Source organism: Euprymna scolopes, chromosome 3 (genome assembly GCF_053919585.1).
Source record: "Euprymna scolopes isolate OS-2025 chromosome 3, ASM5391958v1, whole genome shotgun sequence".
NCBI lineage: Eukaryota > Metazoa > Mollusca > Cephalopoda > Sepiida > Sepiolidae > Euprymna > Euprymna scolopes.
In genome coordinates, this window is record NC_136484.1 from 149862435 (window position 1) to 149934523 (window position 72089).

The 72089-nt window shown below is 33.2% G+C and overlaps 2 protein-coding genes across 2 annotated transcripts; one reads left to right on the forward strand and one right to left on the reverse strand.

Annotated features, from left to right (window-relative positions):
- Positions 1 to 4377: 4377 nt before the first annotated feature.
- Positions 4378 to 55719, reverse strand: LOC145259756 (uncharacterized). The gene is made up of 8 exons (XM_080117476.1): positions 55437 to 55719; positions 43097 to 43137; positions 32222 to 32328; positions 31377 to 31502; positions 29274 to 29376; positions 23460 to 23654; positions 17927 to 18026; positions 4378 to 7188 (listed from the first exon to the last, which is right to left on the reverse strand). The coding sequence occupies exons 1-8, from the start codon at positions 55516 to 55518 to the stop codon at positions 4631 to 4633; spliced, it is 3312 nt and encodes a 1103-aa protein (XP_079973602.1). The 5' UTR covers positions 55519 to 55719; the 3' UTR covers positions 4378 to 4630.
- Positions 55720 to 55748: 29 nt separating this feature from the next.
- On the forward strand, positions 55749 to 59147 carry LOC145259757 (uncharacterized). Its single transcript, XM_080117492.1, has one exon. It carries the CDS (start codon positions 55909 to 55911, stop codon positions 59011 to 59013), a length of 3105 nt encoding a protein of 1034 aa, XP_079973618.1. The 5' UTR covers positions 55749 to 55908; the 3' UTR covers positions 59014 to 59147.
- Positions 59148 to 72089: the final 12942 nt, after the last annotated feature.

The following is a 72089-nucleotide window of genomic DNA, read 5'->3' on the forward strand; positions in this document are numbered from 1 at the left end:
GTACAGGGTGACCCAAAAAAAACAGGCCCCAACTCTAATTAGGCCCAATTTCTTAGTATTTTGTCCGAACAAAATTTAACACAGTGTATTCTTTGTCCCAGCTCCCACTGGGGTCTTGGTGTACTCACAGTCGTTGATTCTGCCATGTCCTGTAAAATAATGGCAATCAGTGAATAAATAATGAAGATATCACGTTTTTTGGGATCACCTTGTATTTATTAACAAAAACTGATGCTTGATGTTAATGGTCCTACCATTACACCTAATAATAGAGAAATCAACTTAATTAGAACCCTATCTATTTGTCTTTTCAGTTTATCTTTCACCACTAAAAATAACAAAAGGTGAAATACATTAGTTCCTATTTGCTTGCCTCCTCACATGGGCACAATTAAAACACAAGGTCGGTTATTAATGTGGGAAAAATCCAACTCCCCAAAAAAGTTGCACTCTAGATTGGAACAAAAATAGTCTTAATTTAGAAGGATTTATCCTTCACTGATCAAGAATAGAAAAGATTAAATATAGTGTCAGAACAGATACCACACTTTGTTCCTAGCCAAAGGTGAAATATAAAATATTTACAATTAAATCACTTTGCTACATCATCGCCACCATTTACCACATTGTTATTGAGTACATAAATCTTTAAATCAATTGGAGAAATTTTCAAGCACTTTTCAAACTATGAAAAAAAAAGGTAACTAAACAAACATGAAGACAGGACACATGCTTCCAAATTTTTTAGATAAGGATTGATTATTACTATCATTCAGACTACTGTTCTCATCTTCAGTGTTATTCTCATAATGTTTCAGTCAATGTAACCTTCAACCTTCTTCAGGTGTATTAGAATTTTGTGTAGAAGGTCAGAGGTTACATTGACTGAAACGTTGTGCAAATAACACAAAAGATTAGAATAGTAGTCTGAAGAATCCAAATAATACAGGAGACATGTTCATCGAAGGAAGAGCAATCCATTCCAATGTTTTTAGGCTGGTAACCATTATGACCGGCTGGCAATGGAAGACGGCGCTGTTGGTACTGGCGGATCTACCAAGATGAAACTGATCTGAAAAAGAACTTTACTAATACAATAAAGAATCATTTAAAACCATATTGAAATACACAAGAAATTCATGGAGAAACAAGATATATTTTTTTCTGCAAGTTGTAACAAATAAATGATTAAATGACTAAGATGATTAAAAGGTAAGCGTGGTTAATACTAAAATGGGTGACTATTTAGGAATACAAGTTGCTGTATGCAGGAGAGCTCTTTGCTTATCCCAGCATTTTTTTTTTTTTACGGTTATCCTAAATCTTTCCTTGATACTGGAATCAGCAGTGCCAATTCAGGAGAAGTCTATTTGGTTATTGTGCAACCCTTGCTGCACAACTGATTCCCCATATATCCTTTCAGAGAAGATCCATTATCTCTCGAGACTGAACAGAGACCTGTTGCTAGAACTCACATATATAGAAATGCTTCATAATATTTAGTATTTAAGTCAGTATGTTCTAGCTGTGCTCTCTGCAATGAAGTGATATTAAGCCTGATATTCTAAAATGGATGAAAATTTGAGAATACCAGGTGCTATATGTGGGAGAGATTTCTGAATGCCCAACAGCATTGTTTTGAATTGTCGTGGATATTGCCTAGTCACTGGAATAAAGCAATGACAATATAGGAGAGGTTTGGTTGTAGATTGTGCAAACCTTGCTTCACAATTGACTTTCCTGCAGAGGCATCCTTACAGGGGATATCCATTGTATCCAGGACAATGACTGAACCCCATTTTTAAATGATCCATTCCAGAATAAGAAAATGCTCTTTAAAAGTACAATATTAGATGAATAAAATATTTTAGACATTTTGGCATTCATTATATGAACTGCACAACATAATTTCGTTTTTTTGTGTGTGAGAAGAATGTGGATCAATGTCTGGCTATTGTTAACTTTGTTTTGCCTTGAGTTATCTATTAATTGACAATGAAACAAATTTGTATTACTTGAATTATTCAGACTATTGTTTTCATCTTGAGTATTATTCTCACGTTTCGGCTGATGTAACCTCTGACCTTCTTCAATGGTATCCTGGTGAACTCGGAAATCTGTACTAATTTCAAACAGAACTTTTTCTTTAAGTATGCTTTCGTTGCGGCAGTCATGACCAGATAGAAGTAATTTACAATTGCATTCTTAATATCGCTTGCACTCAGGATTAAGCCTTCAACCTCCAGGAGAGTATCACCCAAAACTTAATACTTTATCCATTATGGCACAGATCCTAGCAGACAATTCTAGTATGAATTTTGGGAACCATAAACCTATTGTTTTATTTTTTTTAGATGTGTAGTCTAACTACTTAACGCTGGAGATCACTACTTCTAATTAATTACACTTCTAATTAACGGTTCCTATATTGTAATAAATTCATTACTAGGTCTGCTGAAAAGGTGAGAATAACACTCAAAACGAGAACAGTAGTCTGAATAATCCAAATATCAATGCTTATCTCAAAAATTCAGAAACATGAAACAAATGATGCTTTATCTAATTGTTGATTGTGTATGTGCCATACCAAACCTACATATAAGTATATGATATTCCACTAACTTGAGCAGCTAGAAAATTACTCACACCTGAGAGTATCCGGTATTTCTACAAAGCCACCATTTACCCATGCACGGAGTATTATTCCCACATGTGGGTTGGTGTATCTACCACTAGTTTTTCACTCTTCGATAAAGTCCAAAAAAGAGCCTCCAAACCTAATAGGTTCAGCACTATCAAGCAAGCTCAAACCCCTGTCCCATCACCTCAATGTTACATCCCTGTGCCTGTTTTACAAGTACTTTAAGGAAATATGTTCCAATAGCCAATTGCATTTTTACCCCCGCCCACCGCTGGATGTACATACACCTGACAAATCTGTCTAGCAGCAAAATTCCATCCCTTTATGGTAAAGTCTCCTAGATGATGAAAAGCCTTCTATTCTAACAGCTTCTTCCTTCGGACTGCTACATTTTGGAATTCACTCCATGCTTTCCTGACTTTACTACCATGCAGAAGTTTAAATATAATGTGGGCAAACATCTCGCTCATCTCCTTACAGAGTATTCCTATAAACATGTTCCCAAATAGTAACCTCTTATGTACATGTGGCATTATGCCTTGTTTGGGGTAAACATAAGTTTTTTTGTTTTTTTAAATTTTTTCAAGTTATGTCTTTCCATTGTAAAATATATTTAATCATGCTGTTCTCAATATCACCACTTGGATGCAAGGGGTTACTATTTGGTATCATGCCTAGGAAAGATCACAAGATATTGGTTTATATTACATTTAAACTTCTGCATATCAGCACAGTCAGGAAAGCACGTTGCAGAAGGGAATTTCAAAGTCTAACTGTTCGAGGGAAGAAACTATTAGAGTAGAAAGCTTTCTCATATTTAGGGACCTCAACAGTGAAAGAGTGTGATTTTGTTGCTAAGTGGGTTTGCTGAGGATATGTATTATATGACATGAGGATATTCATTATATGTCAGAGATATGATATTATTAGTTTGTTGATGAATGCAATCAGAATTACTGCTATCTGTGGAATGGCAGGATTCTTGGTCAAGGTTTACTCCTCCAGATCCACTGTTTTCCGTTTATGCCCAAGGGGGTAACTTCAAAACAGATGTGGCTTCTCACTACACATGGATGGTCATTCACTATGGAGAGGCTATATTTTGCACACTGCATAGTGTCAAGATGCACAGAGACCAGTTGAGGACCACTCTGAAAGCCAACTTAGAAAAGTACTACCTCTCTACCAACCATATCTTTTACAATCTAATTGACATCATAAGGAATAAATGATTTAAGAATTCTGAGACAAAAACAAAAATTATACAATATATCATATTTATATAACAAGTTTATACAATATATCATATTTATATAACAAGTCTATACAATATATTATATTTATATAACAAGTCTATACAATATATCATATTTATATAACAAGTCTATACAATATATTATATTTATATAACAAGTCTATACAATATATTTATATAACAAGTTTATACAATATATCATATTTATATAACAAGTCTATACAATATATTATATTTATATAACAAGTCTATACAATATATTTATATAACAAGTCTATACAATATATTTATATAACAAGTCTATACAATATATTTATATAACAAGTCTATACAATATATCATATTTATATAACAAGTCTATACAATATATCATATTTATATAACAAGTCTTGAAGGTTTCTTTTGCAAAGAAAAAAATACACTACTTGTTTCTTATAGTGTGTAAAGAAAAAAAATAATTGAAGAATCTTGAAAAGCTAAATTAGAAAAAGACTACTTGTTGCCTTTATTGCAGAAACAAAGAATGGTAAATGGATTTTAAAATGAAATGATTCTCTCATTCAAGTCACACAATTGAATATTCCATTCAGCATTTTTAGAGGATGATTTTTAAAAAAATACAAATGAGTTAAAAGAACTTTTATACAATGCAATCATTCATTCAAATAAATATTTACATGTTAAAAAATTAACATTTTCTTAAAATATTCTGTGGTTTTAAAATTCTTTCCGATTTAGTCACTTTCTTCTTCTTCTACTTCCATCTCTTCTTCTTCATTGTCATCATCCTCTTCATCTTCTTCATCCTCTTCATCTTCTTCCTCCTCTTCCTCATCATCATCATCTCCCTCTTCCTCATCTTCCTCATCATCATCTGCCTCTTCTTCTTCTTCATCTCCCTCCTCCTCCTCCTCTTCCTCCTCTTCATTTTCCCCTTCCTCTTCTTCATTTTCCTCCTCCTCCTCTTCATCATCAATAGTAACTATCTCTTTCTCTTCATCTTCCTCCTCCTCTTCATCTTCCTCCTCTACTTCTTTCTCTTCATCTTCCTCTTCTTCATCCTCCTCTTCTTCATCTGCCTCTTCCTCCTCCTCTTCCTCATCTTCATCATCCTTGTTCTCTTCTAAATCTTGATGCATGGGTGAGGAGGCAGCTTCTTCATCATCATCTTCCTCCTCTTCCTCTTCCTCCTCCTCATCTTCATCCTCTGCTTCTTCCTCATCTTCATCCTCCTCCTCTTCCTCTTCCACTTCTTCCCCCTCTTCATCTTCCTCTTCATCCTCCACTTCTTCCCCCTCTTCATCCTCCTCCTCCTCCTCTTCTTCCCCCTCCTCCTCCTCTTCTTCTTCAATTTCTGCTGCAGCTGCTGCTTCAATAACTAATTGTTGTTGCTGCTCTTGCATTTGTCTTTCCAGTTCTTCTTGTTCTTCCAACTGTTGTTGCTTTAATTGCAATTGTTGCTGTTGCAGTAGCTTTTGTTGCTCCATTTCTTGCTGTTGTACCAACATCTCTTCTTCCCGACGTCGTTCTTCTAATTGTCTTTGTAACTCAAGTTCTTGCCTTTCTAATTCTAATCTCCTCTGCCTCTCAAGTTCCTCCTGCTTTTGCCGTTCAAGCTCGGCTTGTTTCTGTAGCTCAAGCTCCTCCTGCCTTTGCCGCTCAAGTTCAGCCTGTCTTTTAAGCTCCTCTTGTTTTTGTCGTTCTAGCTCCTCCTCTTCTTGTCGCTTTCTTTCAAGTTCCTCCTTCCTCTTCTTTTCAAGTTCCTCCTTTTTTCTCTTTTTTTCAAGCTCCTCTTCCTCCTTCTTTCTCTTCCTTTCAAGCTCTTTCTCCTTCCTCTTTCTTTCAAGTTCCTCCTCCTTCCTCTTCCTTTCCTCCTCCCTCTTCCTTTCTTCCTCCTCCTTCCTCTTCCTTTCCTCCTCCTCCTTCCTCTTCCTTTCCTCCTCCCGCTTTCTTTCAAGTTCCTCCTCCTTCCTCTTCCTTTCCTCCTCCTCCTTCCGCTTTCTTTCAAGTTCCTCCTCCTTCCGCTTTCTTTCAAGTTCTTCCTCCTTCCGCTTTCTTTCAAGTTCCTCCTCCTTCCTCTTTCTTTCAAGTTCCTCCTCCTTCCTCTTTCTTTCAAGTTCCTCCTCCTTCCTCTTTCTTTCAAGTTCCTCCTCCTTCCTCTTCCTTTCAAGTTCCTCCTCCTCCTTCCGCTTTCTTTCAAGTTCCTCCTCCTCCTTCCGCTTTCTTTCAAGTTCCTCCTCCTCCTTCCGCTTTCTTTCAAGTTCTTCCTCCTTCCTCTTTCTTTCAAGTTCCTCCTCCTTCCTCTTTCTTTCAAGTTCCTCTTCCTTCCTCTTTCTTTCAAGTTCTTCTTCCTTCCTCTTCCTTTCAAGTTCCTCCTCCTTCCTCTTCCTTTCAAGTTCCTCCTCCTTCCGCTTTCTTTCAAGTTCCTCTTCCTTCCGCTTTCTTTCAAGTTCTTCTTCCTTCCTCTTTCTTTCAAGTTCTTCCTCCTTCCTCTTTCTTTCAAGTTCTTCCTCTTTTCTTTTCTTTTCGCGCTCTTCTTCCTCTTTCTTCTTCTTTTTGCGCTCTTCTTCCTCTTTCCTCTTCTTTTCAAGCTCTTCCTCTTTTTTCCTTTTCTTTTCAAGCTCCTCTTTCTCCTTCCTCTTTCTTTCTTCATCCTCCTTCCTCTTTCTTTCAAGCTCTTCCTTTTTTCTTTTCTTTTCAAGCTCCTCTTTCTCCTTCCTCTTTCTTTCTTCCTCCTCCTTCCTCTTTCTTTCTTCATCCTCCTTCCTCTTTCTTTCAAGTTCTTCCTCCTCCTTCCTCTTTCTTTCAAGTTCTTCCTCCTCCTTTCTCTTTCTTTCAAGTTCTTCCTCCTCTTTCCTTTTTCTTTCAAGTTCCTCCTCCTCCTTCCTCTTTCTTTCAAGTTCCTCCTCCTTTTTCCTCTTCCTTTCAAGTTCCTTCTCTTTTCTCTTCTTTTCCAGCTCTTCCTCCTCCTTCCTCTTTCTTTCAAGTTCTCCCTCAGCTTTCCTTTTTCTTTCCAGCTCTTGTTTTTCCAATTTCTTTTGTTTTTCTGCTTCTTGCTGTCTTTCAAATTCCTTCTTTTTTTCTTTTTCTTTTCTATCTTGCTCTTGCTGCTTTTCTACTATTAACTTTCGCTGTCTTTCCTTATCCTTTTCAAATTCAGTTTGTTTCCGTTTCATTTGTTCTTGCTCTTTCAGATCTTCAGACTCTTCTGCATTGCCTTCTTCCATTTCATGCTCGACTGATTCTTCAATATCCATATCTTCATCTTCTTCGACTTCTTCATTGTGAAACACTGTAAAAGACAAGTTTAATAATATATTAAATCATAAGAAATCATCATAACAGCAATACATACATTTTTTATATACAAACATTGAAAAAGTACAAACCTTTTCAAATGAAAGAGAATGTAAAAATGTATTAATACTAGTGTGCATCCAGTTAAAATGATAGAAAAAAAATACTTTTCAGTGTTCACGCTAATATTAATAATTATAAAACTCTGTGGACCGTCAAGGCATCTTTGCTTGCTTGCTTCAGTCTTGTCACTGTGCATGCACATGCATATATGTATGTGAGGGTGTGTGTGTGTGTGTGTGTGTGTGTGTGGGCAGGCGGAGATATATATATATATATATATATATATATATATATATATATATATGTGTGTGTGTGTTATAATGGAATAATTCCAGAGGAAATCCGGGTATGAGAGCTCAATGTGGTAAACAGAGCAATAAGATAAAAATTATAACACGGAAATTACATAATTGTCGATGCAATAATTTATTTCAACCTTATGGTATTTTCAAGCATCTAAACCAGACAATTACATTTTTGATACTCAAAAAGTCCATCAAAAATGTAATTGTCTGGTTTAGATGCTTGAAAATACCATAAGGTTGAAATAAATTATTGCATCGACAATTATGTAATTTCTGTGTTATATTTTTTATTTTTATATATATATATATATATATATATATATATATATATATATATATATATGACTACTTCATTTAATCACATGAAATAATATACAAAAGTATAATTTTATGTGTAAACTAAGCATTTACTTTAACAGTGCTCAATACATAGGTAGAACTAGGTAGTAAATTAGAAAAATATATATGGCAATTAAGCTACACAGAATATTCCGCATTCCATTGCCATATATATTTTTCTTACTATATATATATATATATATATATATATATATATTAGTGGTGGGACGATTCCAATATTTTTCCCGATTTCGATACAATTACCAATTCTGTACTAAACTCCTGATTCCAATTCTTTATAAATCTATAAATATTTAACTATAAAAGTGTTATTTTGTCCTGATTATTGTAAAAACACATCTTAAATGTGCATGTATTTTCTCAAATGCAAAAACACATTGGTGAGGTGGTGGTCTGGAGATTTTAGTCTTACTGGAAGTTTAAATCAGTAAGTATTTATTATTTTATTATTGCTACAAGCAGTGGAAGATTTTTCTTAAATCAAAATCAAGTAAAAAGGATAATTTAAGGAATCGGTTTTGGCATCAGAAAATAGGCGCAAATTTTTCTGATTCCGATATCAATTTTTCAGATTCCAATTCTGATTAATTGTCTCAACACTAATATATATATATAATCTTAATAATTATAAAACTCTGAACTGTCCTTCCTTGCTTGCTTGAATTGTGTAATAAATAATTTTACCAAGAATACTTCATAAGTTTTGGTTTCGATTCTAGCTAATGACACCACTCAAGTAATTTTTTTCTTATGAAATCACTACTATATATTGGGTACAATATAATATAATAATCGATAGAAAATTGACACTATAATAATATATATGAACTCTGTATAAATTAAAATATTATATTGAAGCATATTTTATGATCAGGCAAGGACGGACACCTCTTCTAGTATTAATATAAAACTAGCAAGCACTCATGAAAATTCAATGCTTTCTACATCAATCTGTATAATTTATTGTTAATAATAATATTCCCTTCGAAATAATGTCTGTCAGGGTATTTCCTACAAAGAAAACTTTCTTCTGTAAAAATAAATTATGTCAGCAAAATAATCTTGAAATAAAACAAATATGTTTCTTCTTTGTCTAAATTTGTAACAATTTAATTCTTAAAACAACTTGCCATCTTCTTACTGTAAAAAAATAATTCCCGGCTAAATATTCTACAAATTAATAAAACGAATGTCACTTTTTGAAATGTAATTACTTTAAATTGTACTGTTTTAGTTGAAATGGTGACATTTTGATTTTGGAACAATTAATTTTAAGATGGGTAAAGCTAGAATTTTTCATCTAAGTCACATCAAATTAATCACCAATCACTACCTTTGCTAATTGGACGATCTAATTTATATTTAAATGTGTGTGGGAAGGTGATAAAATATGTACGAAGTGCCTTAGCAGGTGATTATATAGATAACGTCACAACTGGTGAAGTTAAAAGAAAAACGTTTAAAACTAGAAAATTTAAAAAAATATATATTTTATATGAATATTAGCACAAACACTGGCAAAGTAAAATTATTTTTTACTTAATTTTTAATGGAGGATGTACATTCGTATAATATATTAAATTTTTCTGTGTAATTTATTTGTCAATCAACTTGCAAACCGTGTTGGACATTGAGCCTTCATTGAGCACTTAAAAATTGGCTGATGAGCTTGGGAGTTGGCAAATCGACAATTCACTGACACTTAAAACAAGTTGAATGAAAAATATTGTAGCAATGAATTCAATATGGTTACACTACGTGCCAGTTCTTAACATGGCCAGTTTTACCAAACAATTGTCACACAACAAGGGTTAAGCAAACAAAAAAAGTATTTTATATCCTGAATCTGCTTTGGCCTAACACCATTCTCCGCTAACTCATATTGTTATTATTACTATTTTGGGGATCATTGTTGTTGGTGTTCATTTTAATATTTTTTTTTTTTTTTTTTTTTACAAGGTGGTCACCACATATCAGGGATAAGGTTATTGCATGTACAGTACGTTAGTGTGGAGATTTAATAAAGTGTCTACTTAAGGGGGCGGTTCATTAGGAATTTGTTTACATTGGACTTGAAGACATCCAGGTTGTAATCAGGTGGGAAGCAGGCAGACAGAACAGAGTTCCACAGGCATGCAGTTCTAAGAAAGAAGCTTTGTACATGGAATCTACATTTTGATTAAGGCACAGATAAAGAGTGGGGAAAATTTTTGACAGTGGTTTCAGCTAGACGGGTGTTTTTCGTAAAAGATTGGCGAGGGAGGGACCAGAGATTGGAGCTCAGACGAGCACCTGCCATGGAAATAATGATAAAACAAAGATAGGCTCGCAACGTCTAGTGCAATTAACTAATAGTGCAATTTATATTATCTACCATTCTTCATATGTTTTTTATATTATTATTTTGATTTAGTATAAGTAGTATTAGCATGCTTATTCATTTATAATTATTATAATTATATTATAATTTTTACTATCGTCAGTATTACTGTAACAATTATTCTTCTTATTTTTTTTCTTAATATTATTACTATCAGTAGTATCATTAGTTGTATATTTTTTTTGGTATTCGTAGTAATACACACGGACGAAAAAATGCTTTGGATAATCACAGATTTCAAGGTAGTTCTACTAAAATAGCCATATTTTTTAAACCAAAGCATTTCAAGTCTTCAACTTACTACTGTTTTGTTCGGAAATGAATATACTTTCAAATGAATTAATAAATATGAATGTACATTATATATTTTAAGAGTTTTAAGCAAATAAAATGATAAAAATGTGAACGTCATAAAATGGTGTTTTCAGTAAAGTTTTGTAATGACCCCCATCTGATTTCTAAAGGCCCGTACCATGATTGTATGAAGAATTTCGTCATGAAAGTTGGGAACCAATCAGAAGGTGTTAATCTTAATACTGTCAAGTATCTGAAATATTTTTGACCATTTCTTTTTTTGTTATGTTAAAAATAAGAATTTAATATGACAAGTATCGAACATTTTGAAAAAAATTTCATCGGACACCCACTAGTAAGTAAATCATTCTTTTTACTATCTTTATCAATTAAAAGTATTATTCTATGTTGAGTAGAATCGCGGTAATTGATAATAATTTAAAAGGATCTACCCGAAAAAAAAATGTTTCTATTTCTTGAGTTTGGTCAAATTAAGTTAGTATTAGTAGAAGCAGCTGTAGTATTAGTCATAGCACAGTATAAACAACATGCATTCTTTAATTTTTATTCACGAACGAATTAAGAAAAACATGAAAATATGAATATAAATGTTCTGATATATCTAATTAGAGCTATTTTGTTATCAGAATAACATTAGTTTAGAACTATTTGGTTTTCAGAATGTATAATAACAATCCCAACCAATTCGGCATTATGAATCCATTATAATTTCTCACATTTCTGGTCAAATTTAAAAACATGGTTAAAAAATAAAATAAACTTTTGTAGATATATAGCTTGCATGCATTTTTATTCATTGCATTAGTTGTGAACAGTGAATTAAAACAATGTTTTACTGCGAACAGCCACAAATGTTTTTTCAAAATCAAAAGACGTATGAAAATCTCGTTTGTATTACTATACACATAGATTTGAAAAAGTTGTCAAAAAACAAATATATAACAAATGAATGTTATCAAAGGCAAAATAAGTTACTTTTCTACCAAACTCGATATGTTTTTAGTGTTTATATTTAATGTAACATGTTTATTCAGCTCGAAAAACAGTGTTTACTATTCGAAAATTTAAAAATGGCGGCCAACTCTCTCTTTGAGGCAGTAAGTGTTTGGGAAAATGAGTTATAAATAAAAAATCAGACAAAATACTGTTAGAAACTCGCTCAATATGTGTTACCGTGACATAGGCGAATATATATTCGGTGGGTTTTTAACAGTATTTTGTCTAATTTTTTATTTTTAGCTCATTTTCCCAAACTTATCGTGTGAAAGAGATAGTCGGCCGTCATTTTTAACTTTCCAATACATCGGTAGCACTGTATGCTTTTCGAGCTGAATACACATGTTACATTAAATAAAAATACTAAAAACATATCCAGTTAGGTAGAAAAGTAACTTATCTTGCCTTTGATAACATTTGTTATGTATTTGCTTTTTGATAACTTTTTCGAATCTATGTGTACAGTAATACAAAGCCCGTTATTTATTTTCTACTTATTAAGCGAAAGGTATTTTTACCACCTGCTCCAGCATAGTATAAACGGCTTATGGAATAAACACCTTCAACCTCGAAAATAAAAATCAACTAATTTATGGAATTTTCTTCGAAATTTCGTAACGCTGTTTCTTATTAAATTAAAACTATATATAACATTTGCTGACTTATTTACCTGCCGAATCACATATATATAAATTTCTAAAACACTCTTTAACCCTAACAATAACACTAAGTTCGAGTGGCAAGCCCCCCCCTCCAACAAAATACCTCTGTAAGCCACATACCAGCGTCTAAAACAAACAAAAAATAGATCCTTCTTTAAAGAAAAATGCACATAAAAAATAAATTGGTCAACTGTCCCAAAATGCTAGAATGGCCTGGAAATGATGAATTATTTTACATTGAATTTTTGTGAAACTAACCGTCCCCCTCTAATATTGTTTTTGTTTCTGTCAAGTCTTCAGTATGTTCACACAATTTTCATTAGCCCTACAATTAATTCAAAGTTCGAATGGCAACACTCCCCATATTCTCATTGCATAGAAACCCTCTTAAAACCACACATAATCGTCTTAAAAAAAAAAAAAGCATACAGGATTTATCTCCCATAAAAAAAACCCAGTTAACTGCCCTAAAATGCTAGAATGAACTGTAATGGGGAATTATTTTACATTAAATTCTAAAATAATTTGTTTATCTTTCATTAAAGTTTTTCATGGCATTTCATACATAATTGCCTAAAAAGGTAGAATCACATTTTGGAGGGGTGGTCAGAAGGGGTTGGGTGGGGTTAAACAAAAGGTGTTAATCTACAATAATACCAATGAAATATTGCAATATATTCATTTTTAAATGGTCCTATGTTTAGATTTAAGTTTTTTGTACATAAAGCACATTACAAAGCACATTACAATTCAACTATGAGTTCTCCAAGTTCTTTTCTGTTTATGGATACATGGCATTTTTAAGGAATTGCAGGATATTTATGCACATTTACTGCAGATTATTTGGAAACCATGAACTTTGGGAGATTTTCAGTCGCATATTCTGATTCCTGGTACAAAAATACACTTATATGATAAATTTCATTGCTTAGTCTTGTGTTTTAACAAAGTTATGACATTTTTACTGAAAAAGTAGTGTAAAAAATGTGATGAAACGCATATGGTCTTAAAGAGGGGAAAATATACAAACGTGTGAGGCACAAAAATAGTTATAACTTCCTTAATTTTAATCCGTGCTGAAATCAAAAAGGTGCAATCTATGTTTATTGGAAGCCTTTTACATAGTGAATTCTAAAGAAGAAATTTTAATAAAAGGCTAGATGCCATACAGGGACGTCTTCACAGGAATAGGTTTCTGCTATCACGCCTCAAATGTAACTGAGGTATAACTTTTTATAACAAAGATCCTCAGATACAAGGATTAAATTTTAATGTAGAGTTAAATAGCTGGGAGTGATGTAGTCTAAATGAAGGATCCAAATCTAATAAGCAAATATAGTTTTTATCATTCTACACTCGATAAGAAATATAGATAAAGTATAAAGCTCAACAAAGACTGGAAACTTTGTTTCATAACCATGAGCATTTTTAGCATTTAGTTGTAGCAGCATTGATGATGAAATAAGCGGTATCCTTTCCAGATCAATAAAACAACTTAATAAACTAGCAATTATTATTAAAAATTAAATTAGCAATTAGTGGACTGGAAATTAATTGATTTTGTTATCTGACATCTGAAGCTTGTAGAATCCCTGCTGGTTTATTCACTCTTGTTCTAAATGTTTTTATCCAAAAATTCAAGGGTTGACACCTTCTCATCAGAGTGAAACACACTTGTAGCTATTGGGTAGGTTTGTTGTCAAAATAATTATTAGAGGATATATATTATTTTATTTAGATATCCAAGAACATAATACATGAATTGTAATTTTGGGTTTTGAAGCCATGAGTAACCTAAGTAGATTATGGATAAATAACAGATGTAGGTTAAACCCATGGGTAAACAATCAGTTTTAAGATTAAAAATATACTTTAGATTCTTACTTTGCTAAATAAGCTATCGTAGCCTTTTCTGTATCTGTTTAATTAAATAAATTATTAAATCATATACGCTTTCTAGTATTCACTAGACCTGAAACATCAAACGGCCTTAGTTGTCTCCCTTTAACTGTTATAAGTACTAATATGACCTTCATTCCCACATAATTCATTTACCAGTAGTTAACATAATTGGATTATCTATCTTCATAATTAGTTTTTCCATAACTATATAGAACCATATTTGATTAGAATGATAACGAATTTTAAAATATTAAATAATGAAAAATAGAATAGGATCCTTTACTCGGAATGTTGTATAAGGTTTAATAAATATAATGTATTGTTTTTTTTTTTATTTATTTTCCTATTTAATAAAATATTGACCCTAAACTGAACTTAAATCTAAGTAATAAGTTAACCGATAATTTGTAAACATTGTTTGCCACAAATGAGCGAATACAAAACTAAAAATTAACCGTAACGTTTTTTTGCAAGGTTGTTATGGCCATAATATAGAAACGAAATTTTAAAAAATTCTTTTTAAAAATTAATTATACGAAATAAAGAAATATAGAATTAATTTAAGATTTCAATGAATGGTATTATTATAAGAATTTAAATGGCTACGGATTTTTGTGGAAACTTCTCATGACTTGGTTTTTAAATAAGGATATGAAAATTAGGTGATATATTAATATTTGAATAGGCTTTTCACGGAGGAAGCCTCCAGGGTAAATGTTTTTTCACATGCTTCATTTTCCATTAAGAGAATTTTCTTTAAACAATGTTCTATTGTCAAGAGTGTTTTTTTTATTCAAGAAGTCTGAAGAAATGCTGGTTATGTGAAATTTTTCAAACGCCATAATACCTGAAATTGTCAAACTGGTATGGAAACAATTGTAACTTACAATGAAATACACTTTCTGTTGCTATCAATTCCTTTTTTGAAGTCTTGGTTTTGTTAATACAGTATATATATATATATATATATATATATATATATATACACACACACACGCACGCCATAATCACATTTGACACAGCAGTTCCAGTCAGATCACCAAAGTTTCACATTCTTGCGAGCAAGGAAATTATTAAAATCTTGCATATAAAAATTATGCGAAACCCAGTAATTTAAAAGAAAAAAAAGTAGAAATATTTTTTGCAATTATAATTTTTTTGTGTGAAAATATTAAATAAGCAATGCTTAATTCAATGGTAATATCAGTAGTTTGAGAAATTCACTTTTCTTCGAGTTATATTGAATTCATTAATACAGACTTTAGGGGCTTTTTTTGTAATGTAGCTATAAAAATTACTTTATTTTTATTGTTACAAATTACGATGCTTTATTCATATAAAAAAAGCAAAAATAAAGTCTTGCGTTTTTTATTTACTACTGAAAATTATAACTTTAGTAAATGTATTTTTTGTTTAAACAAAATGATACATTTCCACTAAGATTTAAATAAAAATAATTAGTTCATTATATTCCTCAATCATTATTTGATAAATACTGAAAATTTCATTAAAATTGGTTTATTTCATGATTTTTGATGATTTTTTTAAGTAAAGGGAGGGGTCAAAATGTTTATACATTTTGAGCATCGGCATTCATTTTGCCCGTACCTAATAAATAAAAAAGTAAAATATTTATAACAATGAAATCGATTTATAATTAAATAAATTATTTAAATCAAATTCAATTTTTACAGGGTAAAGATCTTGACAGACTAGCTGCTCGCCTGGGGGTAAAAACCTGTGGAACTGTTCCACTGGCCTGCTTTCCAGCTGATTACAATAGTCATCTTCAAGTCCAATGTAAACAAGTTCTTGTTGAGCCATCCTCTTAAATAATCAAATTATACCCAATTTTCACCATTAACAATCACTAAGCTGTTGTCCCGGTGACCACCGTACATTCATTAACCCTTATCCTCAAGTGGCCTTCAGGTCTTAATAAGTGGTAATTCCCTTGTAAAAAAAAATAAAATTGCAGTTTATCTATTCCATTTTGCACAAAAAAAACCCAACTTTTTTTTGTATATTTGGGGACGAGGTCTCAGTTTGAGAACGAAAAAAGAAAATAGGTCATCTATCTCCTTCCCAATAGGCAACTGTCTTAATAGATACGTGGGAAGAGAAAAAAAAACTTTATTTGATGTAATGACTGTTAATATACAGATTCATAAGTAGGTAAAATAGTCTTACATAATATAAACAACTTTTCAAAGTTGTTTATATTATTTAAAAATGTTTTTCTAATCATTTCTTGTTTTTATAATCACATTGCATTTTTCTCCCCAGAGAAGGTTGGTTTTTAATGTGGTGAAAATCTAGCTCTAAAAATTGCCTCAAGAAGTTCTGCTTCACCAATCAAGGAAAGAAAAGACAATGCGTAGTATAAGAACAGCTACTGTACTTTGAATTATTTATTTAAAGAAAACATTTTTTTTACATTACATTTAAAACAACTTAGACACAAAGCCATCAAAAGTGTGGGGAAAATGGTCATCATGATAAAAAATGCCTATCTTACTCATGACTAGAATCATCTCTGTCACAACATTTACACAGGGTGGCCATTACACTTAAAATGGCCCAAATTGGTAGCTGCACATCTCTGGCATGTCTCGGAAGTTTTTGCTATCATATTTTGCCTTTTGCCACGTTTTCTTTATTTTCTTCTATGCCATTATTTTTTGAATGATTTTGAAACTTAAATGTAATTGTTACATATCAATTACTCATTAAATTATTAATTGAACCAAATTGTTATAAAACTAACTAAATTTGTGATGGTTACAATGTTATTTTTTATCATTCATTTTTAATTTATTAAACTATTCATGTTTTATATATATATATATATAGTTTTCTCACAACTGAAGATGTGAGACAATTAGTCTCTACATGACACACAAGACATTAAACTGTTGAATGATATGGGGAAACTCCAAGTTGCTTAGCGTTCAATTTTGATTATATTGAACAGTTCATTCGATTTAAATGTGATTCAGATAATGGAGCTTAAGCGTGTGTGTGTGGGTGGGGGGGGGGGAGACGTAAAAAAAAAACAAAAAAAAAACAAATGAGAATAAGGCTCTGAAACTGTGTGTATTCTCTCCTGATGACCCAACATTATCTAGAGACTGGAATGAAATATCCCATAAATGAAAACAACTGATAAACACAAATACAAATCTACAAGGCAAGATGTTTCTTCCAAACAATACATTTTGTTTGTCACTCGCTTCATATGGAGCTTCTGTTACTGCTCCAGAAGCAAATATTCTTTTTTCTTCTGTTGTGGCAATGTTGTTTTTTTTTTTTAATCTATATTTATAAAATTATTGGATGTACATGCCTCCCAAAATTTTTAATCTAAATAAATGAGGATTTACTAAGAATTTTAAAGCATCAAATCACTTTCTATTTGACAGATTCCAAATTCCTTTTAAATTTCAAAGAATCAAAGTTATTCACTTTTATTTTTCAACTATTAACAAAAGATGATTGACTTGTTTATGCATAAAGCAAAATGCATTATGATAGAGATTTAGTTTTGTAATTAAATAAATTTTTTTAAGTTTATTTTAGTATTTTATATTACAGCAGTTGATAAACAGTCTTAATTTTATTAATATTGAAACTGTAATTGTACTTTAGAAAAGGGCATACTTTTTTTTTTTTTTTTTACAATATTTTTGTAAGAGTGTGTTTGGAGAGGAGGGCACAAAACATGTCACCTGATAGAGCAATGTTACTTACTTTTTGCTTTTTTAGCATCAAATCCTGGAATGTGTCCTGAACGTAACATTTGGTTCAACCGTTCAACCTCTTGTAATGTCTTTGCCTTGGCAATTGCTTTCTGAAAAATAAAAAAAAATACATACAGTAATACTGAAATTTATTTACCTATTCTAAGCTTTGAATTAATACTTTTTAAGGTAAAATTTTAACTTTATAATAAAGAATAGTCGTCAACTTCTCTGAAAGAGGTAGTTTCTAGAGAATATCAAATTCACAAGTAGTCTCTAGTCACATGTTCATAGTGCTCAAGCAAGACTTTTTTAACAACATTAGCTTTTATGGTACTTGTACAGTTTAATCAAGACATTAAAAAATGAAAATATCGAAAAAAAAAAAAAAAAAGGTTATATTGTATGTATCTGTTATGGAACAAAGTCCTTCAAAACAAAAATTTCATTTAATTTCAGTAGTTTCAAAAAAATTTCATTTAAGTAGTTTTTTTTTACAGCGAAAAAAACAATTTATTATGATACCAAGCAAAAGGTTCAATTTTTAGGAAGAAAAGCTAGTATTAAAGATGGGGAGGGAGTGTCAGCACTTTACATTGAGTTATCTTCCCGTGGCATGTTAAAAAAATTCCATAATGGCTGACTTCACCGCACACTCATAAAAACATGTTTTACCGCTGTAAAAAAAAAAAAAAAACTACTCGATTAAATTAAATGAAGTTTTTTTTCTGAGATCTCCAGTCCAAAACGGATTCATACAATGTAATCTTTTTTTTTCTCGATATTTTCATTTTTGTCTTGATTAAACTGTATAAGTACCACTTTTCTTTCTGTTCGTTTTTTTATAAAGGTGTCACTATCGTACAATATAGAGTCTGATGTTCTAAAATGGTCATCCATCTGATATTGACCAGGCTCAACTTTGGAGATCTAACAAGAACCAGTGTGTCAACCTGATTACGCTAAACAGCTTTGAACAGCTTAAGCAAATCAGAAATTTTTTTTCTATACACTGTTCATCTTGATTATGATAGTTCTAATACTTTTTCACGCTAATAAGATTTGAGGAGTTTCATTTTTTTAATCATTTCATCATATTTGTTTCAATGTCAGTTTTACATGTTAGCATTTAGAAATTAATTTCCAAACTACCCTATCTCTGGCAAGGCCTTTATTTATCCCTCTTTCTCTCAAGTTCATTCTTATCACTTCCAATAGTTTTTCTTTTCACCTGCCAACTGAACCTGTTACCTTAACTGGTTTACATCTAAGTCTTATTTATTTTTTGAGCATAACCATACCATCCAAGTGTCTTGTTCTGCATCACATATTCATTGTATTTTCTCATTATTTCCCTTCATGCAACACATGTCCTCAACCCTCACTGACCAAGATTCATTTCCATTCAATATCACATTGTGTATACACACCCGATAGACACTTTCCTTGTTATTCAGTCTATGAATACTATTGTTGCATATTATTCTGGGCAACGCCGGAATTATTGCTGGTAGTACACACATGCATATTGAGCTGGGTGCACACACGCAAGATTTGTTGACAAGTCGTCAAAACAAGAAAACATGTCATCAGAAATCATAACACTGGAAGGAATGTACAAAAGCTTTGGAATTCAACATTCTTCAACTGATCAAGTTTTCGAAAATGTAAACAACCACTTGGAATGTGGCTTTGATTCGACGAGTTTGAGATGTGTCAATATAAAGAAATGAATTCAGGTTAAACAGAGAGCGAAAAAGACAGCGGAGGAAGCCAACTGGTTGTCATCAGTAGTCAACAAGCCATCCGCCACTTCATGTCTCTCTCTCCCTCCGTAGCATACTGTGAAAGTATTGTTTAGAGAATTGTCACTCTTTATATACCTAAAACTGATAGTGTCAGTTATATATATTCGGCACACATTTTGGCACACGATTTATGAAGTAAATAGACGACATGGTAAAAACAATAGAAATACTGCATAACGTAACACTATTTTCATTTTACTGCAGATGGTTAGGCATTTCATTTTTTTTTTTTTTTTTTTTACATTTTCATAGCAATCACTTGTCTTTTTTCAAGCACCCTTCCATTGTTTGGTTTGGTTGTTTTCAAGTTATTCTATGCTGAATCCAGTAATTTTGTAAAAAAAGTTCTATGCTTCAAGTTTTTTATACTTTCAAATATTTATTCCTAATGTTTAGTTTGGTTGTTTTGTAGAGGAAATTGTTTTGTTTTATTTTCTTGCAAAGGGAAAGGAAAAAAAACAATAACATCAATGTTTGGTGTATTTAAGTCAGGAAGCCAATATCTTCACACATCAGTCCTCTCATTTGTAAACTATCGAAAACCGAAAATCACATTTTTGAGATGAGGATAGCTTATTTGTATAGCAACATACAAGTGTTGCATTTCCAATTGATCACTAATGAACACATAGAATTTAACTTAGTAAACATAACAGATTTCATAAACTGTAAAAAATTTAGGAAAATCATGCACCACCCTGTCTTTTAATACAACAGGCAAAACATAAAATACCAGTTCAGTTGTGTGTGGGAGGTCAAATTATGTACACACACATGCACTATGTATATATTTTAATTAAGTTCAAGTATATTGCTAACATTAACTAAAAACCAATAGTTTTTCAAAAGTGCTCAATACAAGTGTAGAGCTTTTTTATATTAGTGGCCTGGCAAGGCCACAGAGGACATAACCAAGCAAAGAAAAACCCTAAGCAAAATTTATCCCAAAGCAGCCAAACTGAAGCTAGCCTGCCAGGACATTATATATACAAATGTATGCAAATTTGGCCATATTTTATTGGTTTGAAAATATAGGTTCTTTTTTACCATTTACCAATTGTCATAAAAATATAACAATAGAATAGTATTATAATCTTTAAAAAATCTGCAATTCTTCATGTAATTTCCTCCCATAGAACCAAAGATATTTGAGCCATGATCAAACTTAAAGTCAAAAAATGCATGACTTTATTGGCTACAATATGAGCCAAATAGCAAGTCTCTGTGATGAACAGAACCGAAGATGTCACCAAAAGTGTGATTTTCATCTTTTCTGTGACCATGATCTTTGACCTAGATACCCCAAAATTAAATCCAAGTTAAATCATGATTGATATTTTGACCAAGTTTGGCGACTATTGATCAAACGATGTGAATGCTCGACTGTACATAAACAAATTCAACCAAACATAGAACCCTCACCACACCGAAGGGAATGAAATAAATTTTTAAAAAAATTAAGTGAAAGCAACATTACTTCTAATAAAAATGATGAACATAGGGCTATTTTTAGTACAGAATAATTTGTTTTCAATAGAAAACAAAATTAATTGACCTATTCAATGGTATTCTTCTTAATTGAAAATAAGGTACTTGTACAGTTTAATCAAGACATTAAAAAATGAAAATATCGTAAAAAAAAAAAAAAAAAAGGGTTATATTGTACGTATCTGTTATGGAATGAAGTCCTCCGAAAAAAAATTTCATTTAATTTCATCAAGTAGTTTCTTTTTTACAGCGAAAAAACAATTTGTTAGGATTCGATTTTTAGGAAGAAAAGCTAGTATTAAAGATGGGGAGGGAGTGTTGGCGCTTTAACTGGAGCTATCTCCCCATAGCGTGTTAAAAAAATTCCAAGATGGCTGACTTCAACGCGCTCTCATAAAAACATGTTTTTCCGCTGTAAAAAAAAACAAAAAAAAAACTACTCAATCAAATTAAGTGAAATTTTTTGCGAAGATCTTCAGTCCAAAACAGATATGTACAATATGACCTTTTTTTTTTTTTTTTTCCTCAATATTTTCATTTTTTAATGTACAAGTATAAAAAAAAAAAGAAAAGAAAAATAGTTGTACTTAAGTTGCTTTAAAAATGTATTCTGTACAGTAGACAAAAAAGTAAAAAAATATTTCAAAAACTGTTTTTAAAATTATAACCTTATTTGAACCAGGAAAAAATATTTGGTATGAATACCACTGAAACAGATATTTATCTATTGTACCAACATTTTTCATAAATTTCCAACACTTTTGTGTTAAAGTAATGGGCATCAATATAAAAAAAACATCTATCATTTGAAAAAAAAAAAAAAAACATCTATCATTTGAAAAAAAAAAAAAAAAAAAATAGAATAATGTTACTAAGATTTGTTCATATAAAAAAAAATGTATGTGATGTCATTTTTTTTTTATTTTATTTTTTTTAATAATCAGAGAATCAGTTAATTTTTTTTTTTTTTTTTTTGCTATATAAAAAATTAGATTGCTTTTCTTAAAACCATTTCATTTCCTTTGGTAAATAAAGAAACAAATGTATTTTATATGCAGCTATCTTGCCGAGATTGCTTGAAATATTCCCGAAGTTATGCCATGGAAACGTTGATAACTTAAAAACTACTAATCTGATCAGACTTTAAAAAATAAAAAACCCTACTCAGATATGCATTTGTTCATAGATTGTTTTTTCTAAACATCACTTTGAATTACAAATTGGTGCTTATCCTGAATTATATATTAAAAATCAAAATTAAAAGAAAAATTTGTATGATAGATGCACCTATGACAGAAAGAACATACCATATCAAAAAAACTCACATAAATTGATTAAGTAGTTTTATTTTTATCAAGAAAATTATTTTTAAGCAAATCTGAGGTTGTCTGATGTCCTCATATTCAAAATGTCTTTTGAAAATCTTGCAAGTTTGAATTATTTGAACTTATTTTTTTTTTGTTCTGTCAGCCTGTTTTCATCTCTCTGCCTTTTCTACAAGTATTTTAGTGGTGAATGCTCTGACGAACTGCAATCACTTGTGCCCCCACGACGTGAGCACCCTCGACAAACCAGACAGGCTGCTAAATCCCACCCCCACACTGTAGAGATCCCTAGATGTAAAAGATCTTTTTACTCCAATAGTTTCTTCCCCAGAACCGCAAGACTCTGGAATTCCATTCCAGGTCCCTGCTTCCCCAACAGTACTGACGTGCAGAAGTTCAAGTGTAACGTGAACCGACACCTTGCTGCCCAAATCCCTACATAGTACCCCAGTAGTTGCTGCCCCTCATAGTAGCCCCCTACACCAAAGTGGCAATTTGCCTTGTTTGGGGTGAAAATGTAATAAAAAAAAAAAAAAAAAAAAAAAAAGGATGGCATCACAATATCATCGCTGTTGATTTAGCCACAAAATTTGATGTTCTAATTTAAAAATAATAGTTTATTAATTTATATGATTTTTGGTGTATATTTTTTTCCATCACAGGTATGCACATCATACAGAGTTTTCTTTATTTTGCTTTAATATATGAGAAATTCTGAACAAGTACTTATGATTTCGGTGTAGACTTATGAAACGATCTTCTTTAAAGAACCTTAAATCAAAAATGAAATTTCAAAGAAATATTTCATTAAATTGAATAATTGAATATTTTTTGTTAAATCTTATAAAATGTTGAAGACCCCAGCTTAAATATAAACATTGTATATTTGTAAAAAAAAAAAAAAACAGAAATCTATTCTTACCTTAATGGCTTCAATTTCTTCCTTGGCAGAAACAACAGATGATGCAGCTGCAGCAGGCGCACTACGCTTCTCAGCAGTCGATAATTTTTCACCAGCAACAAAGGTTTTCTTTATTTTGCCCGGAACTGAATGTCCATTTGAAAGTTGTGTGGCTGATTTTTTAGTTTTATAAAGTTTGTTTGTTTCAATACGTTCCTAAAATTAAATAACATTTTAAAATGGTCAGAATAGATGATTATTTAAAAAACATGTTAAACTTTTAAATAACTTTAAAGGAAAAAACAAAATTTTAATCAATCACTGGACTAAAATGCCCACTTGGATTCTTATTTGTTATATAATTTCACAAAGTCAAAGGATTTTAAAATACATTGTGATGTAGTAATAGATCATTATTTTTTTCTTCCCATCTCACATCTTCTCTATTCCATCTCTTGCAATTATTGAGATCATTCAATTTCTTAACACTTCTCTTATTATTCGCCTTTAGTAAAGTTACTCATTTTTGTTCTCATTACTTAAAATAGGGGTCAGAACCCGTAGCTTATTGTCCACATTTGGCCCTTGAATGGTTTTTGTCTAGCCCGCAAAATTAACAGCTAGACTGACTATCCAATTTTTGAAGTTGTAAGTCATTTTAGTTTTAGAAGAGAAATGTTCTTTCAAACAAAAAGGCAGTATCAATCCAGAGAAGCTTCGAATTGTTAAAGCTTGCTTATGAAGAAAAGCGTTTCCTGTTGGATAGGCAATCCGAAGAAGTCTTGAATTGTAAAAGTTTGCAGACGAAGAGCAAATTTTATTTTCATGCGGTCACAAAAAATTATGTGCAGAATTCTAAAATATCGAATATGTTTTATAGAGTGATTCTAGTTTCTGATTGGTTAGTAGCAGAGCGTCTTTCCATTTGATTGGTCAGTTTCATCTCTGTCTATAAACAGAACCTTCTGATTTTTTGTAGTCATAACCGTTTAACTAATAATACCAAAAATATTGCAACACAATTAGTATCAATACGAGTTAATCTATTAAAAGACTTTTGCCACTTTTGAAATGAACAAAACATGTCTCATATGTCCGTATTATTTGGATCATTCAAACTACTGTTCTCATCTTGAGTTTTGTTCTAATAATGTATTGGTCAATGTAACCTCCAACTTTTCTTCAAGTGTATCTTTTCAACTTTGCCACAACTATTAAGTGAATTTTATACTTGAACATCATAGCTCCAAGAGAAGAGGCAGCCTTGAATAAACCCAAGGCACAAAGAGATGAGCTAAGGTGGAAAGTGAGATAAGTAACCAAGAATTTAAAGCCTCCAAAACCTAGCCTTTCAAAAGGAGAAGTATTGGTTATCAAGTCACACTGCAGATGAAGGCAATGCTATAATGTTAATGGATAGAGCAGAATATTCCAAGAAATTGGCAGATCTAATAGGATCTGGTGGCTACTGTAAGGTAAAAAAGAATCTGATTTTGAAAACAGAAGCCATCATAGATCCTCAGTAAGAACAAGAACATAATATCACCTGCAAAATACAGATAGCTAGTTCAGCATTATACCAAGTCATCACACCTATACAGCCTTCCTAGTCAAGAATCCAGCTCACTTTTAAGAAACATAAACCAACAATGCTCCCGTTCACTCCAACCAGATGATGAGTTTAGGTGTAGTGCGTCTATTTATGGAAGTACTCACGGACGAGATTGACTGTTGTACAAGACTTCAGATATTTCACTGAAGGAACACATTTTCATTCCATTTGATAATGTAATAGAGATGCTGACCTTCTGTGTAATAACTACATACTTCATGATGGGATCTGATATATAGCGATAGGAAGAAGGTCTAGTAATGGGATCACCATTATCCCTAATCCTGGCCAATGTATACATAGAATATTGAGGAAATTAGGATCAACACCACTGAAGTCAACAATGTGGTTGCGATATGTGGATGACACATTCATATTCTGGCCGCATCAGGAAGATGTTCAAACATTACTGGATCATGTGAATTTGATCTGTCCATCTATTCAGTTCACAATGGAAAAGGAGAATAAATTATTGTTCCTAGATGTGTTGATAATCAACGCTGACCAGGGGTTTAGGTCCTCTGTATATCGAAAGCCAACTTTCATGAGACAATATCTAAACTTCAACTCTCACCATCCATATTGCGTAAGGAAAGAAATCATCCGCTGCCTACAACAATGAGCAAAAGCGATATATAGTAACAGCAGTGGAGATGAACACAACTATCCAGAAAACCAATATCTGCTCCAAGAAACCTGGACCAAACACCATATATGTATATTATATATGAAGGGCTTGTTTGAAAAAATTCAGAGAATATGTAATCCATATAACACCAGGACAGTATTTAGGAATGACTCAACTCTCAGAATGCATCATGTGTGAGTCAAGCCATACAGAGAAAATCATGACTAAGGACTGTGTGTAAGGTTCGGAGAACATCAAAAAGCCGTAATACATAGAAATTGAAAAGTTAGGTATGGCTGACCATATATGGAGAAAAAAGGGAAACCATCTACCCTTATGGGATGAAGTAAAAATCAGACAGAAGGATGGTGGTGAGTAAGAAAACTTAAAAGAAGCAGCACATATGCTAGGTGATGATCATCTATAAAACAGACTTAGTATAGAATTTAACACAACATGGAAACCAATAATTATAAATAGATCAGGTCACTATTATATATATATATATATATATATATATATATATATATATATATAGTGCAAAATTTTGTTGAAAATTCAAAGACTCATGTTTTCTTTTTTATAACCTTCATTTATTTCTTGGATGTTTTCCATTACAACTGTTTCATTGATATATATATCAGTGGCGACTCTAGCCTATTATTGCTACTCATGCCCCCCCCCCCTGTCAACTTCAGTTCCAAACCCATGGTCCCTGGACCCAAAGTAAGTCATCATAGTTGCTATTGCATGATTCTCCATTGTGTAGCACAGATTGACTAATATACCTTGCATGGTGTTTTTTTTTTTTTGTAAACAATCAAGATACTATATAATTTGTAGTCTTGTTTATACAGTAGATAAGATACGTTTTTTCCTTTCAAAAGTATAGAAGAAAAGAGATGTTCATTACTATGACGAGAAAAATGTTTATTAGAATAAAGAAATTGATGGCAATGACAACTAACCAGGTTAGCAATTAAGTTCACAACTCTCCAGGTCATTTGTTTCATGAAATTATAAAATAATTAAACGATTGATTTCTTTATTAGCACTTTACAATCGTTTTTTTTTTTATTAAGGATTGGTTTATTCGTGAATTTTGAATCATAGAAATCTATGAAAAATACGGGTTCTATGTCATTTTATATTAATAGTAAGAAAAACCCTCAAACCTCGGAACCTTCGTAGAATTCCGTAGTAGTACGTAAATACTTTTGTAATATTTTTCATAAAGATTCTGTATGTAACTTTTTTTTTGCTGCATCATTTCACAGCTAGTGTTCGTCTATAAATGCCTTTGAATGGGCGTGTTTGCAGGTCAAGCGCGTTTTTTGGAAGGTCATCTCATTTGAGCATAAACTCCAGGCGTCTTGGTTTGGCCACAAATTTTTCTATTACCTTATTGTGCAATTCATTTCTTTGCTCTTTAAGTATTTGCTTAAAATTTGCTCTTTAAGTATTTGCTTCTCAATTGAAATTCGGGCTAAAGACGAAAGTCGATCCTCAGCCATAGTGCATCTCAAAAATGATCGTATTCTGTCCAAGGTTGGGAAACTTCTTTCATTTGAAACTGAAGTAGTGGGAATGGTAAAGGAAAGTTGTATCAGTCTCACAGTTTCAAACATTGCAAACAAAAAACCGAGTTGATGAAGTATCTCCAAAATAGCTTTACTTGATGTACATTTTTTGAAATCATTGTCAGCATACAAATACCTGAGCTCACTTGTCAAGGAGTTTAGGTAAAAAATACCAGGGTATTTTTTCTACAATGCATCTATATGTTGCTTAGGGAATGTACAGGAAAAAAATTCAAACTTCTTCACATCGAGCAATTCAAAATATGGAAAGTCTCCTATGTTGGCGAATCGTTCCTTTAGTGACGAAATGATGTTTTGAATTATTTAAACATATACACTTTTGTAGTTGATTCGATTTCCCCTAGTTTTTTTTGTGGGTGGAGCATGTGATTCGTCAGATATCTCCATGTCTGTCATCGTTTGTTGGATCATATTTTCATAATGTTTTATTGTCACAATTGTTTGATATCGATTGAATGAAATCATGTATTTTATCTTGAGCATATTTCACGTCGAGTTTTCCGCACTGTAAAATGTCTAATAGTTTCTCTGCTTGAGAAAGAATGACATAAAACAATTAATAAACAACATGAAAGTGAAATCATCCAATTTTGACAATAGATTGTCGGTTTCACTTAGTGTTGCTTCATCCCATATTTCGCCATGATCAAGAATATGTTTGAGTGCATTCATTATTTTTTGTCGATCGTCTTTTATAGTGGATACAGTTCTTGATTTATAAAACCATCTGGTAGCACACAAAGATGGGATGCTGATTTCAAATTAGATGTGAATTTACTGAAGCTGTGTAAATGTGAAAAAATATTTTAACGCCGTCAACTTTTTCCGTACTTTTACTCAAAACTAAATTAATTTAATGGGCATAACAATGGATGGAATCGGTGTATTTAAATCCCCTCTCTCTCAATTTAATTTGCACTCCGTTCCGTTCATCTTCCATCACGGCTGCTCCATCATAAGTTTGGCAAACCAATTTTGATTTTGCATCATCGAAGGAATTTAAAGAATTCTCCATTACATCAGCTAATCTTGTGGCACTTTTGTCATTGCTCACGTCATGAAATCCAAGGAATCATTCAATAATTTTGCATCCATTCACATACCTAACAATGATCGAAAGATGTGCATGCATTGCACAGTCAGTTGTTTCATCAGCCTGCACTGAAATAAATGGGGCACTTTGAATTTCAGCACAAATAACATCAGCAATCACATTATCAATTGCAGATATAATTTCATTCTGTGTTGTTCTAGAAACACCTGAAAATTGCCTAGAGTCTTCTTTGGCAGAAAGTTTTGATGCAAACACGTTGTCAATTTTAGAGAAACACTGCAATAATTCTCGATAATTACCTTTGTTAAGACTATCTTCCCCTTCATCGTGTCCACGCAATGGTAGTTTTTGTTTGCAAAGATATAATATTGCGTTTATCAGATGTTTCAGACATTGTCTATTTTCTTTGACCAATTTATTGTGCTTTTCTCTTTCAAGTTTGGCCGATTCACTAATAGCAGTGACTATGTCATACATACCAAATGTACCTCACTGTCTTTAGATTTTGGTATCAATCTCAGCTAGAGTATTTTTTTTTAATTTTTCTTTCTTACAAGTAAACTGTTTAAAAAAAACATAATACTCGCATGCATATATCTCATTTTCTTTCCGATTTTTTTGTTTTCTTTAACTTCATTTTTTTTTTTTTTGTTAAGGAATTTAACATTACATTTAATACCGGACAATGCTGGATACATTTAGAATAAATATACATAAACCAAATAAAGAAAAAGAATTATAAGATCTGACCAACAGTAATGCATCTGGAGTAACTTCCCTTTGATTTATGTTTTTAAAAACTAATATATTTTTTAATACTAAATGGTCACTCATTCAAATACTAAACCGATATCTCAATATAATTTAGCTGTAAATGTAATTGTTCAGAGTTTATAGTTTTTACCCATTAATGAAAAATCAAACTCTATAAAATACTTACCTTCTGTTTAACTCTTTGGAAATCTATAACTCTTATGGAGGGAATTTTGTGTATTAAATATGATCTGTAGTTCTTTCGAGACGTGACAGGATTTCGCAATAAACTGAAGATATATAAAAAAAATTAAATATACAATAAGAATCATAATTATTTAAGAATAGAATATTTTGTTAAAAATAAGTTTTTTTTTATATATACAAATTGATTTAATGCTCATTAGTAAAATAAGTTATAATAACTATATTAATAAAGTTGATCCTTTCATATGTGTCCGTGTGCAGATTTACATACAAATTATTTATTGAAATAAAAATGCTGTAGCATAAAGTACCATAAATAACTCTTTAAAAATCCTATTTAAAATGTAAATTACATTTACCAGAATGCATTTTGATTTATTCATAAACAAATTAGCCATTTTGATTTTTTCTTAATATTTGAAAAAAATAATTTGTGACCTTTTGAAATAATTTAATTTTTTACTTTAAAATTTGGAGCAAATTCTTATGTGATAAAAGATTGGACATTTTGGAAGCTATTTACACCAAATATAAAAAAGAAATTAAAATAATATATATTATTAATGAAGATTTGGTATTTGTTTGTCTGGCCAAACTACATTATTACTATCTTTTAATACTCAATTCTGTTTACTATATTTCAGACTAGTGTACCATTTTTCAACGCTCAATTCGGGGAAGGGGAACAATCTAATATCTGTTCTTTAGTCACAATACCATTCTCTCAGGTATTACCTCTTCCTATGAAGGGGCAGTGTAGTATATGTTTGTTAATTATATTAACTCACAAAAGTATGCAATCTGAGGGAGCATACTTCTGCAAGTGAATTTTCACGATTTTAATTTTATGAGGAAGCGAAGATGGTGTATCTCACTTCGCCATAAAAAGGATAACAACTCAATTTAAACTACCAAATCAGAAATAGAGATTAAAATGAGTCTTGTAATGACTACAAATTATTAATTGTTAAAAATTGTATTGAAGAAAACAAGCCGTCCATGCGTGGTCTCCATTTGGTGCTGCATGTGAGACGATGCCACAAAAAATAGTGAAGAAATGATGAACGTGAGAAGTGTGAAGGGCCAACGTTGCCTTCACATTTTCGCCAAGTTTCAGAAAAATCTAATGGATGGGGCAAAAGTTATAGGATAAAAAGTGTCATTTTTTGCGATTTTGGGGCATTTGTCACCCCTTTTGATCTCCTGGGAACACTGAATCTCAGTGAAAATGGACAAACGGTGCAGTTTCACGCCTTAAGACATGTATATTTGAATTCAACACCATGGAAAACCACTATATAGACATACATATCAAGTTTTTCAGTAATATGAAAAAAAAGAGCTCCAAAAAGGCATGTTTTTTTAGCCCTAAAAATCCCAGAGGGATGTGAACCAGGATTTTGCCAGGATCATCCATATTGGATTTATATTAAGAACAATGGGCTCCACATTTTGGCCAAGTTTCATAAAAATCTAATGGATTAATCAAAAGTTATGTCATTTTTGTCCATTTTGGGGCATTTTTTTTTACCTCTTTTGAGTCCCTGGGGACGCAACAGGAATTTTTGCAAAAATTTCTTTTTTACTGTGTACATCTATTTAATGAAATACAATTTGTGGCAAAATTTCAGGGAAAACTAATGGACGGTTATCTGGCAATCGGCCAGACTCACAGATGCCACTGAAACCATGGGTCTCTTTCCAATAAATTGGAAGACCAAAAAAAAAACTTTGTGAGTTTTGAAATATGACGTTTTTGTTCCATGACAGGTACGTATACAAAGATTTTTCTGTATTTTTGTTTTGCTAATTAGGTTGAACTCTGGACAACTCTTTTTTGTGTTGGTTTTCATAAGCCCCCTTAAGGATTCTGTGGACACTAGTTGGGAATCTTAGATTTAATGCTTTTTTCTTCCAACTGTTTTTATTTGTAATTTAAATCAAAATAAAAACGTCTGATTTCAAAATGAAAACATACTGAACCTCATGACTGGAATATATCCTGCAAATTTGAATGAAATGTTTCATTCTAATCTGATAACAAGCAGTGCAATAAGATAATCTCTTTGAATATAAAACTTACCTGACATATTTAAGATGTTTAAAAGCAGCCAAATTATCAAGATCTGTCAATTCTTGGATGTTGTTGTTTGTTAAGACCAACATTTCCAAATTTGGTAAACACAAGTCAAGATCTTCTCCAATTCGCCTGGAAGAAAAAAATGATTTGAACTTATAAAAAGTTAGAATATGCATCACAAGATGATAAAATTAATTTCTAGAAAAGAATAGTTTTGCACAGATTTTATGTTCCTTACAATGCTACTAAACGTTATGTCTAGAATTCTTATTTTAATTTTGATTACATTTTTTTCATGATTTTAATTTTAGAAAATATCTAAAATTTAAAGGAGTTTTAAGAAATGGAAATCTTGCTTAATTGGTAATATCTATGAACCAAATTTAATACAAATCTGAAATATTTGAATTTTTAAATGAGCGGCTGTGCCCATATTATGATCCCTAAAAGTTAATCAAAAACTAAAATTTAAAGGAATATTTATCAATTAATGTTTAATACTTATTGTTAAAATTTCACAAAAGACAGAGGAACCTAAATTTTCATGAACCACCCTCTTTTACAGAAAACTAACTATAGCTCACAATTTCTACACAAACCTTACTTCATATAAATAGAGATTTGTAAAAAAAATGTTTACATTAGTATTCCATTATCTTTCAAAACAACTGTTAAAAAAGAGAATATGAATTGAATGCTTTAATTAGGAAATCTTTTTAAATTGACTTATTTTCATTAAATATTTCATTAAAAATTAATGAAAGCAATAACTTTTTATCGATTACATAAAAATAATTTTTTAAAGTTCTAATCAAAATGAGAGCAAACATGATGAAAAAAATACTTACACAATTCTGTTATTACTCAACAGAAGGCACTTCAAGCGTTTCAGTAATGGGAATCCATCCAATTTTCGAATCTCATTATCAGAGAAATCGATAGTATCGAACTGATCCTATATATAAAAAAAAAATAAATAAAAACTATTATTGATAACATTTTCAAACAAAGATGCTTATTCATAACACCCATCCATTCAGGTTGATAGAGAATGTAAAAACATGGAATCAACAACGAAGTAAAAACTATTTTCTTTTGTTTATGGAAACTGATTTAAACAATGCATGAAGCCATTTGATATAAGGAGCTAAATATATATAAAAAAATTTTAAATACTACTTCAAAGTCAAAAACCAACCATTCTTCCTTCTTTGTCAGAAATATTATTATAAAATGTTAGGACTAACAGATAAAATGAGGGAAGCGACAATTATGAGGCTGCCAAATATAAACCCAAGATCCACTTTCTACTCTCCTAAAATTAAAAAAAAAAATATTACTGGGAAAACAGCATCGAGATCCCTCTGTTCCTTATCCAGATCATGCTGGATAGTGAAGAAATATCCGAATAATTTCCCTTAAAGCTTGAAGAGGCAAGTAGTGTATATTCTACTAAGGTCCATTTAATATTCCTATTAGTGTTTTTTTTTTTTACTTCCACTCAACTCAAACAAGATACATTGCCACTGAGGCAGAAGGAGCTACTGCGAATTAGGTGCGAGATTTATAAAGAGAATCCTAAGTGGAGAGTTATACAGCGCGATGTTTGTTCACATTACATTTAAATTTCTGCATGTTGATAGAATTGAGGAAAGAGGGAGGGAATTCCAAAGGCAAGCAGTTTGTGTGAAAAAAAACTACTAGAATAGAAAGCATTCTGGCATTTGGGTTGGTGGTGGTGGTAGGGGATATTAACGTTGATGGAACACCAGTGCAGCAAGTTGGTGAGAGCACATTTTGTGGTGTTACAGAGATGGAACAGGAGTTGGAGCTTGGTAGATCATGTAGGACTTATTAGGTTAGAAACTTCTTTTTGTACCCTGTGTGACCTAACCAGCCATGGTAAATGAGATGACCTCAGAAGAAGGAGTTAGAGTTAAATTTGAGCTATGGTTGAAAATGGCCCCAAAAAGGGGCCAGTGAAAGAGGAATTAGAGCCTTTTTATGTTAATGGTAGGTTTGGGAAAACAGCAAGTAACTCTGCCAGTTGGAAGAAAGATGGCGTGGTCGCCGATGTGAAATACTTTTTTTCCTTGTAACGAAAAAAAAACAAGTTGAATTATGAAACAATAAACTGAGAAGGTGATTATTTGGAGATATCTAGTGGATGTTTAAGCTAGAGTATTGACCCAAGGGTCAAGAACAAGCTCCCCAGGGCCTGCGAAAATCATCGATGGGAACCTTGTACTGTGGAAAATTATCTGATTTGGATGTGGAGAAGAGGTAGCTGATTATCCAATCAGGACGGACCAAGGTGTGACGGATTGGACAATGATTGGTTAGCTGGAACACCCCGGTAGGTTCCAACCCATCCCAACCATGTATAGATAAGTTAGTGCATAGCAAAGGAAATGAGTTTTAAGGGAGTTTGCAGTGGTGAGAACTGTCCTGTCTCCATACCCCGCTGTTCGAGAAGCACCCATCCTTTGACCTATCAAAAGCAAGAAATCAGTTGTTGAAACCCAGACTGAGGCCCCGTTCATTGACTATCGTAACTACCAGAAAAAAGAAATTTGCAATCGACATTTTGTTTCTTATATTTTTGATTCTCCTGTGAAAAACTGTACATACTTATTTTATTTCTCTTTTTTGTGAATAATTAATTTCATACAAAAACTACAACCAGAGTTACGTTGTTTATTGTTGCTAATCCTTACAAGTGAACATAAAAAAGAAACGACCAAGTTGAATGATCTTTCCTTTCAGCGCAAGAAGGAAGGAATAGAGATCATCAAATGCGGTGTCCAACGTCATATCAACCCTGTCTTCGTGAGAGCAATTGGAACTGCGTCTCAGAACCTTGGTGGATGTTCGAGTCGAACCACCTAGGACTTCAGTTGTAATTGTAGACATTGTGGTCTTCTTAGTGTTTCATCTTAACTGGTGAAACTGAGGTCCCCACTTGATTATACCTGTCTAAGATGCAGAGACTAGTGTTAGTGCACCAACCCAGATGTGGCAACAATACTCCATGCATGAGCAGATAGTGGCTTTTGATATAAGATACTGGTAGGTGTGAGAAGTGTGACCTAGTATTTTAATTAGATTATGTGTTTAAATCAAAATTTAAATACTTAATTTTAGGCTGACGAGATATCGTTTTGTTTTCCATATTTCGTCACCAAGATAAAATAAAACACGATTCCCACAAGATAGGCTAATGCAGTAGTCGTTTTGGAACTGAGCGAAGGTCTACTAATGTACCCCCACCCCTTTAAAACTTGCAGAGACTTTACCGGCTGGAGATTTCGTCAAGTCTATTTTTAGACCGGATTGTGAAGCAGAGACGAAGGTGAGAACTGGAAGAGTTATCGCTTCCTCTTTCCCTTTTTTTAACTGGACACTAGTGGAAGTCGCTCTTTTTCGGTTTGGGTCACCGACCTGTTGAGAGGTCTCTCTCCTCGTGAGAGGAGGAGGGGGGGCGACTTTTTCCCCTCACGTGAAAAGGAGATGCCGATACACGAGACGCAGACGACGCAAACTTCCCCAGTCATGCGAGAGAATGCGATGAATTTACTTCCTCAGGAAAGAGATGATGGCTTTTTTCCATCATGCGAAAGAGATATGGATGTGCCGAACGCACGATGTGATATCTTATCCCTCACGAAAGCGACAGATATATAATGCGTGAGCAAGGAAAGAAAACACGTGAGATGGCTATGTGAACTTTTTCCACACCAAAGGAAATATCTTGGATTAACTGCATCGTCGTCGAGTTGTGAAACACCCCAGCAAAAGCAACACAAAAACAAAAGGGAAAACAAAAGAAACCTGTAAGTGCAAAGACTTTGATTAACCCCTCCCTCATAAAGGATTTTCGCTCATTTCAATACGCGTAGATATACTTCAGATTCCATAACTTTGAATACATTTCTTTTTCTTTCGTTAAACTCTTCCTTTTTTTTTTTATCTTAAATAAATCTATTTTTGTATCATTTGGGAAAGTGTTTGTTATCTCGTTATTTCATCGCATTTTTATTGTGTTCGTCCTTGCGTTTCCATCCACTTGTTTTATTTTTTTATTTTTTCTGTGTCACATATGCGATAAAGAGAAAATACTTGGGTTTTTGCTTTCCCGTAAATTCCCTTATACCCCCCCCCCACCTTTTGGGCAACATGTTACAAAGATAAACAATTTTCATTCTTCTCGGAAATTTCTTATCATACCCCTATGTTTATTTGTGACTTACATTCCCACCTTTTATCGCATGTGTAACAGAAGTTTTCTAACCACAAAGAGCAGACCTACCTTCTTTATAACAAACTTGACAATATCTTCCATGTTCCAATTCGTGTTACCTGTCAATGTCAGGTCAAGGTGTTTGAATATTGAACTCTCGTGTGTAGTACTATCAGCCATAGTAATCAGTGATTGGAATTATAAATCTTTCTTATAATGGTTAAAAAAAAAAGGAGCTTTGTCTTCATGGCATTACATATATCCATCCATTACAGACGGAGGATCATTGCCTTATATATGTATACATTCAATTTATCCACATTTCGATTTGATTTAATGTCTGTTTTACATGCTAGCATGTGTTCATAATTTTTTAGAAATTGACTTCCATATCTTTGACCAGATATTTATTTTTTTTGTTTTTACAAAAGAGTCATCACTTATCAAGGCCTGGAAGTCACTCGAGGATAAGGCTTAATAAGTGTACAGTAGTCAATGGGAAAATGGCGTAATAATCATTGATAGTGGAAATTTGGTAAATTGGATTACTTCAGGGGACGGCTCATGAAGAACTTATTCACGTTGAACTTAAAGAATATATTGTAGTCAGCTGGAAAGCATCAAACGGAAGACAGTTCCACAGGTATGCAGTTCTAAGAAAAAAGCTTTGTTCATGGAATCTACGTTTAGGTTTAGGCACATACAAAGAGTGGGAGAAATTATTGATACTATCAAGGCAGGATAATAATGTGCTTCTAGCAGCTCCTGCCCAGATGTGGCAACAGTACTCCATCCTTGGCTCTTCTTTTTCTCTCTTCATTCTTATCATTTCCGCTCATGTTTTCCTTAGCCTTCTCTTGTGAACTGACCCTGTTCTACAACCCAAAAACTCATTCTTTTTTTTCAACATGATTATACCATCAAAGTCTTCTGTTCTGCATACATTTCACAACTTTGAACATTTATGTACATTGCTTGAACAACCTTCACCAACCACTCGTTTTCTCCTACTTTGCACAAAATCCATCTGACAACCTCTTTTGGCTGACTGTCAAAAGTTTTCTCTAGATTCACAAAAGCAAAATACAGGGTCTTCTTATTACCAAAGTACTTCTCTTGCATTTGTCTAAGTATTTTACTTAGACAAAACGATAGTACAATTATAATAATGTTTCTATAAATCTACTATTATATTAAAGGCACTTTGTGTGTGTGAGAGTTAATTCCCTATGGACTCTGAAACAGCTGGGCCAATATTTTTTAAATTTCACACAAATGTACTTTATGTGTCTGGCAGTGTTCATAAATAGGTTTTGTATCGGAATGTCTTCGATAAGTACCGATAATCAAAAAAATCTGATGAAAGACGGAACAGTCCGACTTTGATGAAAGTTAGCTTATATAGTCTAACATCACAAGTGCATTTGAGAAGTTTTACGACCGCACAAGCAGAGAGGCTCGGTGTATGAAATCAACAGTAGGTTCTTTGATATGACAGGAGTGTGTTCAAAATTAATATTTCTGTTTAGAGCACAATTGAAGCATGATACTTGACTTTTGCATTTTAAATTTCAAGCCATTATATAAAATAATTTTATAAAAATCAACAGTAGGTTCTCTACAGTGCAATGTAAATTACCATGTATTGTGGACTAAGTTACTGCAAGAAGGCATGTGAAGCTTCCTTCCAGTACACCGCTGTGGGACCTGAACTAGAGTAGACAATCGATTTGATTGAAAAATAGGCGATTTCACCAATTTCGATGACAATAAAAACATGGGAGGGCGATACATTCATTAATAATCATTCAATTCCGAGCAACGTCAGGTCTCTGCTAGTTTCAAATAGTTATACAATTTATACTTTTTGTTTCAACACCGGTTACAAGAGTCCACTTGTTGCCTTATGTATGAAGCCCTAATTGTTTTGGGGCAGATAGTAGTCATATACTATGTCTATACTTTTTGACTTATCCTATGCTAAACCCTTTCACCAAAATACCGCATTCACTTTGTGGTTTGACCCTACCCATATAATTCTCAATTTTTTATTTACAAAACAATGTTTGTGAAAAAATTCATAAAGAATTTAATCGTTGAGGATGGGTTAACGTTTGTGATAGTGCAAGTGGTACTTTGCACAAGAATAAACACAAACTACATTTCATCTATGATTATCTGACATATTTGTTGCTCAATTATTCTTGCGATCATTTTCAGGACCCAATCTATCAAAATTAAGCCTCTACCTAGTATTCCCCATCTCATTACTCTTCTAACAATTCACAATTCAAATAAACTTTTCTTTTATGATTTGATTTGTCGAGTCCGATTATCTTAATACTTGTTTCATCCGCAGCCATCTCTGCAACAACTTCTTCATTTTACTCGCTTACTATTTCCTTCTCGATTCTCGTATAGCTGGACCAGATACTGCTTCCACAGCTTCTAGATTTTATTTTGTTGAAGAGAATTCCATTTTTTTTATGCAATAGTCAAAAATAAAAATATCAATCTTCAGCTTGCAGGGAATATTCTTGATCGTTTCATTGTTTGGTTGTTCTTTAATGGCATATCAATTCAGTTTGGTTATTTAATGGCATATCAATTCAGTTTGGTTATTTAATGGCATCAACTATTGTAGATTTTTATGTTTAGGTTATTTGCGGTAGTATTGGTTCATACTTTTTGTTTCTTTTTTTAATGTACAGTTGTAAAAATATTTGGGAGTTAAATAAAGATTTTTGTGCTCTTTAAAAATTTCTTGTAAAGTCTTGTAACTATCAAAAAACTGAATATATTGTCTACATAAACTTTGTTCATCAAATTCTTCATATTGTCTATTTAGTAGTATTTTTGTATGGTTTATTGGAGATTTTTACCTACAATGAGTATGTGTTCTTTTTAACATACAAGGTGACCAAAAAAAACGGGCCCCAACTATAATTAGGCCTCATTTCTTAGTGTTTTGTCTGAATGAAATGAAACTTTGGTCATAACTAGTTTATTATATTCAAAACATCACATCAAAACACTAGGGTCTTTGGCCTTTTTTTCTCCGTTGACTGTAAAATGCTCAGAAAAACAATTGAATGTCCTGTTTTTTTTGGGTCACCCTGTATCGTTGTAGGAATATTTATGAGCTGGATAAAGAGATTTTTGTATTTATCAAATTTTCTTATTAAAGTTACAAAACTTCCAGAAAATTGAATATATTGTCTGCATGATCTTTGTTAAACAACTCCTTCATATTGTCTATTTGGTGATATCTTTGGTTTGTTAGAGATCTTTACAGACAATGAGTATGTGAAGATCCATTGTCCGAGATATACTAAGATAAGTGAAACTTTCTCATTCTCTTTCTGCTAGTAGATTTGTTATTTCATATTTATTATTTGCTGTGTGGTTATTTAATTTCAAGATGTTATACAAATTGTTTGATTCTTTCTGGATATTTCTCTCATTTCCCATATGTTCTTCAATTTTTAATGTGTATCTAGGTTGCTTACCGACGCTTTCTGATATTCTCTCTCACTTTTTCTGTGTAAAATGTTTTTTTTTTCTTACAAAGGAGTCACCACTTATCAAGGTCCGAAGGCCACTCGAGGATAAGAGTTAATGAGTGTTCACCAGTCAATGGGACAATATCGTAGCAATCGTTAATAGTGGAAACTTATCTCTAGTAAAGACTTTAAAACAAACTAAAAAAATGACTGTTCCCCCATCCTCTCAAAGAATAAATAATTTCTTTTCTAAATTTTAGATATTCTTTTTCTAGGGCAACTCCGATTCTGAATGTGCTCACTTTGTGGGTGGTTGTTTTGTAATTTTTTTACTTTTATCTGAACCTACACACACACACACACACACACACACACACACACAGGAAACTGTCCTTGATATAATAGATTTCTGGATAAGTGCGATACTTCTACAAGTAGTCTATCATTTATCAATGTTTATATTTCGTCTCATATTTTGAATATGTTGTTAACAGATCTTCTATTGATTCAATTATCATACATTTGTGGAATGATTAGATTTATTATCAAAGCTAGCTCCTCATGTTTAAGTGCAATCCCATACCTCAGTAATCCCCACTCCCTCCTGCATCTTGATGAAACCAGAGCTGTGAAGTAAAGGTCCATATCAGAGCAAGTTTATTACTTTATATCAGACCTTTAGAAAAAAAAATTTAGAAGTTAGAATCAAGCTTTTGGACTACAGACTCCAATGATCTCAATGAAAATCTAGCCAGGTTTCGGCTTCCCCTTTAACTGATTGGATATGTATTTTACCCTGTTTTTTAAACATTTTTTTGACCCTAAACAAAGTATATTGCCACTTTGAACATAATGAGTTACTACTTGGGACTGTGGAGAGTTGAGCAGCGAGATGTCTGTTCACATTACATTTAAACTTCTAAATGTTAGTACAGTCAAGAAAACAGAAAGAGAATTCGAAAGTCTAACAGTCCAAGGGAAAAAACTATTAGAATAGAAGGCTTTCCAGTATCTAGGGACTTCAACAGTGAAGAGGTGGAATTTTGCAGCTTGTTGAGTTAGTCAGGAGTATATACGTTGAAGGGGCACAAGTGCTATGAGTTCATCAAAGCACATTCCATTCAAGTACTTGTAAAACAGACATTGGAATGCAAAATTACGATGATGGGACAAAGGTTAACACCTGAATGCTTTATTTATGATATTTTAGGCCTTGACATCACGACTGAATCTATCCTGCTCTGGTGACACATACATCCTGGGCAAGTTTAGCCAGCTGCTGCCAAAGGAGAAAATTTCTAAGTAATATTAAATTTACAAGCAGTAGCAAGTCATATGTGTATTTCACTCATGTTTGATGATTTTAATATTAGTTTTTTTCAGAGAGATGTCACTGACCTCCTACATATAGTGCCTCAGATTCCAAAACCGTCACTCATCTGGTAATGAGCAAGTTCATTGTCGCTTAAGTTGATCTAACTGGTGTGTTAACATGATTATGCTGAACTGTCCATTGCAATTGATAGCATTTCAATATTTTTGGCCATGGACTGCTCAGCTGACAGAATCCTATCCTCAGACCTTATGTATTGCTTCCCATAACAAACAGGTGGATCTTTCTAAAGTTTTTTTTTTGTTGTTGTTTTTTTACATAGGCATTACCACTTATCAAGGTCAAGAGGCCACTCAAGGGTTAAAGAGTGTACAGTAGAAAATTGGACAATATAGTACTCGTTAGTAATGGAAATTCAGTAAATTTGTTAATTTATATGGAACAGCTCATCAAAAACTTGTTTATGTTAGACTTGAAGACGAATATATTGTAGTCAGCTGGAAAGCATCAAACAGAAGACAATTCCATAGGTGTGCAGTTCTAAGAAAGAAGCTTTGTTCATGGAATCTAAGTTTAGGCTTAGGCACAGATAAAGAGTGGGGCGAATTATTGATAGTGTTTTCTGCTAGACGGGTGTTCCTTGTGAAAGTTTGGCGAGGGGGGACCAGAGATTGGAGCTCAGTCGAGCACTTTCCATGAAAATAATGATAAAGCAGAGACACACTCGCAACATCTCTTCTGTGAGAAAGAGGTTACAGGGAAGAGAAAAGGACATCCCCTACATGGCTACAAAGTCTATTGTGAACTCTATCAAGGCAGGATAAGTCCTTTCTAGCAGCTCTCTCCCAGATGTGGCAACAGTACGCCATCCTTGGATGTACCTGGCTCTTATATAGATAGAGAATTGCATCAGCAGTGAGATATCTACTGGATCGATAGAAGGATCCCATCATTTTTTTCCAGCGGTTTTGGCAACAGATTTAATGTATGTGTTCCATTTCAGATCAGGAGTAAAGGTCAAGTCCAGAAACTTGTCAAAACATGAGGCCTCCCCAAAACGAGAACCATTCATTTCAATTGACGCCAGATGGGGATCAGAGCATTGATGATGTAAAGATAAAAGCTTGGTTTTAGATGCATTAAATGCAAAAAGCCACCTCTTTCCCCATTATACCACTTGCTCAAGATCAGAGGAGAGAGAATCGGAGAGAACTTGATCGTTTACAGTCTTAGATGTGCTACCATAGATAGTAATATCATCAGCATAAATGTCTATGAATGATGTAAGGATGTGATTTGGAAGATCATTAATGTAGATCAGGAAGAGAGTTGGGCCCAGGATGGACCCCTGAGGGACTCCAGCTCTGGATGGGGAATGCAGTCAGCATATCCTGTCCCCAACTGTCAGGTCATAAGTGCCCTATAAATATATAAATAATATATTAAAAAATGGGTTTCTTTATAAAAGTGAAAACATAGTTTAAAAAGTTAGTTTTCTCTCCAAACTATGGATTTTGTTATTTGTGAATCTAGATCTTATTTACAGACGACAATCTTCCACTCTACAATAAAAACAAACATGTATTTGTGTGTGTATACTAGTTAAAGATATTGCTCATTAGATAAAAACAATTTGAGCTCTTCAGCAAATGATAATGTTTACATTAAGATTTTGCTTACATTCAACCAGTGCTGGATGATAGTATAGGGGTTAAAAGCATTGATTGTTAGCTCAAGGCACCTGTTTGTCTAGCCACAGTGAAGAGCTGTGATACATCAAAATAATCTGTGGACTAATGGGAGTGGAAGTGGGATATATATATATAGTATCTTTAACTTTAAATGAAGGTTTACACACTTTATGAAAAAAAAATTTACAAAGTGCTAAGTTTTGAAAGCGTACACAGTGTTGTTCTTGCAATATTTATGGAAGTGAAGCCTGGTTAGTGAGGGTTGATTGGTTGGTTGGTTGGTTGTTTTTGTTTTACGGCATATCAACCCTTTTCGGGTTATTTAATGCCAAATCCAAAGATTTTGAAGAAAGATTTTTTTAGTAGAATATATTTGTTGTTTTCAAGTCGGTTTCTATTTAACCCATAGTTGGAACCCTAACAGGTACTACCACTCCGGGTCAGAGTGGACCTGGGAGCAATCATAATTAAAGGGTGGCTCCACACTCCCCAAAGCCCGCAAGCTGGGGCCTCACCACTGGAGATAGTTTAAGGTCATATCCAGGACCCCCATTGAGGGACTTTTACCCTCTGAAGAGAGGCAGTCGGTGTATTCTAATGCCCCACCGACAGGGCCTAGTGAGGGTTGAGGACATGTGTTGTATGGTGAGAAATGACGAGAGAGTGATGTAATGGATGAGTAATGAGAGTCAAAAACAGGCTTAGATCTGATGATCTCGAAGGAATGTCAAGTCTAGACAGTATAGAGAGATGCGTAGAGATGTCAAGTGATTAATTAGTTTGGAAGTCAATTTCTAAAAATCATCCAACACAGGCAAGCATATAAAACTGATGTTAAACTGAAGAAAAAGAGATACACATCAATCTCATACTTTTGTTTATTACTACTATCAGTGGGATATAAAATGTACTGCTCGATTGGGAAAAAACTCAATAAAATGACAGACAATACTTACCAAAGTTGCACCAAGATTTTCAATCACAGGAATTTTATAACCTAGAAAACAAATGTGTAAAGAAAAAAAAAAAATTATTCCAAGTAAAAAAAAGTTCAGTCAACGAAATTGCACAAAAAACAATTTTTAAAATGGCATACTACCAAATATTGCTTAATCAAAAAGGGAGTTATTTAATAATTCAGTTTTTGATTGAAAAGAAGAATGTTCAGAAGTTTTGACAGAAACCAATCTCTCTTTGTGTAGAACGTACCCTGGCAGGGTTCAACAGGCTTTCTCTAGAAAAAAAAAAAGTTTCTAGAGAATATCAAATTTACAAATGGTCTCCAGTCACATATGTACCCTGCTCAAGCAAGACAATTATAACATTTGTTTTTGGACTTTTTTAAAATTATTTTTTGTTTGCCCCAAAGGCATATTCCATTAACATGTATGTGGCTACTGTGATAAGGATCAGATTTATGGAGGTGCAATCTGGGTGGGGAATTGGACAGCAAGAGGTTTATTAATATTACATTTAAATTTATGCATGTTGATACAGTTAAGAAAATAAGGAGGGGATTACAAATGCAAGCAGTTCAAAAAGAAGCTATTAAGAGTAGAAAATATTCCAGCATTTAGGGACCTCTGCAGCAAAGAGGTGCGATTTTGCTGCTAGTTGAGCAAGTCAGAGGTGTTTACATTGAGGGTGTACAAATGTAACAAGTTCATCAAACCATATTTTATGAAAGTACTTATAAAACAAGCTAAGAATGCAACACTACAGTGATGTAACAGGGGCTGGAGCTTGGCAGATGATGCAGGACTTTTTAGACTAGAAATACATGTTTGCACATTTGTTAGAACTTTGATTGGCTACCACTGCAGTGGAATGCCTGGTCAGCATTCATTTGGGGCTAGCAAATTCTCTGGCTGGAGCATGCTAACCACTCCAAGGTAAATGCTAATACAAGTTTTTTTTTTAAATTTTTCACGAGTCACCATTTATCAAGGCCAGGAGGCCACTCGAGGATAAGGGTTAATGAGTGTACATCGGTCAAGGGGAACATGTCAGTCACCGTTAGTAGTGGAAATTTGGTAAATTAGATTACTTAAGGAGATGGCTCATCAAGAATTTGTTCACATTGGACTTGAACACAACCATATTGTAGTAAGTTGGAAAACGGAACAGAGTTCCACAGGCATGCAGTTCTAAGAAAGAAGCTTTGTTCATGGAATCTACATTTAGCTTTATGTACAGATAAAGAGTGGGGAAAATTATTGATAATAGTTTTAGCTAGACAAGTGTTTTTCATGAAATTCAGGCCAGGGGGGACCATAGACTGGAGCTCAGGCGAGCACTTGCCATGAAAATAATGATAAAGCAGAGACAGGCTCGCAACGTCTCTTCTGTGGGAAAGAGGTTGCAAGGAAGAGAAATGGGCATCCCCCACTAGTTTACGAAGTTTATTTTGAACTCTGTCAAGGCAGGATAAGTCACTTCTAGCAGTTCCTGCCAAAATGTGGCAACAGTATTCCATCCTTGGACGTACTTGGCTCTAATACATGTAGAGAATTGCACCAGCAGTGAGATATCTATTGGAACAGTAGAACGATCCCACCATTTTGCCAGCAGCCCTGGCAACGGATTTGATGTATAAGTTCCATCTCAGATTGAGAGTAAATGTCAAGCCCAGAAGTACCAACAATAAAGATATATCATCATATTTTCAGATGTCAGTGCCTGTTATTATTCTTTTGTGCAGTAAAAGTGAATGGCACTGTAACCAACATCATCCCTTCAGATTTTAATGAAATTTGAAACCTGAGGGAAATTTTTGGTGTAATCCAATTAAAAGCAAAAATAAATATTTATGATGTACATATACATCAAAGCACAAAAAATGTCAATTTCAAAAATCACATAAATTCATTAAGTAGTTTGTTTTGTTTTTTTTAAAAATCAAATTTTATGAATAAGCTATGTGTTTTCATCCACAACATTTATTAAAGGAAAACAACTCAATTTGAACTACCAAGATCGAAATCAGTGTTGTAATAGTTTTAAATAAATAATAAAATTGCTAAAAAAAAAACATAAAAAATGATTTTCTGTACAAAAAAAAGAAAAAAATGATCAATTTACGTGATTTTTGGAGTATGATATTTTCGTTCCATGACAGGTGTGTACATCAGAGAGATTGTTCTGTATTTTCCTTTTTTTTCTTTTTTTTTTTATTAGGTTGAGCTCTGGACTTGCATCAAATTTTTGCCCAAACTTTATGTAGAAAAATGAGGGACAGATAAATGGCTAGAGGAAGGTAACAGTGGCTAACAACATGCATTGACAACTGGGTGTGCAAAGTTCAAACACAGTTTGTTCCACAAAAGCACTTTTACTTAAGGATATTGTTAAGCATCATGTGATTCCTCCTGTAAATACATAATGTTTTTCTAGAAAGAATTCTGACTAAGATATCAAGGAAACAAATGCTAACAACAATCATCAGTTTCAATTTGAAATGAATGAATGATGCAACAACAACCACAAACGGCTTACAATGAGGTTGTGGAATAAGCAATGCAATGATTACATTAAATCTTTGACTTCAGGCATCTGGGAAACGAAAGGAAAATTGTGTAGAGAGCAGAAGGAATTAGACAATGAGTGATATATTAATGATTAAAGAGGAAATGGGTTATTTGATCAGTTAACTTTTCATTGGTGATTGTCACTTAGAGTAGAGCAGAGGACAGAGAGTTCTGTGAAACCAAGAAATTAGTTAGAAAAAACACTGTTTACTGAAATTTTGTCCTTCAAAGGAATATTGTTCCCAACTTTTGCGTTTGCCCTTCTTTCATTTACAAATTCTTGAACAGGTTATTGCTGATATTTAAAAAAAAGAAAAAAAATTTTATTAAGATTTTAATGGTATGGTATTCCCTAGAAACTTCCTTAGGAGAAAGCACTTTAAAACTACTTTGGGTGGATACCACATTTATCACCTCTGTTCTGTACTAAGACAATGGATGCCCTGTACAAGAGTAGCTGCACATATAATTGGGTAGCAAGGGTTTCACAATCTCCAACCACACCTCTCCTGAATCGACACTTGCATGATTCTGGTGGCAGGAAGAAGTCCAGGACGACCGGAAACAAGGCTGAGATAAGTGGAGAACATATATAGTACTTGGTATTATCAAGTGGTCACCCATTTAGTACTGACCAGGCTCAATGTCATTTAACCTTGGTGATCTAGCGGGAACTGATGCGTCAACATGATTGCCAAGCATAGACAAGAACATGGGTGTCAAAGCGTGAAACTCATTTCGTGCCTGCTTTGAGATAGCCGTTTCCATTGGTCGTAATTACATTGAAAAATAATCTAACACATAACTGTTTCTAAATAAACTTTCAGGTCTCTGTATATACAAATTTTGTTTTTATTGTCTATTGTGTTTTCTTTTTGTCAAGTGTCGAATATTGCTGCAATATCCTCTAAAAAGGACACTTTTAAAATTAGGACAAATAATGCCAAATAAAAAGCTAAATTTTTTTTAATTAAAAATTTGGTGCTTATCCCATTTTACCTCATTAATAAAATGTTATAATTGCACAAAATTTTTATTATGTAACTGTTAGGTTAAAAAATTACAGAACATCAAAATTTATGCCAATTTATCCAGTATTTTTGTTTTTAAAATTGAAATAAAATCATCTCCATGCAATTTTGGAATCTATCCTTAACAGGAGACAGGGAAAGGGGATTCAATGTTTGGCATTGAATTTAATGAAGACAAAAAATGACCGATGAGAGAATTTGACAATTTTTTCTTTTACAAGAAAATAATGCCTTAATTTGTATAAATTTTGATGTACCGCCTTCTTTTTTAACACGTAAGTTTTCTGTGCTATTTTGTTTATTTTCATTTTATGAACAGTTTTAAATATTTATTAAAACTGGATAAGTACCAAATAATTTGTAAACCACTTTTTAAAAATCTTGAAAGTGTTTATAGCGAAATATTGGGTGCTTATTTAGATTGGCACTTATGGCAATAAACAAAAATGAAGACTTTTCTCTATTTTCTCTACTTTTAATTGCCACCATAAGTACCAGATTGAATAAGCACCAAATATAATGCCAAAACAAGTTATGGCACATTTACATTTTAGTTTTTGAGGAGTTTTTTTTTTTTGTCCTCAAAAACTAAAATGCATATTTTTTATAAAAACCATGTTTGATAGCAAATTTAATTGACTACATGTAACGGAATGCAGACAAAACAGCTCAACTGAGTAAAGAAACATGGTCAAAAATTAAAATAGACATCATGAAACCTAGTGTGGAATCTGTACAATACTTGTCTTACGTTATTTCAACTACTAACTCCAAGTCCGGGATATCGTTCCTCATTTAATTTTTTTTTTTTAAATATCGGCAATATACAATTATCGCATTATGTTTATCTCTTCGAACTCAACATTTACCTAGTCTAGTCTACTTAATGACAACTTCCAATTTTGAAATCAGAACTAGACCAGCAGTGTAGCACTTTTGCAGTTTAACACTCCCAAGCAAATTTACTAAGAAAAGCTATTCTATTTTCTAGATCAGGAGGAGGATGGTTTTGTTAACTCTTACATTGCACTGACAGAACTTTCCAAGAACGAAAATAATTTGGTTGAGAATGTTAAACTGTACAAATGACAAATTCTTGTGCTTCTGTGATACCTCAAAGGATAATTATGGCTTTTCTGTATACTAAACAGGGGAAGGAATTTTTGATTTTTGCAAAAGCCAAGATGACTCCTCTTAAGAAAAAACCCCTACCCACTCTGGAACGTTTAGCTATATTTTTAGCTTGTAAGATATTTCCCAATATTTAGAGAGTTATGATTCCAGTCACTGTACCTCGTTACTGATGCTCAGTTTGTTTTATCTTAGCTTTTCACGGAAAATCATCTAAGGGCAATATATTTGTCGAAAACTGTATTAAGGATATTAAAACAAATAGTGAAGGAGCTGAAGAATAAATTTAACACTTCAGTTCTTTACAAATATCCCTACAACTGAGAATCCTGCAGACTTACTTGCTCCAGGTATTTCCTCTTCTAAGTTCTACCAATCTCATGATTTATGGGTTTACAACCCTCATTGGGTAAAGCAGGCCAGTATTAAATGGCCGACTGCCCCCCCCCCTTTCATACCTTAACGATACTAAGAGAATTATTTCATGTTTGCATACAGATGATACCTCTACTGACAGAAACCTGTCTTTTGGAGGTATCTTCATCATCAACTAAGCTGATTAAGGTTTTAAGGAAAGTTTTGGAATTCATTGACAAATTGAAACACCAAAAAATGGATAAATTGTTACTATTGGCAAATATGTAAAGAAAAGTTCTCTATTTAAAAACATCTGTAAAAAAAAAAAATGGTGCCAGCAAGAGTCGCTAGTCTTGGTTTGTTTTTGTATAACAACAGTTTGATTCGATCTTCAGGTCGTATTCAGGGTCAAATATCCATCCTTATCAAGTGGAATACCCCATCCTGTTGGGAAAGCATCATCACCTGACGAAACTAATCATTAATGAAGAGCATCTGAGTTGTTGCCATTTGGGCGCAAACTTGACTATGACAAGCTGAGATTAATGGGATTCTGGATTCTCCAAGAAAGACAGTCTGTAAAGACTCTAATCCAACCTTGTCTTGTATGTAAAAGCATAAATTCTTTACCTTTTGAAGTGCTAACACGCTCACAGTTGCATGCGCACAGAGTTTATTTTTGTTCATCCTTTCTTGCAAGTTTGGGTAGATTTTATTGGTCATTATTGGATAATGGTTAATAGAGAAGAAACAAAAACGCACCTTCATTTACTTATACGAGTCTCTGAACAGTACACTTAGAATTACTGGCATTTGTCAGGTTAAGTTGTTTGGTGCGCCTATACATTTATTCAGATAATGCCAAGACTTTCTTGGCAGCAGAAATAGTGTTAATTTTTAACTATCATTTCAGATGAAGAGAAAGCTGTTAATGACAAACCATCATTTATATTGCTTCTTATGACAAAGGGTTTAGATATTTTGACCTCAAATCCCTGTCCTGGTCCTAGAAATAGGATCAAATTATTGGAGTTTCTTCAAGTAAGAAAGGATTTTGTGGAGAAATTCAGTAAAGTTTGGCAAAACGATTATCTCCTTTCTTTGAGAGAAAAGGAAAGAAATATGATAAGTCATTATACTGAGAAAATATCAGTCGGTGATATTGTTTTTGCGAAATTACCACACCGACTCAGGCCATTCTGAAGTCTTGATATAGTTTGTTGTCTCATTCGTTCCAGCTGTATAATAAAGGATGGTTGTAAACAAATCTATTCCCTGAAGCATTTGTATTCCTTAGAAATTAGAGATTTCCTCTTACAGATCATGCAAAGACTGAATTTGAAGAAGGGAGGGGGACCTTATTTCTGTCCTACTTGTTCTATTAGAAATGATGGGTTTTCCCAATGATATGTTGTGTTGAATGCAATAGATGGTACCACTTTGATTGCATATGAGTGTGAGGAAACTTTAAAGGAAGTTCAAATTACACTTGTAGAATTGACAGATGGAAAGGACATCTTGTACAAGTATTGAAAAAAGTAATGAATAGTCATTACTTTTTTGCTCCTCTTTGGAGAGTGTTGAAATTCACAAATGCCTAGGGCATTTTGGCTATTGCATTTCAGGAGTTGCACTGAACGTTTTCTTTTTTCATTCTAACGTGATTATCATGAGAGGTGCCAAATTTAAAGGCGTGAGAAAGTATTTTCTAATTTGTTGTTGAACCGGATTGATGTAATTTAATTGTCTTCATTTGAAGGGATCTTTTCCCGCTTTATTCCAGCAGAAAACATATTGGAGACTCATGCTTTCTGTTGCTGAATCTCCATTGTGGAGAAATGGAATTCCCAGTCAGGAACTTGTATAAGAAATCACTGATTCAGCACAATTTTTGCAAGAGCTATATTAAACTTTCTATTTTACAGCAAACTGTAATTCACTACTCCAAATTCTTGATTTGCCTCAGTCAAGGAGGATGGATTACTTGTAGAGATATTTACCAGCCTGATCGGCACACAAAGCGCATCGCACTTGGTAAGCACCAACAGAATCAAGAAATCCATTCAAGTTAAGTGTCTTAGTGTTGCAAAGTTTTTGTCCTTTAGAGTCTATCTCCTATGTGAATTTTCTTCAAATATTTTAATGGAATGTGCTCTGATAAACTCATCACATTTGTACTCCTTCAATGTATATACTCCTAAGAAACCCATTTAGCAACATTAAAAAAATGCTCCAACAAGGTTGCTCCAGTTCTCTCCAAACTTTACAACAAATGCTTTAACAAATCTTGCTTTCCTAACTGCTGGAAAACTGCTTCTGTGGTACCAGTTTTGAAGAATTCTGGCGAAAGAACCAACCCATTAAATTATTGCCCCATTAGGCTCTTGCTGCTTTTCGCCAAAATATTTGAGTCTATAATTAATCAAGCTCTAGTTCATCACCTTACAACTGCTAAACTTCTGAGCGACCAACAATATGGATTTAGGCAAGCCCATTCCACAGCAGATATCCTAACTAAATTCTAAATGTATGTATCATTCACTGGACAAAGCAGGGGAGGGTAGAGCGGTAGCCCTAGATATATCTAAGGCTTTTGAAAGGGTTTGGCACGATAGCCTTCTCAGGAAAATCAGATCATATGATATCACTGGAAGAATACATAGCGTAATTAAATCCTTAAGTAAGAGAAGAATTCAGGTTTTCCTCGAAGGTTGTACATCTAAATATGATATAAATGCGAAAGTACCTCAGGGGTCTATCCTTGGACCTTTATTATTCCTAATATTCATAAATGACCTCCCTGATAAAATTGTCTCCAAGATGGGTATATTTGCTGATGACACCACACTCTATAACAAGCACGAAGAGAAAACAAATGAACACATATCTAAGGAAATGGCAGAAACACTAGAGGAAGACCTCCAATGTGTAGTGGATGGGGACAAAAATGGATAGTCACATTCAATGCTGCCAAGACTAAACTTGTTTCCTTCAATAATTACATAAAACCTTCTCTACTACCAATAGCAATGGCCAAAAACACATTACATGAAAGTACTTCTTTTAAACTCCTCGGCCTAACGTTCACAGGGAGCATTTGGAACAAATACACCGAGAGCATTGCCAAGGCTGCTGTGAAGAAGGTGGGCTCTCAACTGTACTAGAAAGCTACTTATGCCTGAAAGTATCCTGTACCTCTGTAAGGCCACCATTCGCCTATGCATGGAGTACTGCCGTCACATTTGGGCCAGTGCATCTGCTACTAATCTTTCACTCCTGGACAGGATTCAAAAGAGAATCGCTAACCCAAACTGTCATCTAAGCTTCAGCCTCTGTCCCATCGATGAAATGTTACATCCCTCTGCCTGTTCTACAAGTACTTTAATGATGAATGCTCTGACGCACTTGTACACCCTCGATGTAAATACCCCGACAAACCCGACAAGCAGCTAAATCCTACCCCTACACAGTAGAGATCCCTAGGTGTAAGAAACCCTTCTACTCCAAAAGTTTCTGCCCCAGAATTGCTAGATTTTGGAACTCCCTTCTGGAATTCTACTTTCCCAACTGTACTGACATACAGATGTTCAAGTGTAATGTGAACAGACATCTTGCTGCTCATCTCATATAATATCCCTGCAACTTATGTCCCCAATAATAGCTCCCTACTTCAAAGTAGCACTGTGCCTTGTTTGGGGTGAAAATTGAATTTAAAAAAAAAAAAAAAAATCCTTATTCCTTATCCTTCACTGATGCTGGAAGCCCTCTATTCTAGTAGCTTATTCTCTCGAACTGCTAGACTTTGGCATTTCCTTCCTGTTACCTGCTTCCCTGACTGTACTGGTATGCAGAAGTTTGAATGTAATAAACTGAAATCTTGCTCATCAGACCTCCTAAGCATGGCCCCAAATAGTAATATGCCTTGTTTTGGGGATAAGGGCAACAGTTTTATTTTTTTATTATTATTTTATTTTTATTTTATTTATTTACACGATTGTATATTTCCGCTTCCAAAATGGGAAGCCGTCATCAAATAGATTGCTTTTCTTTTTACCAACTTTAATTCTAGTCAGAAATTGCGTTCGTATTTAAAAATCGCATTCGAAACAAACATCGAGTCGGACAGTTTTGTTTTCGTCATTTAAAAAAAAAAAAAAAAAAAAAATGGCGGTATCGTCTATTTCTTTGTGCCTATAAAAAAAAAATTCAAGAATAATTTTGAAACCTTTAAATTTGAGGATAAATTAATTCCTGATTGTATAGGAGAAAAAAATGAGTATTATGGTATTAGCAGCGTGCACTCACTGCTGAGTGTGAGTGCTGCTGCGCTGAAGATAAACAGGAAATTCTAGAAAAGAACAAACAAAACTATATCGTAAATTGGTAATCATTACTATTGTGGACATAAAACAACGTTGGGTTACAAAGTAGCAATTTTCTTTGGATTTTTTGATGTTTCTACACTATTGGGACGAGATTTTGTATTCGATAAATAGAGTTTTCAGATTAAAAAAAAAAAAAAAAAAAACTGGTTTCCGCTGATTTTTTTTTGTTTTTTTTTTTTGTCAATTCTAAAAAGTTACGTTAGCTTTCAAATTATGCAGTCGAGATTACCTAAATATTACTGAATTATTTAAAAAAAAAAAACTTTAATCGTGATAACAGGTGAAATCTTGCCGCCATTTTGTTTAAATCGAAACGGAAAATCACCTCCCTTTCATCTTTAAAATACGAGGAATACGTAGATACCATTGTTTTCATGCGAAATTCAGTATTACGCTTTCCAAAATAGTGTAGTGAAGCGGAAGCGGCACAGCCGCAAAAATTCTTTCCTTCACTGTTTTTCGATATGAGCAAAACCACCGACAACATTCCGCGAGAGGTAGGTACACGATAAAGATTTTTGTTATTTTTGTTTATCTGGACTTGCACCAATTCCCCTGTAAATAATTATCTACAACTATAATCTCCGGCCAAAAAAAAAAAAAAAAAAAAAAACTAACCATCCAAAAGATTTTTTTAAAAATAACATAATCCGAGCAGCGAAAAGCTCAAGGCAAAATAAACAAAACAAACGAGGCCACACACGCAAAATAATAAGCGCTCCCTTGAACGTGATGCCTACGATATTGTAGCCAATACGTATTTCGCTAGAGGGGCTCACTCGTGTACGTCAGCCAATCATTAAATTTATTTTAAAAAAGAAAAAAAAATGGGTTTGCTTTATACATAGATTCGATAAAGTTGTCAAAAAACGAACACATAACAAATGATCTCAAAGGCAAGATAAGTTACTCTTCTACCTATCTGGAAGAGTTTTTAGTTGTTTTACTCACTTTAAAAAGCGTAATCGGTTTGAAAATCATAGTGTTTATCGATATTTTTGAAAAAGACAAATGGCGGCGAGCTCTTAGTTGAATACATTAAGTTTGGTAAAATGAGTTCAAACTAAAAAATTATACAAAATACTGTTAGAAACTCGTTCAATATGTTAACGTGAGGGAGGCTGACATATATTCAGGGGTTTCTAACAGTATTTTGTATATTTTTTTTAGTTTGAATTCATTTACGGTAGTCATGCAAAGAGTGATCCGTGCTGAAATAATAACGTTATTATTTAAAAAAGACATTCTTAACATGGGAAGTGGAGGATGTTTTGTACCTATTCTGTACTTTAACCTTACAATTTAATAAAAAAAACAAAAACTTTACGATTTAAAAAATAGCGCGGATCACTCTCTGCATTAACACCCCATTTTACCAAACAACGTATTCAACTAAGAGCTTGCCGCCATTTGTCTTTCTCAAATATATCGATAAACGCTGTATGATTTTCGAACCGATAACACATTTGAAAAACTAAAAAAATTTCCAGATAGGTAAAAAAATAATTTATCTTGCCTTTGAGAACATTTATTTATGTGTTTGTTTTTTGACAACTTTTTCGAGCAAACACGAAAGTTTTCTTTTATAAAATATAATTTTAATTTATATAATTAAATCATTGGGTATTTTTCCGACCTGCCCCAGAGCGTAGTATAAACACACATAACCATGAGGCACGTCGTCAAAATTTACGTTTGTTTGTTTGTTTATTTGGTGATAACACACGAAGTGTTAAAAGTATTTTTTTTTAATAAATATATGGTTTCGCTTTTTGTGTCGTGACTCCGTTCGTTCCATAATCAACCGTATCCACTTCCGGTAGCTTTATTTTTCCGAGCACTAATCACAATTCCCAAACCAAAAACCTAATTATTGATAACTAAGACTACTTTATTTTAATTTTTCAGCTAAATGTGCATCAGACAGAAAATTACAAAAATATTCACTGACCGAATTATTAACTTTTAAAATGAAGAGGAAACGATAACAAAAAGGTAAAATCAATTTAAGGGGCTAGTGCACTTACTGATCCGCTCTATTTTTTTAAATCGTATTTCTAAGTTTAATTAAAGCTTTATGTTTTTTTATTCAATTGTAAGGTTAAAGTATAGAATAGGTACAAAACACCCTCCTCTCCCCATGTTAAGAATGGCTTTTTAAATAATAACGTTATTATTTCAGCAGCACGGATCAATAAGTGCACTAGTATCGTTTTTAAATACAATTAGTTTTTGCATTATTAGGACTATTATTCTCATCTACGTTCTCATATTCGCAACGTTTCGGTCGCTGTAACGTTCGCCCATCTTTTTTTTTTTCTTCTTCTTTTCGAACTTTTAGAATTCATAGAATGTTCAACGTTATAAATATAACAGTACAGTACAGTACGTATACAACATACGGACTAGGCTAAAATAATGGTATTATTTAGAACCTATTCTGCACATGAAGGAGGAGAGGGTGTTTTATAACTATTTCTGTACTTTCACCTAACAATAAACAAACAAAAAATACAAAACTTTAAAATTCTATCAAATTTTGGGGGGATATTTTTAACAGTTAAAACTATATAAAATTAGAGTGGTCGGTGTTCTGTTGAAGGTAATATTTACTAAAATATCTTTTGTTAGAAAATTATTTTGCCAGTAAGTCAAGTAATTTATTGCAATCGCTGAATCAATTTGCTTTCATAAATTCACAATAATGTTATTTCAGTGATCATTAGTTGTTTACCATGAAACACCGTTTAGGATATATCTATACCACGGTCACTGTTCAGCATAAGTAGCAAGATAACAATAATAGTTCAAATACTCCAAAATTATTAATTCTCATTAACCGAAACAAGTTCTCTTCTTTCTTACCTCGAAGATCAAGTTCACGATCCCGTACAGGGTTTGTGTATTGAGCAGACTGTTCAATCAAATCAGGTGATAATTTCACCATTGTTGCTTCTTTTGGTTGGAAGCAAGTAATGTATCCTTAAATTGTTTGTAATCTTTTTTTCTTTTTCTTTTTAATTTCAGCTAAACTTTTGTTGCATGAAAAGTAACCGGTACGTGTACAAACATTTGGTAACACATGTGAAAGACAAATGCAGGAAGTTGTCTAGATTATGACGCATGCGCAGCAGAAACACACAAGGGCAGATAATCCAGGTGGCAGCACTCGACGAAGCGGCGTTCATTTCAAAAGAGCAGACGACATTTTCATTTGAAGACAAACAACACTTTTTTCGAAGTTCCAGTCAAATTTACTGCATCAAAAATCCGTGAGTAATATAAGATATTTATCATATATTATTAATCTAAACACTCTAGAGATTTTTTTATCAATATGTCGCATTATTCAAGTTCTTCAAATCTCACAAAAAGCAATAATTATAACTTTCCTCAGAAACTCAAAATGCCGTTGCTGTCTTGGGATAAACCAGCCCAGCAATCGGTTATAACAGAGAAGAGTGTTGTAGAACAACACGAGAAAGAGGCCAGCAGTCAAATACTTTCTCTACATGACAAACTTTGTAAGGAAGCCGATAAAATCAGAGAGTGGAAACTTAACACAGAAAGCGAACTAAAAAAGAAAGAGGAACAAATTAAGGATTCTACACAGACTGTTCAAGATCTCAGAAAGTATATTTTGGAATTAAAGATACAAAATGAAAATGCTGGTCTAAAAATGCAAGAGGAACTCTCTTACAGAGAGGAAATAGTGACAAAGATTGATTCTACCCGTGAACTATGCAATGTTTTAAAAGATCATGTACAGTCTTTGCACAGACAAGCTGCTAACTGTGAAGCCACATGCAAAGAATTACAAAGTCAAGAAAGGGAACATTTTGAAAACTATCAAGATATTTCTTTAAAATTTCAAAGTCTAAAAATATCTGCAATAGAAGAACAAAATAAGTTAAAATCTGAAATTGGTAAATATTCATTTGAAAAAGAAGACATTGAAAAACGTTTTAAAGAGAGTGTCCAGGATGCTGAAAGACAAAATATGATGTATACTGAAAATTTGTCACAAAAAGAATCTCAGATACAAGCTTTTACAGAACAGCTCAAAGACTATGAACGGCAAAAGACACAAGAAAGCGAGATGATAGTACATTTAAATATTAATATCCAAAATTTGAAAGAAGAAATAGAAAATAAAGACACTCAGATTGAACATTTGATCAAAGAAATTGATTCACTCACAAATGCTAAAGCTCAACTAAGTAAAGAATATGAAGAAACTCGGTTACACTTGTCTGAGATTGAGGAAAAATATGCTTCTCTAGAAGATCGAATGTCAAAAGAGACTGACCAGCATTCTTCTGAATTAGAAGTGTTGCAATTTGAAATGAAAAATATTAAAGAACAACTTGAACAGCTGAAGGAAGTGAATGAGACACTCATCACAAACGATGCACAGTCAATGAAACTAATTGAACATCTCAAGAGTGAGAAGGATATTCTGATTCTGGAGAAGGCAAATTTAGATACAACTTTAAAAAATGAAATACATTCGAAAAATGAACTCGACATAAATTTAGAAAAGAAAAGTGACCAAATTCAAAAATTGAACCGTTGCATTATAGAATTGAACGATGAGCTAGATCTTCTAAAAAAGAAACATTCTAAGACCGAATCAGAGGTCAAAGAAACTAACAAATTATTCACTGATCTGCAAAAGGAATTTACAAAACTAAAAGAGGAAAAGGAAAATCTGCAAAAAGAACTGGATAAAAAACATAGAGAAACTGTCCATTATGAAGAAAAGATTAACATTATTGAAAAAAGAGAAGAGTTTGAGATAGAAAAAAGTAATAAGGATTTAGCAGAAATAAAATATCAGAACAGTCAGTTAACTAAAAATCTATCTGATATAAAAATCAAAATGAAGTTGGATGAGGAAAAATATCAAAATAATATTAAGGAATTAGAGAAATGCAAGCAAGATGCTGATGTTACTATTGATAAATTTAAATACAAACAAGAACAACTTCAATCTCAAATAAAAGAGTTTAAAGGATCTATTCAGAAAGTTGAAAAGGAACTCAAACAACAAAAAAAGGAAAATCAGATCTTAACGATAGACAAACAAACATTTGAGGATATGACTAAGCAGAAAGAGAAAGCAGAGGAAGAAAGAGATCAGGCAATGAAGGATTGTGAAATTCAACGAGAAGAAATGATGATCACTCTGGAAAAATATAAAAACGAAAATGAGAAAATCATTGACCAGAAAGAGAAAGAAAGAGAAACAAACCATACTAAAACTCTTTCTGATTTGAAAACCAAAATGAAGTTGGATAAGGAAAAATATCAAAATGATATCAAGAAGTTAGAAAAATGTAAAAAAGATGCTAATGCTACTATTGCTAACTTTAAACATGAAGAAAAACAGCTTCAATCTCAAATTAAGGAATTTGAAGATACTATTCAGAAACTTGAAGAGGAACTCAAACAACAAAAAAATGAAAATCAGACCTTACAGATAGACAAGCAAACGTTTGAGGATATGACTAAGCAGAAAGAGAAAGCAGAGAAAGAAAGAGAACAAGCAATGGAGAATTGTGAAATGAAGAGACAAGAAATGATGATCACTTTGGAAAAATATAAAAAAGAAAATGAGAAAATCATTGAACTGAAAGAGAAAGAAATAGAAACAATTCATACAAAAACTAAACTCCAAACTCAACAAGTTGAAGATAAATTTACTAATTATCTAAAAGAGAAAGATGAATGGAAAAAGGAAAAGCAGAATCTGGAAAAGAAAATCTCTGACTTGAGCACGGAAATTAATCTTCTAAAAGGAGAGAACAAAGAATTGCAGACAAAAGTGGAAAAAGCAGCAACTATTAATAATCCTATAGGTGAACAATTATCCAACAAAACCCCAATCTTTGTCTCAAAAAAAGCAACCCCTAAATCTTCTCATTCTACTCCTCAAATATCACAGAGTACTCCATTTTTTAAATCAAAATTTTCTCGAAAAAGAAAAGTAGTATTTAATCCTGAAAATGTAAGTTTTATGTCGGACACTGACTCTTCTACATCAGAGTATGGCCCTATTAATCGGAATCGAATACAATCGAACAACAGTCCCCAACCTATTGCTTGTTATGGTAGAGTAAAAACAAAAACAAAAGAAAATGTGCTGAAAGATGTCCAAGAAGATATTTTTGCATCTAAAAATACACGCAAAGTTCAAAAAGAAATCAAGAAAAAAGATGTCACTTCAAGTGTTTTATCAAAAGAAATCTATGAAATATTACCCAAAAAGACGAAATCTGGTCAGACGATATGCAAGCAAAATATGAGGAAAACTAAAAATTTCCTTGCAGAAATTGCAAAATCTCCTATAAAAGTAAACAAAAACAACACAAAATCAGAAAAAGAAAATTCATTTTGGTTTGATGATGATCCCATTTTTGGATTTGGAATGGATGATTAAAAAAAATAAATACACTGACGTTTTAACAACAAATTTATTTATTTATTTATATTTTTATCATTAAAATTCTTTAAAAATGTTAATATAAAGTTTTATACTTTATTGATTTTAGAAACTTTCAACAAAAACAAATTAAAAGCAAAAAATAAAAATTTATTCAAAATCTGGAACATTTATAAGAACAAACTCTCTATGTCGTACCCCTGTGGGCATGGTCTACATAAAAGTCCCTTACATACAAGTGACAATGTGAAAAAGAGTTTTAACAAAATAATTATAATGTTTTTATAATTTTTTTAAATTACATGTTTTTGTTCAATTATTAGATATTAAAATTTGAGTCTGAAGTATTCAAATATGACAATTTTGAATGTTGATGGTTTTTAATTTGTTTTTTGATTTTATGTTTTGAAATGTATTAGATTTTTAAACAAAATAAACAATTTTCTTAAACTTTCAAAATTGTTACAACAGTGTGTGTGTGTGTGTGTGTGTGTGTGAGTCTCCATCACACAAGAGTAAAAGCTACTAGACGAATCCATTCCAAGTATTTAGAGAAATCAAATCTATTTTTCTTTTTGTTTTTTGCTTTACATAGGAGTCGCAAATTATCAAGGCCTCTAGCCCCCTCGAGAATAAGGGTTAAATAGTGTACAGTAGTCAATGAGACAATATGATAGCAATCGTTAATAGTGAAAATTTGGTAAAGTAGATTACTTAAGGGGAACGGCTCATCAAGAACTTGTTTACATTGGACTTGAAAACGAATATACGGTAATCAGCTGGAAAGCAGGCAAACGGAAGAGTTCCATAGGTGTGCAGTTCTAAGAAAGAAGTATTGTTCATGGAATCTACGTTTAGGTTTAGGTATAGATGAAGAGTGGGGGAAATTATTGATAGTGGTTTCAGCTAGACGAGTGTTTTTTGTGAAAGTTTTGCAACGGGGGGACTATAGATTGGAGCTCAGACGAGCACTTGCCATGAAAATAACGATGGTGCAGAGACAGGCTCGCAATGACTCTTCTGTGAGAAAGAGGTTGGAGGGAAGAGAAAAGGGCAGGGTAAGTCTCCTGGCCAGATGTGGCAACAATACTTCATCCTTGGACATTTCTTTATTATGATGTTTATACTGATTTATATTTTTTTCTTTCTTCAAACATTTGGGGATGAGTTTTTCTTTTTCTCTTATTTCTTTTCTTTAATTTCACTGATTCAAATGTAATTTTATATAAATATCAACAGGGTGACTGGCATAAAATCTGCATATTTTAATTTATGCAGATTTTGTATCTATTATTACAGTCAATTTTATATCAATTATTATATCTCATATCATACCCATGTATAGTATTGATTTCAAAAGTAAAACATATGACATGGGTGCATTAAGCTAGAATCCAAACCAAAAGATATAGAGTTCCAACCTTAGTTGTTACTGTTTGAACTATCGTCAGGGGGATAAGAAATACTCAAAAAAATGAATCGACTTTAACATATACATATTTGTGCATGTGTATAAAATGAATCGACTTTAACATATACATATTTGTGCATGTGTATAAAAGCATGTTACGTCAACTTATGCCTGCCAAGTTCCCATTTTTTTCAATTTTGACCCCGTAGCAGTTATTTTTACTGGCTAAAAGCCCATCAAAAATATCCAGAAAAATGAAATCATTTAACCTCTGCAACCTTGCATCTTGGGGGAGTTGCAGTTTGAAAAAAAATGAAAACTGACGATTTTATAAATTAGATGAATATTTGTGTGAACACTGGCGAAGGATAATCTTTTTTCATAATTTTTGGTGAGGGTGTACATACACTCATTATATGACATAGAACAAATTTTATACTTTTTGATATTCGTTCATTTCAGAATAATTTGAAGTATTTAATAGCAATAGATAGCTGTTTCTGTGTACTGCTCATGAAATTGAGAGTTGCAGATTATAGATGGTTAGAAAGTACAGGAATGTTAAAAGAGAATGACCTGCATCATAATCATTCATGCCACATTAATAAATTTGGAAGTCTTAGTCACACCTCAGTTCTCTTTGAATACCTGAAGAATGTAAAAACATCAGATGTGAGCTGGAGAATGTGGAAGCATTGGCTAGCAAAAAGGATTAGAGCAGACATTCTGATTGAGTTTGTACGATAAAATTCTTCAATATACTGCAAAAAAAATGGGCACAGCAAGATTAAGGCAAGGCAACGAAAACTAACAAGAGTCACAAAGACAAATTACTAACAACCAAGGCTCAAAAGAATCATCTCACAAAAGCCAAGAAACTTCTTAACGAGGTCAAACAGTCAAGCTAGAAGTGCTCTGTTTTTCCTCAGACCAGTTGCACAATGGGTAAAGCAACAGGTTTGGTTTGTTTCTGAATTTTTGAGATGATGATTGGTTATTTATATTATTTGAATTCTTTAGACACTCAAGATAAGAACAGTAGTGCAAAGAATCAAAAAATATCAGGTTTGGTTTGGTTATTTTGCTTTATGGCATATCAACATTCTTTGGGTTATTTAATGCCGTATTCAGTAATTTTGGAAACAGTTTTTATGCTTCAAGTTCTTTATATTTTCAAATATTTATTCATGATGTTTGGTGTGCTGGGTTGGTATGAAAATTAAACTTACCTCAGTCTAGAAGATTTCTCCATCACTAATTTACCAACTCAGAGTGTCTTTGGGGGGGCTGGATTTTCTGCCCAATCTGCTTTGATGAGGATGCCAAAATAAATAATGGCTTTTCTAACTACGTAATTGGCCAACAAATTAGGTGATTTAAAAATAATATCCATTAAAACAGTATAGAATCAAAACCTAGACTGTCCATGGAACCTATATCTAAAATTTCAAGACCCAAAATTGGCGGAGGAGTTTGGTAAAGTTCTCAAAGGTCAAATCGTTGAACTTTGACCACTTAACAGCCAAATTTCTGACCGAAAACCGATCACATCGATTTTCCCAAATCTCAGTACCCTGTATATCAAATTTGGAGTTTGTAGACTAAACATTGACAGAGTTATTGCATTGGAAAATGTACACAGACACACAGACAGCCACACATATACACAGACACGTTCACTTTTATGTATATATACATTAATTTATTTAGTATATTTTAAATATTAATTTAATATATTTTAAAATATTTTTAATATATTTTATCTAGCATTCTATTCGAATTAGTAAAATTTAAATGTTCTTAATCTTTATTTCTAAGCTGAACTGGTTTACGAAGAATTATCCCCCTTTAATTATAATATTTTATTAACCTGGTTCTTTTGTTTATTACGGTTTTCATGATTTAGCATAGAATGCTGACGATATTATTTCACGAATTTAGGAAAATTAGGCAAGAGATAATTGAGCCATTCTAGCAAGCTATGAAAATTCAATCATTATGGATTAAATACCGATGGAAAATGGAGTTTATGACCATTTTGTGATGTTAAAAAAGGGGCTAAGCACCCCCCCTTCCAATATATTAAAATTATCAATTTCAACTAAAAGCAATGTTATCTACTTAATTGTTACATCGCAATTGGTAACATAATTACTACATTTTTAGATAAAATATTTACTTTCACGATTCCACAATTCATTTATCCACTATTGTAACAAAACAAACTGCATTGTTAGATGAAAGTACAGATTATGTTTATAAATGGTATGTGCTACTTTCTTTCCTTGATAGGATTTTCAAGTTAAATTTTTTATAACATTTGTGTTTATTACACTGTTAGAAATATAAAATCAGGAAAGCACACTAGGAAGAGCTCTTATGAGTAAGACATTTCTTTGTTAGGATTTAGGATTACATTAAGTCCTTTTTACAGAAAAATGCTTCAAAATAAGTTAAAACTCGAAAACGTTCGGTACATGAGTAACTTATTTTGCCTTTGGTAATATTTATTTGTTAAATATTTATTTTTATTGACCATATTTTCATTTTGCCTCTTTTGTTTTGTAAATTGTTACGTGAAAGTACAAATTATTTGGCAAAGACCCCTCTTCCCATTTTAAGAATGGCTTTCTAAATCATAACGTTATTATTTCAGCACAGTATGTAATAAATGAGGAAGGATTTTTTTAATTTGAAACAGACGAAAAAATAATTTCTTTTGACCACTGTTTTTTTTTTTTTTTTTCACTTTTCACCCCAAACAAGGCACAGTGCCATTTTGAAGTAGGGGAGTTCCAAAGACTTGCAGTTCTGGGGAAGAAACTATTGGAGTAAAAAGCTTTCTTGCACGTAGTGATCTCTACTGTAAAGGGTGGGACTTAGTTGCTTGTCGGATTTGTCAAGGGTAGTTACGTCGAGGAGGTACAAGTGTTTGCGGTTCGTCAGAGCATTCACCATTAAAGTATTTGTAGAACAGGCAGAGGGATGCAACATCTCATCAATGGGACAGAGGCTGAAGCCTAAATGACAGTTCAGGACCTATCAGGTTGGCGACTTTCATTTGAACCCTGTCCAGGAGTGAGAGACAAGCAGCAGATGCACCAGCCCAAATGTGTCAACAATACTCCATACATACGCGAATGGTGGCCTTATAGACATACAGGATACTTTCAGGCATAAGTAATTTAATAGCATGGTAGAGAGAGCCCACCTTCATTGCAGCAGCCTTGGTAATGCTCTCAATTGTTGGTAATGCTCTCAATCCATTACGATGAGGAACCAGATCAACGGAGAGTGTCATCACTGTTATGACGGTGAGCATTTAAAAACGGCAGGTGTCGCCAGTGTTACGATGTTAATGATATTACATTATTTTAATTCCTTGATGTAAACAAAACAAAAAGGTATCAAAAGCAGCATCAAGATGAAGTCGAATATAAAAATTAATATGGTTTTTATTTAACATAGAAAGGAATAATGAATCAGGCTTTATTGTTGACATTTTTTTTGTGTGTGCTGATGCAACACACGAGTCAAGAAAGTAATAAATGAATAAATCATTCAAAGTTTGTAAAAAATGTAAAAATGTCCTGGAAATAAATGTTCTGGCATAAAGCAATCTTTGTAACTGTATGTATAGTCGTTAGGACTTTATATATATTTTTTTTTAAATAGTCTGATAGGATTTGAATTAAAATGTGTAATGAAAAGCAAGAGAGAAAAATCTTTCTCTGACTGAGGCAGAATGTCATTTTTGTAGAAAAATGTTTCTTTCTTTTTACGAAAAGGAAAATAAAGTTTGTTCTTTTAATCAGTTCCATGAATATGTCTGATGCAATACAAAATTATATTTTTTTTTTCTTTGGTAATTTAGGGAGATTTATAAGTTTCAGGTGTAAGGCATGCAAAATCATGTTAATGGTTTAATGTTGTGAGACGGAGCGAGCAGTCATGGTGCTGGTCTGCACTACAAGGGAAATCTGACTCGACTGGTTGGTTTCGCGTGCAGTGCCTTTTTTATAGGTTGCAAACCGGCTCCAAGTTTTGCTATTTATGGTGTAATATTTGCATGGGTGTAGATAACAGATCTACGCGCAACTGGAATGCTCCTTGTCCAGCCACTCTAATGTCTGTGGTGAGTTACTACACCACTAACTGTCCATGGATTAGGTGCTACTTTTAGGTTAAACTAGGCCGAGTCGAGTGCTTGTAGGTGTGTGCGTTTGTGGGGAGGTGTAAAGAAGAACAAAAAGGAAACTTAACCCTGTTTAAATATTAAAAAAAACTATAAAAAACAGCGATCTTAAAAATGGGAAAAAAAATAAGAGGGTGGGGCTTGGTGACAGGCCGGCTCGAACCTGGAGCCTTGAGACCCATAGGCTGAACCTGAGCACCTGCGCTACGGCGACAGTAGATATTTACAACTAATTAAAAAGTGAATGTCAAACATCACGCTATTCCCTAGTTTTTAATGAGGTCAAATCGTTTTACTGCAGAATAGTTGACGGTGACGTTTACATTCGGTTCGAATTCAGTTTCGCTGTTTTTATACTGAAAAGTGAAAGCAACATGCGGTAATCCGAATATGTGGAATATTTATCTTTTGAAAATTGAGCAAATTAAATAGACAGGCGACCCCGTTGTTAACACGTACATATTATGGATGCGATATAAAAAGTTTTAAGAAGAAGCGACACCTACAAGAAGGCGTCGCAAAAAAGCCTTTCTCGGACATACACGAAAACGCACACACACAAACAAACATTTTCGCTTTTATATACATAGATGTATATAGGAAAGGAATCAGCCACCGTAAAACCTTAAATATTTTTTTTTTTTAAATTTCCTTCTTTGTTCATTGTTCATATTTTTAAGGCTGTTGAAATGTTATAACCAAAACAGTAGTTTTTTAAAACTTTTTAGATGTTGTTTTGACCAGTTTTAATGCTTTACTGCAATGTTTAGAGGTAAAATTGAAGCCTTTAAACTGTCGAATCGAAAGATATATTTCTGAAAAAAACTATAATCAATCAACAGCATGGCGATTAAGCTGCATGTAAGAAGTTGTTAAGAAGAAAAAGGAAAAGAAAAAATATAGAAAAAAAAAGAAGAAACAGAAGATGAAGAAGATGTAGAAGATGAGGAAGAAGAAAAGGGAGAATGCAAAATCGAAGATGAAGATGAAGTAGATGAAGAAAAGTAGAAAAAGATGCTTAAAAAAAAAAATGAAGAAAGCGCTGGAAAAGTAGATAAAGCAGACGGTTAAAAAGAAGAAGGAAACGGCTAAAAAGAAGTTGAAGAAGAATACGATGCAGAAGAAGAACGTGGTGATGAAGAAGATGGTGAAAAAGAAGCAGAATAAGAAGAATAATTGAAAGTCGATGACGAAAAAAGTGGTAAAAAGAAAATGAAGACAGTGTAAAATGAATACACATAAAAATGAAGATGATCAAGCCATGGAGAAAGAAGATGAAGAAGATGGTGTAAAATAAGAGGAGGAAAGAAGATGAAGCTGGAAAAGAAGGTAAAGATGAAGGTGTTACTGAAAAAGAAGTAAGAAATGCCAGTGAAGTGATTAGCACCATCATCAGAACGGGCTCCTTGCCCGGACCAATGTGACTCTTCCTCACCAGAGTTTCCTGTCTTCCATCATTTGCCTCAGATCTTCAGGTTCACAGTTAACGTTGTGTGCTATTTGCTGAGTGTACATGGATCTAGGTCCACATGGTCCTTTGCTTGCACATCCATGTCGTGGAGTCCATAGCAATATATCACTCGCTAATTCATGCTTGCTCCTCAGTACAGTGACAGACAAATCATTGGCGTCTCTCCCTGATGGTATTAGATATGGCAGGTAGGTTGCCATAAAGTTACTGCTTCGTGGGATGATTTTGCCAAGATATATCTAATACTGTTCATAGCATACGAGTGTATGTGCCGTCTAGTTTTCTTTCCAATCTTTTGGTGAGTGTCCAGGTTGTAGCACCATAAACAAGGACAGACTCTACCACTACCCTTGTTTATGGTGCTACAGCCTGGACACTCACCAAAAGATTGCCTAATGGTCAGTTATAAACAGCGTGTGTATTTACTAACTTGCCATAAGGAAGGAATAATCATGAGTCATGCAGAATGCAATGTATTAACTGTAACACAGATGATGTACATGGATTTAAGGGGAAATATAGCCGGAACAATTAGTGAAAACATGTTAAAATGATAATGTCTGTATTTTATGTTGTGAGTAAAGTTTTGTTTCAAGTAATGTCTCTGATAGCAATACTGAGAAAGGCTTCTTTAATCAGATTTTCTCGATTATTGATTTTTGATACATATCGGGTGCAAAATCAAGACAAAATCTATTTAAGAACACTACCAGACACATATGTAAAAAAAATGTTTAAATTGGCCCAGATATTTTTGAGTCCATAAAGACCAAACTCACACACACACACACAAAATGCCTTTTATATATAAGTAGATCTGTTGGACTATAAAGAAAGAAAACATTTTGGAAAATAATTTATTTTATTTAGATGGTTTATTTTACCAGCATATCAACCCTTTTAGGTTATTTAATGCTGAGGAAGTGGTTTTGTTTTGTCTATTTACTGTTTGTTATTTTCCAGATTTTGTTGGTACAGAAACTTAAGTAGAAATAATGTTATTTGATGGGTATTAGTTATATATTGTATTTTTTGGATGCTCTTTTTTTTTTCGACTATATTTTGTTGTATAATTTTGTTTCTTTTAGAAATTTGAAAAGTTTTTTTATCAACTTTGTAAAAAATGTCTTTGAGATTGTTTTCTCGATAGTATTTTATTCGTGTTTGATTGAAATCTAAAAGCGGGGGAAGGCAGAGCGGTAGCTCTAGATATATCTAAGGCTTTTGACAGGGTATGGCATGAGGGTCTCCTCAGTAAAATCAGATCATACGGTATCACTGGTAGAATACTTAACATAATTAAATCCTTCTTAGATAAGAGAAAAATCCAGGTAGTCCTCGACGGTCGCACATCTAAACAATATAATATAAATGCGGGAGTGCCCCAGGGTTCTATCCTTGGACCTCTATTGTTCCTGATATTCATAAATGACCTCCCCGACAACATTGCCTCTGAGATGGGTATATATGCTGATGACACTACACTCTATGGCAGACACGACAGGAAGACGAATGAACACATTTCTAAAGAAATGGCAGAAACACTAGAGGAAGACCTCCAATCTGTAGTGGAATGGGGACAAAAGTGGTTGGTCGCGTTCAATGCTGCCAAGACTAAACTAGTTTCATTCAATAATTACAAGAAACCCTCTCTACCACCCATAGCAATGGCCAACGACTCTTTATCTGAGAGTCCGTCTTTCAAACTCCTTGGCCTAACGTTCACAGGAAACATGAGTTGGAACAATTACATTGAAGGCATTGTCAGGGCCGCTGCAAGAAAGGTAGGCTCTCTCTACCGTGCTAGAAAACTACTAACACCCGAAAGTATCCTGTACCTCTATAAGGCCACCATTCGCCCATGTATGGAGTATTGCTGCCACATCTGGGCTGGTGCATCTGCTACTAGTCTCTCGCTCCTTGACAAGGTTCAAAAGAGAGTCGCAAACCTGATAGGCCCTGAACTGGCATCTAAGCTTCAGCCTCTGTCCCATCGACGAAATGTTGCATCCCTCTGCCTTTTCTACAAGTATTTTAGTGGTGAATGCTCTGACGAACTGCAATCACTTGTGCCCCCACGACGCGAGCACCCTCGACAAACCCAACAGGCTACTAGATCCCACCCCCACACTGTAGAGATCCCTAGATGTAAAAGATCTTTTTACTCCAATAGTTTCTTCCCCAGAACCGCAAGACTCTGGAATTCCATTCCAGGTCCCTGCTTCCCCAACAGTACTGACGTACAGAAGTTCAAGTGTAACGTGAACCGACACCTTGCTGCCCAAATCCCTACATAGTACCCCAGTAGTTGTTTCCCCTGATAGTAGCCCCCTACACCAAAGTGGCAATTTGCCTTGTTTGGGGTGAAAATGTAATAAAAAAAAAATTAAAAAAAAGTTGATTAGGATATGTTTCACTGTATAGGGTTCCTGACATGGGGTACAGCTTGGTACTTCTCTACCTTTTAGTAGATAAGAATGGAAAATAATTGATTCATAAAAGATTTAGATGATTTAAATTCTATTTTTCTGAAATGTTCAGTTTCAAACATAGAACTTTCCTATGTTTTCTGATTATTAGACTTGATTTTCATTATTCATATTTTATACTTTTGAATAAATAATGCCTATAAACAGCTTTGTAAATATGCACAAATGATGATGCCATCGGTTCTATGCCAAGCATTGGAAATCCCTATTGATCACTTAATACAAAAGAATACAATTTCATTAGTTCAAACGGCTCGAATAAGAATCAGCATGGAAATAAGACTTATGAAATATATTTTGGGTGTTTACATGTAAACACACATTAATTTTAAGCATACATTTATTAAAAAAAAAAAAATAACACTTAATATCTTTTAGTTAGCATCTTTTAAAATTCCCCTGAGCAACACCAGGAAACAGAGCCTACTAGTTATATTAATAAAAAGTAGTAAATAAAATCTATTATAAGATTAAATCAGTAGCGATACACCAGCAACATTTAAATAAATAAATAGCATTTCAGTTATGCACACATTTGCTGTATCCATCCATGCAATTTCTGTAGAAATAAAAAGTAAAATTTTGTCTTTTTGTGAAAACGTAAAATAGAGCATACCACGTGACAAGGTATCCACTTTCCATCCAATCAATGCTTGAAGAAAAACACATTTCTCAAATCTTTTCCTGACAGCTTTGTTAGAGTCACCCAAAAGCGTAGAAAAAACACCACATGAAGATCAGCTCTCTTTTTGGCCTCTTTTGCATGTCTTTCCCTTTTTCGGCTAGTCGTCATGCTACGAACACAGGCGATGCCCCATGGAAGACAGAAATGCATTGCCACTAATATTAACGTTCCAATCTCACTGGATTAATTCCTAAAATATAACCTTTTGTCATCTCGGACACATTTATGGAGCAAGATTACCACACTACTGGAACTAACCAATTTAATAACTATTTAATTCCTTTTGTAAAAAAGAAATATCTTCTTTCTAAAAAAAACAAAAAAAACATGATTGCCGCAATCGAAGGAGGATTTCCTATTTCCTCTTTTGGTACAGTTTTTACTCAAGTTCTATTTGACTATTTAAGAAATATATATAAAGTCCTCATGACTATACATGATTCTAAAAATCTAACACTTAATTCCAAGAACAATGAACATCTCTTAAATGATTCAATGACTTATTTTTCTCTCATGTGTCGACACAGCACATGCATATAAAATACAACAAAAATTATTTATATTATCTATTATAAACGTTAAATTTCGTTTCACCATTATGCTGATTCTGACACTTTTATGTTTATGTTGAGGTGTGAGCGATTTTTATCCGTGTTCATGCCGCTGATGTGATGCTGGCATCGATGAGGATTGGCCATTCCTTGTTATCACATTGGCGACACTTATATACACACCCCAATCATTACAAATCCATCATAATGCAATTCAGTGTTCTCATAAATGTCAGTCATTTTAATAGTTTGTAAATAGTTAAAAAATCAATTACTTTGTGACTGTACAAAATTTGAAAGGAAATCGAAAGTCTTTAAACAATTGAATAAAAAGCCATTTAAACTGGTTTTTAAATTTCTTGAAAATCCTTATGCAGTAAATTGTGGCTGGGTTTTATTTCATGTACACACACTCGAGCATGCCCTGTCATCTGCATGGATGATATGATACATCTGTGCAGAAGCAAGATCATTACAGGTATACATATCTTGGTGGCAAAAAAAGATAATTCAAAATCAGTTACCATTTTGATTGCCTCTTGATAGAATGTTATCCTGTGTTCGACTTTTCACTGCAAACAAGCTGCTAGAATCCAACTCTAGGATTCAATATTCGTTTATTGACAAAAGCCAGTTTGCCAAACAATTCTTATTATGTTTGACTTCAACTTCAGTTTTTAATGGCCAAAGGCCATTTAAAGATAAGAGTTCATGATGTAATATACTGAAAAGATTCAGTTGTCCTTTGCCACTAGGAAGTATTTTTCTGTTTCAATATCCGCATAAAAATGATGACAACCATGTCAGTAAAGTTATCAACTGCCTATTCAAATAAACTCCTTCAATGTTCTAACCATTTAATAATCAATTTGAAATGTGAAATTAAATACTACCTCCGGTCAGAAATAGCTGGTGCACAAAAATTTTCAGTTTGGTCGGAAATACTTGGTGCATAAAAGTTTCTATAAGTTTTATAAGGCAGTACTTTTGAAAGGAAATACAGGTTAACCAAATAATTATACTTAATTAAATTGACAATTGATTATACGTACATTCTTACAATGTATGATTAAATAAATATACAAAAAAAAAAAAAAATACAAAAAGCTAAAACATCTAACTATTTATTCAATTGTGTTAATTTATATTTCAATTCTTCTGATATCAAAATTGAAGTGGGAAGTTTTCCTTTTCTTTCTAGCTGTCATTTTGACATATGCTGAAGCCTGTAATTGTTGCCACCATCAGCCAAAATTATTTGTTCCATTGTCCCTTGCAATGTCAGGAAAATGTTGTTCAACTTTGATTTTTCTAATTCTTGAAAGCTGGTTTCAACTGCTTCAATTAATTTATCAATATTCTTTGGAGCCTTTTGGTGTTGAATGGATTATATTGTATTGAAGTAACTTAGGTCAAGCACATTCAGTACCGGATTGTTTGCAGGCTGGCTAACCAGTTCAATGTTCAGCCCTAATCTCTCTGATTCTTGTTAGAACACCAGGTCCGTTGGATGTACATGTGGCTTAGCATTGTCTTGTTGAATTATGATTCATTGTGCAATGGATCCACTTGGCCATTTGTTCCGTGTCGAAACAAGGACCTTTTCAACAAGGAATACACAAATCTGAATTTTCATGATTGTATCCATTGTTCCAGCAGGCCTGTTTCTGCTGTTACATTTAGCCGCCTCTTGTTTGACAAATGGCCAAATTCCAATCTTCCCGTCAAAGTAACATTTGTGATGTGGATCCCAACGGGGTCGGGTCATGGCAGCAAGAAACATTACCTTTGTAATGAAACGCTTGCTTTTAGTGGTTCTTAAAGGGTCATGTTCGTCTTTGCCTAAATAAAATTTCCTTGCATTTTGCGTCATGTAAAACCATTTCTCATCAAACATTTCTCTAAAAGTTCCTCGATTTAAATCCAACTGCGAACGGCTAAAATCGACGCGACATTTCATATTTTCTATCGTGAGAAGCGGTTTTACAGCATTTGAATGTGTCCGAATTTCGCCATCTTTCATCCTTGCAATCAATGTTGTCTTAGGTATTCCACATGCTTGAGCAGTAGACCTCAAAGTGATTATTTTTCTCAAGGGAATGGTGTTTATTTTTACCAACTGTGAATTATAGTCCTTTTTTCGGCCACAGAGAAACTTACAGCTCAAAGAATCCATTGGCACCGATATATTGGACGAACTGTCTAGTGCTCGTGACCAAATTCTGCTTACAGTATTTCTTCCTATACCGAATTTTGTGGCAACATCTTTGA

What these genes read in the sequence shown, in the direction of transcription:
- LOC145259756 (XM_080117476.1), bottom strand. Translation starts at nt 55,518, where the DNA reads ATGGTGAAATTATCACCTGATTTGATTGAACAGTCTGCTCAATACACA. An exon ending in AAAATCTTGGTGCAACTTTG is followed by an intron (nt 32,329 to 43,096) that starts GTAAGTATTGTC and finishes TTTTATATATAG; the next exon opens with GATCAGTTCGATACTATCGA. An exon ending in AAGAAATTGAAGCCATTAAG is followed by an intron (nt 18,027 to 23,459) that starts GTAAGAATAGAT and finishes TTTATTTTTCAG; the next exon opens with AAAGCAATTGCCAAGGCAAA.
- LOC145259757 (XM_080117492.1), top strand. Translation starts at nt 55,909, where the DNA reads ATGTCGCATTATTCAAGTTCTTCAAATCTCACAAAAAGCAATAATTAT.